This window comes from Tursiops truncatus, chromosome 1, assembly GCF_011762595.2.
Source record: "Tursiops truncatus isolate mTurTru1 chromosome 1, mTurTru1.mat.Y, whole genome shotgun sequence".
NCBI lineage: Eukaryota > Metazoa > Chordata > Mammalia > Artiodactyla > Delphinidae > Tursiops > Tursiops truncatus.
Genome location: NC_047034.1, coordinates 157913790 through 157974784, shown reverse-complemented (window position 1 = coordinate 157974784; position 60995 = coordinate 157913790). Strand labels below are relative to the sequence as shown.

General features: G+C 47.5%; 1 protein-coding gene across 4 annotated transcripts; it reads right to left on the bottom strand.

Annotated features, from left to right (window-relative positions):
• Window positions 1-35010: 35010 nt before the first annotated feature.
• On the bottom strand, window positions 35011-56272 carry AK2 (adenylate kinase 2). Of its 4 annotated transcripts, none has more exons than XM_033838523.2 (7): window positions 56108-56265; window positions 46698-46823; window positions 44795-44905; window positions 44572-44666; window positions 39376-39448; window positions 37995-38190; window positions 35011-35910 (listed from the first exon to the last, which is right to left on the bottom strand). In XM_033838523.2, the coding sequence occupies exons 1-7, from the start codon at window positions 56204-56206 to the stop codon at window positions 35906-35908; spliced, it is 705 nt and encodes a 234-aa protein (XP_033694414.1). In that variant the 5' UTR covers window positions 56207-56265; the 3' UTR covers window positions 35011-35905. The 4 variants fall into 4 exon arrangements, with proteins under 4 accessions (XP_033694414.1, XP_033694423.1, XP_033694405.1 ...); XM_033838532.2 differs by lacking the exon at window positions 35011-35910 and adding an exon at window positions 52751-52782 and having other exon boundaries at window positions 37824-38190; window positions 56108-56244; XM_033838514.2 differs by lacking the exon at window positions 35011-35910 and having other exon boundaries at window positions 37824-38190; window positions 56108-56266.
• Between the last annotated feature and the right edge of the window lie 4723 nt (window positions 56273-60995).

Below are 60995 nucleotides of genomic sequence, written 5' to 3'. Positions count from 1 at the left end.
AAGGTTCTGTATTATGACTCCATTGGATGCAAGGAAAAGCAGCGCAACGTAAACTAGCCTAGGCCAAAAAAGTGATTTGGGGCTCATGTAACCCTTTGAGACAAGTACTACAGCTACTGAGCCCTTGGCCATGGGGGATGGGATGCCATGATTGGAACGTATAGCTGGACCAGGGGAAAGGGCAATTCTTATGTTTTCACAAGAAGGGAGGGGTCAAACATGAGCAGGTAAAATATGAAGTGTTCACCAGAGGTAGGCTGGGGCCAGGTCACCAGGAGCCTTGAATGCCAGCCTGAGAACTCCAGCCTTTATTCTGTTCAGCAGTAGGGCGCTGTGGAGACATTCTGATCAAGGAGAGCCATGTGTACAATGGAGGTGGTCTGGAAAGCCTGCTCTTTCTTTCCTTGAGGCTCTACTTTTAGGCTTTCTCTTGCCTTTCCAGGTTGCTTTGAAAGCTAATTTTGATCAGATGTCACCTGAATACTGCTGGGCCCCAGCTCCTTCCTCTGGCCTCAGGAGTGATCTACCTGTTGTTACCCCTAATTATTCCCTCTGGATCAGAATGGTGAATGCCACTGGCCTAGTCAGTCTGATCTGGGTGGCCTCCTATCTCCTAGGTTTCCTGGCCCTTCCCCCTCCCTACCTGCCTCAGTGAATGGCCTCCCCATCCACCTGGAAGTCCTCCTGCCTCTGACCTGTCCTCCAAGCCCCATATCCAAGTCTTATTTACTCCAAAGTGCTTATGGAACCTCACTCTGGTTCAGGCCTCAACATCTCTCTTGCCCGGACTTTGGCCCCAGCTCCCCTCAATTGGTGTCTTTTGTGAAATCATCTGCTCATGTCAACCCCTCCACAAAAAACTTTCTACAGTTCCCACTGCCAGCCTCATCTCCTTCCATGCATCTTGCTTCTTTGCAAATGCTAGTCCCTCTGCTTGTAATCCCATGCATAATTCCAGGTTCATTTCCATGGTCACCACCTCCCTTTCTACTTTCAGACTCACCTCCCTCCCTCTCTTGTGTCCCCAGGGCATGATGTAGATAACACCAGTGTCACACCTATTACTAGGATGACCACATGATTTACTGTCCAAACCCAGGACACTTTTGAGAATGAAAGAGAATGCTATTATCAATTGCCCTGGTTCAACAGGTGTCGATCAGTCTGTTCCGGGCAAACGAGAAGGTACGGTTATCCACCTACACCCAACATTGTCATAAAACCTGGCACGTGGTGCTTTCATATCTCTCAGCCCAAGAATGTTATCCCCATTTTTAAGATAAGGAGGTGAAGCCTCAGAGAGAGAAGAGACTTGTGGTCACACAGCCAGAAGGCAGCAAAGCTGGCCCTGGAGGTCAATCATATTTCAAATCCTGAACTCTGCTGACTCTAGAGGTTGGTATGGGCCACCACCCCTGACTCCCCAGTACCTCAGAGTCTTACTGTCTAGGTTAGTCATGTGTGGTCCCCCCTCCCCAGATGTAGGGGGAAGGTAGAAATGCAGTCTTACTCATCTTGTGCACTGGTCCCCCCCAGCACCTGGTGTAGAGAAGGTCTCAGGGTGGGTTTGTTGGATAGATGACTTCTTGAGGCTAGAGCTGTGTGTTTCATCTTAAAATCTGAGCCCCTTTTCCACACCTAGTACAGTACTTGCTGTGCATCTGTTCCTTCAGTTAACACTTATTAAGCACCTACTATGTGCCTGGTACGGTGCTGGTGATACAGCAATGAGCAGAACAGATAAGGTCCCTGTTCTCATGGAGCTCACTTACAGTCCAGTGGAAAAAACTGTACAAAAACAATCACAAATAAACATAGTTACAAATCAGGAAAAACACTGGGTACTGAGTTTTAAGAACTATTTTGGAGGTAAATTTAATAGGTTTTTGTCATAGATTTGATGGAGGACAGTGAGACAGATGGCTTTTGGGCTTCTTGCCTGAAACAGAGATGAAGACAAAAAGAAGGCACAGTTTGGAGAGAGAAAAATGTCGGTTTGGATTTGTGGAGGCTGGAAGTGTCTGTGGGAATTGTTTTAATCTTTGCCGCCTGGTTAATTGATTTACCCCAAATTGCAACATTGCGGCCAGTAACAGAAACCTGTTTCAGCCAGTCTAAACAAAGCTGGCCTCCAGCTAGCATGGTAGTAAGAGGAGCAGATGTGGGAAGGCGGGAGAGAAGCAGAGAAGGGATGTGCTCACGGAGACAATAATCAGACCTCCCAAGATGCAGTGAGGACCGTGGCGACCAGCCAGGCAGCAGGCTGCGTTACACCCCGCGGAGGGAGCAGCATCCCCACCCTACCCTCCTCCGCAAGAGACCAGCACACCCCGGAGCCCTCGAACGAGGGGAGGGCGCTGCTTCGTGCCTGGAAACCCAAGCAGCCCGGGTGGCTCCGCTGCGGGACCTGCCAATCGGACTGTGCCTAGTGGCGGCACCACGTGACCAGCCTCCCCATCTCCTCCCCTCCTCGCCTTCTGGGGGAGACTGGCATCCCCACCATCCTGCCACCCCCGCTTTCCCGCCCCCGGCCCTCGCGTGCCGCAGCCGCGCGGGAGTGGGCTCCGGCGAGGGGCCGGGATTCCGCCGCAGTCCGCTGCGGCGCGGGGGAGGGGCGGGGAGGCGAGTGAGCTGCAGCCGCAGCGCACGCAGTGTTTTCCGTCAAGGTCAAGCATACCCACTCCAGGGCAAGGCTGCCTCCGGAATCCGTCCCAGCCATTACTACTGCCGCTGCCACGCAGTCAGGCCACAGCATCCCTGGCCCTCCTGGACCACTGCCCCAGCCTGTCGCTGGGCTTCCTGCAGGGACAGCGGGGGACAGGAGGGTTTCAATCTATCCTGCCCCACGAGCTTCCCAGCCACTTTTGTCTTACGGCACACCTCATGATGTGTCGCCCTGCTTTAAACCCCACACTGGCTCCCAATAGCCCTATAGGAGAGCATTAAGGCCCTTCATAACCAAGCCCCAGCTTAACCCTTTCCAGTCCCACTGCTCTCTTGCACCAGAGACCCAGTCCCTCTGGACCTCTTGCCCATCCAGGAACAGCCATCACTTTCATACTCGTGACTATACTTGCTGTACTTTTTGCCTAGAGTGCCCTTTGCGAACCTAGCACATTAATAGACCCAACTTTATTATAATAAAATTCGATGGGGGGTGGGAACTGCTGCTGAAATGCTTTTCAGCAAAGGTCACAAATTTGAAAGATTACAGGGGTCAAACAGGAGAAATAAATAGGGCCAGTGGGCAGGGGCATAAGAAGAACCTAGCTAGAGGGCAGGGACTCTGCTGTCCATTGAGGCCAGCATGCTTCTTGCGGGGACTGTGGGTCCTATGACGCCAGATATTGTGAGTGTACAGGAAAAGCCACAAATCCAGATTTTTATGTGTAATTGCTCACTTTTTAAATATTGATTTGATTTTTTAAACATCCTGTGGACCAGATGCAGCTCATAGACCCTCAGTGTGTGACCTCTTCTCTTTAGGAAAGAGGATGGCTTTCACTGGGAAAATACTTTGAAAAATTATTTAAGGTGAAGGTGTGGTCTTGAAGCTCCCAGAGGCAGCTGTTGTGGAGGCAAAAAAGAAGAGGAATTGGATTTGAATTTGTTCTTAAAACAACTCTAGATGTTTTAAGCTACTGAGGACTCAGAGAATCTACCAGAAACTGGAGGCCTGGGTTTGGGAAATGGGTAGGAACCGACGCGGGGGGAGGGCAGAGGCAGCAGAAAGCCAGCCAGGACACCTACCCACCAGCATCAACTGCTATGAATGATGGCAAACATTTCCTCATTCATGGGGTCTACATGAAGGCCAGGGAGGGGCCCTGTTGTGCTTGGACTTGCAGGGGGTGAGGGAGAGTGTGAGGGGGTGACTGGAGATGGGAGGGGAAGCCAGCCCCCCAACCCCTAAGGCTTCACACAGTGGGATAATGCCTGGAAGGGAAATTGGAGAGCTCCTTAGGAAGAGAGAGTAGAGACAGTAGCCATATGGCAGATATCCATGGCCAGGAGACAGGAGCTGGCCACAGCTGAGGGGGTGGGAACAGTGTAGAGGGAAGCAGAAGAGCTGCTGATGCTGTCTTGGGAACCAGAGTATTTTTAGTTCACCCTGAGGTCTTTTGTAATTGTGATGTGGTCTCTTCCTCTGTCTCCCATTCCTGGAAATCTTCAAAAAAGTCTTCTATACTCACTGAAGCTGCCCCGACTGGGGTGTTTGTGAAAATGGCTGAAGGGGCCAAGCTTTACATCTGTTTTGGCATAGTGCTGATCAAAGACAGTACAGGCTGAATCAGGAGCTGGACCACGAGATATCAAATCTCCCAAGAATTGGGGCTTCCCTGGTGGCGCAGTGGTTGGGAGTCCGCCTGCCGATGCAGGGGACACGGGTTCGTGCCCCGGTCCGGGGAGATCCCACATGTCGCAGAGCTGCTAGGCCCGTGAGCCATGGCCGCTGAGCCTGCGCGTCCGGAGCCTGTGCTCCGCAACAGGAGAGCCCACAACATTGAGAAGCCAGCGTACTGCAAAAAAAAAAAAAAAAAAAAAAAAAAAAAAAAACCTCCCAAGAATTCACAGTAATTTTGGTGAGGGTTTTGGAATGAGTGCTTGGGCTCATCCCATGATCTCAAGGGGTCAGGAGGCCCCTGGCTGACATCTAGGTTACAGTAATAAAGAACCAGCTATAATTTACTAAGTGCTTACTTGTGCCAGACATTGTGCAAATACATACATTACCTCTGTTATCCCCACAGTGATTGTATGAGAGAGATATTATTATCATAATCCCCATTTTACAGATGAAGCAATTAAAGCCCAGAGAGGTGCAGTAACTTGCCCAAAGCCACAGAGATAGAAAATAGTGGACTGGACTCACCCTCCAGCCGATTGCCCCCAGCAGAAGAAATAATCATCTTCTCTGGAGTTTTCCTGGACAGCACTTACTATGTAGAGTTATAATTATTAACTTGCATGTCTGTCCTTCCCACTCATCTATAAGGGGACAGGAGCCAAGCTGCTAATTTCAAGTGCCTGGCACACAGTGGGTATTGAGTACCTGTTAAATCAATTAGTTTAAGGAAGGCCAAAAGCAGCACCTCAAGTCTCAAGTCTTTGCGCCCTTGGACAAGTCATTCACCCTCTCTAGGCCTCAGTTTTCTTGTCTGTGGAATGGGAATTATAGATCTCACAGGATTATTGTGAGATTTAAATGAGACCAGGTCATGGAATTTCTGTAAATTTCCATTCAACCAGCAGCTGTTGTTGCTGCTATAAAGATGATGATGATGATGACGACAATGACATGATGATGCCTGAGAAAGGAGCAGGGGAAAGAAACCAGGATCCAGAAATTCCAGAACTGTATCAGTTCAAACAGGGAGGCCCAGCCAGTGTGCAGCATTTCCAAGACTACTGTGTGTTCATTCATTCATCATTGCTGGAACACCTACTACGTGCCATCGCTTGATCATTCAAAACTGTGCAGAACAGAAACTCAAATTATCCTCATTTTTCAAGTGAAAACAATGAGGTAAGATATATGACGTGACTTCCTCAAAGGGAACACAGCGACAGTGGCAGAGGCAGCATTTGAACCTAGATCTGTGTGGTTCTAAAATCCTTGATCTTTCTGCTTTCGATTCCACAGCTTCTTCAATCTTCACTCAATTCACCAGAACATTTATCAAGCATCAGCTAAGTGCTAGGCCTTCTGCATGGGTAGGGGATACAAGGCCCAGACTGAAAGCCATTTCTAGGTCAAGCTGGTGAGGCAGACAACTCAGCGGACATTTCCAATTCAGTGTGATAAGCTCTGTGCTGTGTGAAGTGTGGGTGATACGAGAGTGTGCCATTGCCTTAGACTTGCCTTTCTCTTTGGTCTGTGGACCCCAGGTACATCTCAAACTTGCCAAGTGGTTCCCTTCAAGTCCACCTCTCTGGGGTGGAGGGGATTTTTCAGTGGGGACCAAACAATAACCAACAGTCCTCTCCATAAGAAACCCTCCCAGGGCTTCCCTGATGGTGCAGTGGTTAAGAATCTGCCTGCCAATGCTGGGGACATGGGTTCGAGCCCTGGCCCAGGAAGATCCTACATGCCGCGGAGCAACTAAGCCCATGTGCCACAACTACTGAGCTTGTGCTCTAGAGCCCTCGAGCCACAACTACTGAGTCTGCATGCTGCAACTACTGAAGCCTGTGCGCCTAGAGCCCGTACTCTGCAACAAGAGAAGCCAGTGCAGTGAGAAGCCCGTGCACTGCAACGAAGAGTAGCCCCGACTCACCGCAACTAGAGAAAGCCCGTGCGCAGCAACAAAGACCCAACGCAGCTAAAAAAATAAATCAATAAAATAAATACATTAAAAATTTAAGAAAAAAGAAAAGAAATCCCTTCCAACCAGCCTCTCCTCTCTCTTCATCTCTGTCTCTGTTTCTCTCACAGACACACACACACTCCATGATGACCGGAGGTGGGTGATGGGGTAATGCTGGTAGAACTGGTTTCTCCATCCTTTGGCATGCTCTGCCTGGGTGGTCCATGGTTCATGGCATTTGTTATCTGCCAAAACAACAGGGACATCCTGTTACACATTCATTAAAAAGAAATCAGGGAGGAAAGTCACCCAATCAATAGTGATTATCTCTGGGTGGTGAAGTTATGTGTAATATCTATTTCCTTCTTTTTACTTATTTGCTTAAAATTTTTTTTCTAGCATGGATTTATTACTTTTGTAATCAGTAAAACTATTTTAACAGTTATTTGTGGCCTCATAGATGTGGGAGAAGGTCTATGAGAAGCAGTCTCAGAAGGGGCTTTGTCCTGAGCACAGCAGGACTGGACAAGGCAACACACAGGAGAGGTGAGGAAGTGAGAGGTCATCGAGGATTAAAAACAAAAGCCACCATTCCTGAAGGCTTGCTCTTAGCCTAGGTCCTTCCTGGCCTTGATGTGTGTTTCTCAGTTAACCCTCAAAACCAGTTTAGGAGATAAGCTATTATTTCACAGCTGAGGAAACCAAGGGCCCATTTTATAGAAAAAGAAACCAAGACTCAGAGAGGGTCCATTACATGTCTAGGAACGCACAGCTAGAAAGTGATGGAGGCAGGATTTGAATCCAGGTCTGTGTATTTTTAACTTATGGACTTAGTGGCCATTCCAAGGCCTCCCGGTTGCACAGGGCTTACGTATTCCCAGCTCCTCACACATACTCATTGATAGTAGTACAATGCAGAGGGGCAGGTGAGATAAAGATCGTTGTCCCATTTTCCAAAATGAGAAAATTAAGACCACAGAGGAGATTTGCTCAGCATGGAGCTGAGAAGTGGTAGCACTCCTAGAATCCTCCTTTCTCTCTTCTGCTACCTTCTTCTGCCTACTGCAGGGGCTTCCTTTGTGAAACAAATGACTCAATGTAAAGTGCTGGCTGGACTTCCCCTTTCTCAAAACACAGGAAGTCTGTGTTGTTTGCCTTTATGAGAGAATAATTTCAGGTCAGTTACAATACAGGCCACATAGAGGATTGGGTCCTGGGGTGGGGGTGGCAGGCAAGGTTCCCTGCGACCTGGGCTGCCTGGAGACACCTGTATTTTTTCCTTCCTGAGGTTCATGTCAGTGTGTCTGCCCAGGCTTGAAGTCACACCCCAGATAGCTGACAGAACTATTATGGAATTTAGAAAAATGAGCCCATGAGGAGAGAAGGGGGGGACCCTTCAATAACAATAATAGTAAGAGTGATGATGATGACGGCAGCCCACATTTATGGTACAATAACCTTTGTACCAGGCACTGTGCTCAGTGGCTTACACATGTGAACTCATCTGAGCCTCGTTAACAGCCCTAGGAAGAAGATTCTATAGCTTTGGAACCAAATAAAATTGAATTCTAATCACAGCCATGCTGCTTCCCAGCTGTGTGACCTCAGGAACATTATGGACATTCATTCAACGAATATTTTTGAGCCCCTACTATGTGCCATACTTTGTTCAGTGAACAGAACAAAGATCCGCGCTCTCACGGTGCTTAACGAGGGAAAGCAGACAACTTGTAAACATAATAAGTAAGTTATGTGGGAAGGTGATAAGGGCTAAGCAGGGTAAGGAGGTCAGGGAGTGCTGAAGGTGGAGGAGGAGAAGAAGGATGCAGCGGTTAAGCGGTGGTGTCAGGGAAGCGAGCCTGCAGAGCATCCCTGGTGCGTGCTGCCCTATCCGTGCCGTGTACTTGCACTCTGGGGGTGTTGTTTTTCGCTGTATAGCCTCTCAGCCTGATTCTCTGGCCCTTTTCTGCAAGGTGACCTTTGCAATTGAGAAAGCTAACTGATCCAGGGCTGAGTGCCCACTTCTAGGCCTGGTACTTTACATTCATTTTTTCATTTGCTCCTTATCCAGACCTGAGAGGTAGAAATGATGAATCCCACTTTACAGATGAGGCAACCAACTCAGAGAGGTGGAGTGACCTAAGGTCACATAGCCAATGAGTGGCAGAGCCAGGGTTTGGGCCCAGGTGTGTCTCCAGATTACTCTCTTAAGGTGCCTCTCAGTGGTGATGAAAAGGCCCCGGCAGGCTTTTCTCCTCCAGCACTTGCTGCTGTGTGTGCTGACAGCCCACAGCTCAGCTCTGCCTAGAGAGAAGGAGTCATGTAAATCTGTCCCTAAGCTAGAAAGATAGACAAGTTTGGGCTGCCTGGGAGGACCTCTAGGACCTGGAAGGGAACTGACTGTGCCTCGCCTGGGTCAGTGCTTCAGAAGGAGAAGCCTTTCTCCCTACCGCCCCATAAGCCAGAGACTTTTCTCTCTGAGGTCTGAGCCCAGTTGTCACTGGGTGGCCTGATTCCCATGGAAGTGTGGAGATAGAAAACATCTGGGGCTGCTGCAGTTGCCAGGCAACAACCAACTACTCACTCACTTGAACAAGTCTTGGATCTGCGTCATTTTTTCATTTGCTCCTTATCCAGACCTGAGAGGTAGATATGATGAACCCCATTTTACAGATGAGGGAACCAACTCAGAGAGGTGGAGTGACCTGACTAAGCTCACATAGCCTTAGAGATTCTTGGATGCTGTCAGAGATTCTTGGATCTGAGACCTGGAGACTTCAATTCTGGTTCTGATTTTCTGTGTGATCTTGGGCAAGTCCTTACCCCTTTCTGGGACTCAGTTTCCTATCCCTTGTATCAAGAGCAGTCAGACTGTCTAAGCTGCAATATGAATAGACACCAGGTGGTCAGAATCAAAGTGGGGCAGGGCCAGAGGCTCAGGGGCTGGTCATAGGTGAGGGAAGACTCAGTCCTCCTCCTTTCCATCCTGTCCCAGCCTGTCCTGGCCCTGGTTACCAGCTGAGGGCAAGGGACATTTCCCTTCCCACCCTGAACTATTTCAGGCTACCCAGACTCCATCCCAGGCCTACTCCTGCAGCTCAGTCTGGGAATCATCTTTGTACTCACAAGTTAGTGCAGCCACCGCCCACCCGTCATAACTCCCTGTGGGGAGTTTCCTCAGTTCCTGCCAAATGCAGCCACCCAGTTCTGGGTGTTTCCCTGAACACCCATCAGAGGACCTTCTGATGCTGTTTGCCGAGATTGCACTGGTGGTAAACCCTGAGGGTGGTGCATTCTGCAGAAATCAGCAGAGTTAACTCGTTCCACTTCACAACCATAACAAAAAATGACCACAGCTGCAACAGCAACAAATGCTTTATGTCCCTGATCTCATTTAATCCTCGTACAATCCACAGGGATGGGAACAAAGGCCTCATCTGTAAAACAGTTGAGGAAATGGAGCCTGAGAGAGGTGAAATGACTTGCCCCAGGTCCCAGTAAATGGTGGAGTCAGGACTCCCACTCAGAGCTGGTGCCAGTCTGGGATTTCAAACCACTGTAGGGCGCTATTTCTCCATAGTCCCAGAGGGACTGTGTCAGGGCTGGAAGGGCTCAACCCACTTTACAGATGGACAGATCAAGGCCCAGAGAGACCTGACTTGTCCAAGATCACACAGCAAGTTGATGTCAGAACAGATTCTAGGACCACTCCCTGCAAAGCTTCACCACACTGTTCCAGAAAACAAAAAGTGCCCCAGGCATGAACAAGAAACCCCAAATCTTAAGAAATCCCCAGCATTTTCTAGGAAGTAGAACTGTGCCTAGGGTTCACAGACAAGAACCTCTTAAAGGTCTCAGCGTTAGGGCAGAGAGTCCCAGGGTATCTTTGGGCAGCAAGGGGACTGTGGGTGTCACTCTCTTGGGTCTACAGAGGAGGTCTCAACTCTAGCCACTTACTGAGGTAGTTTGCATGCCTGGAATATTCTCCCGGTCAGTCCTCTTTGCTGGTTAATGTTCACCTGTCCCCCTGTCCTGCAGGTGTCAGTTCAATGTCACTTCCTCTGGGAAGACCTCCATGGGACCCCGTGTTCTTCCAACCGTAGTTTCTCATGGGTTCAGCTCTTTTCCATAATAATACTGCCCACAGTTTGCCCTGTGGATTCATATCCGAGGCATATTTAAATAATACGACCTTATCCTCCAACCACTGACCTCCAAAGATGCAGCTCCAGAATTTGTATTATCCTCATAAAAACAAACTAATCTTTGAACATGCACTAAGATGATACATGCGTAATATAAAAGCAGACTGGAATCACCCTGCAGGTGCCAGGAGCACTCCCAAATTCTCTGCCCAACCTCAATTCATCCCTAGAGATGGGGTCTTTTTCTTAAAGGCAGAGCAGCTTCAACGTACAGATATCTCAAGACAGCCTTTCCTTTAGTTATTCCCTTCAGCTGAGTTCTCAGACCCAAGCATGCAAAAGAATTATTGTGCATTATAGGTAATTTAAGGGCTTTCAAATGTAATTTTGAATGATATATCCTTTCCTCCTGGGTGCTGACTTTAGAACTGAACCCCCTTCTGAGACACCCACACTATAATTATGAATTATGGTCCCACCCCCAGACCAGAAGCCCCATGAAGATCCATTTGGCTTACCTTTCATACCCATGTCTGGCACCAAGCTGGGCCCAGAGCAGGTACTCAGTAAATGTTTATTGAGGAAATGAATCACCTTTGCTTACTTGTGGAAGTAAGCCCAGAAGTGGTCTGGGTGGGTCTAGGTGGCTCCAGGTACTCTCACTCTTTGAGGCCGGATGCCACTGAGGCCACCGTATGCACCTGCTCCCGGATGCCACTGAGGCCACCGTATGCACCTCTCACAAGGCAGAAGCAGTGTGAGTGTGAACGTGGATGTGTGTGTATTTATTGGCTCACACACTTATGGAACAACTAGAGGCAGTTTTCTATTTTTGGCACATATTCATACCAGTTTCCTATAGCTTCTGTAACAAATTACAATAAATTTAGTGGCTTAAAACAAGACAATTTTATTATCTTATAGTTGGAGGTCAGAAGTCCAAAATGGGTCTTGCGGGGCTAAAATGGGTCTTGCAGGGGTTAAAATCAAGGTGTTGGCAGGGCTTGCATTTCTTCTGGAGGCTTTAGGAAAGAATCTGTTTCCTTGCTTTTTCAGCTTCTAAAGCTGCATCCCTTGGCTTGTGGCCCTTCCTCCATCTTCAAAGGTAGCAGCGAAGCATCTTCCAATCTCTCTCTCTGTGCTTGCCTTCTCTCTTATAAGGACCCTTGTGACTATATTGGGCCCACCCTGATAACCCAGGATGATCTCCCCATTTTAAGTTTCTTGATGTAGACACATCTGTGAAATCCCTTTTGCCATATAAGGTAACATTCACAGGTCCTGGGGATTAGGACCTGGTATCATTGGGTGGCCATTATTCAGCCTACCCTGCTCTATCGAACAAGATGCTCAATACGTGTTTGGTCAATTGCATCCTAAGAAAGGGAAGAACGACTGCCCCAGCAGAGAGCCCCCAACACGAGATCCTGAAGCTGTAAGAACTGAGAAATGCTGGGCAAGGTATAATCCAAAGCCCCTCCCACATGGAGGGAAGAACTGAATCATCACTCCCGCCTCCCCCGCAAGGCTTTGCTTTTTCTCGTCTCTGGAATACTGGTGACTCCTGCCCAGCCTCTTCCAGGATCAAAATTTTTATTTCTTTAATAACTTGAAGGAAAAATTTACAGGTTTGCTACCAACTAAGAAAATCTTTTTTAAAAAATGTTATTGAAGTATAGTTGATTTACAATGTTATGTTAATTTCAAACAATAGAATCTTGATTTCTATTTATTAGTTACCTGAAAAAAAGAACTGATTGTTTTGGTTAAGTCTGAAATTTGGAGTCAGAAAAACCTGGATTCAAATCTAGGCTCTGCCACTTGCTAGCTGTAAGCAGTAACTTTACCTCCGTGAGGAACATCGGATGTGTCTTGTTTTGTTTGTTTTTTGATCTGTAAAATGGGGCTGATAACAGAACCTCTACTGTAAGGCGGTTGTGACAAATGTATATTGTGGTTCTCAAAGTGTGGTTCCCAGACCAGCTGCGTTTAATCACCTGTGAATTAGCCCCACCCCTGACATACTGAATCAGAAACTCTTGGGGTGGGACCCAGCAATCTGTGTGGCAAGAGGCCTTCCAGAGGATTCTAGTGTAGCTAAAATTTGAAAGTCACTGGTATATATATCACCAGGCTCTTTATGCCTAACTCTCTCTCTCTCTCTCTCTCTATATATATATAGTTATATTATAAACATTATATTTTATATTATATAATTATATAACACACCATATATAATAACTGACATAATTTATATTATATACTGTATATAATTACATGTATTACAATATATATTACATATAATGTGCTAGGCATAAAGAGCCTGGCACACAATAGGCACTCAACAAACAATTCTCATTATTGTTATCACTATTGTTTACTATTGATAGTTCCAGCGTATTCCCTCTGAGATGTTGAGTTGGGGATGTATCTCTCTCCCGTCATATCTGACTAACATTGTACATATTAGGGAGGTCTCCTAATGCGATCTATCACCCACACAGCTACCCTTTAATGAGGTGGTCTTCCAGCCTCTCCTTGTTCACTATTTCTCCAGACAAGTTAAGCCCCCTGGTTGCCCTGCTCATACCTGCACGCCAATTGTGTGTGTATTGTGAAGACCTCTCCCCAGGTGCCTCTTCTCCAAGATCCCTCAACTGTGCTTAGGTCTCTCCCCAGCTGCAGGGCAGCTCTCCAGCTTGCCTGAGGCTCAGATGAGGTCTGACCAGCCCTGAGGCGGCAGGGGAGGTTTCCTTCTCCAATCTGGGGCCCCCATTTCTACTTGTCTGCCCAGTGTTTGGCAGTTACTTCACTGAGATGACTCACTCTTGTCTGAGGTCAACCAATACCCCCAAGCCTTTTTCTCAGGAACTGCCTGAGCTCTGGTGGTTCAGGTCATTGAGTCCTTGACGAGTGCAATTCATTTCTTAAAAATAGCATTTACTTTCGAATTACAAAGGTAATTCATGCTTGATGCAGTAAGTTAGGAAAACACAGAGGGAAAATAATCACTGAAAATGGTTATTTTTAAAAGGACTGATTTTCAAAAAATGATACTATATTTTTGTAATCAAGGAAGAAAAAAACCCCCACAGTCAAGCAATTTCCGTTTCTGGGGGAAGAAAAAGAATAGGAAAAAACAAAACTAATCTGCCATAGGGAAATTTTGAATTCTAACATATACAGACATCTCGTATCATACATAATTCAAATGCATAACGATGTAAACTCACCTCCCAGAGACTACCTTTGCTAATATTTTGGGTATAGCCTCCAGGCCTTTATAGGTAACATTTGGTATTTTTAAACTTAAATCTAGGTCTAAACTTGGAGATAGACCTGGTTCAGATTCTGGCTTTTTAAAAATTTATTGGTTGTATCACTTTGGACAATTTATGTAAACTCTTGAAGCCTCAGTCTCCTCATGTGTAAAATGAAGGTGATAATATCTACTTCCCAAGACTGTAGTAAAGATGAAAAGTAATGGAAATAAAACCGACAGTAAGAACCTGCGAAGAGCTTATATTTGGGTTGTTACTATTATTAACTTCACCTGGCCATCTGTTGCTCCTTTCCTGATCCAGGTCAGATGCCACTCCCCTTTGTAGCCTTGCCTGGCTGCTCACACTTGAGGCTCCCTCCCCGTCTTGTTGCTGTCCTGCGCCCATCCTTCTGTTATAGCATCAGACACACGCTGCTGTGCCCCTTACACTCTTTTTTTTTCTTTTAAATTAATTTATTTATTTTTGGCTGTCTTGGGTGTTCATGCTCCGCAAGGGCTTTCTCTAGTTGTGGTCAGCGGCGCCTACTCTTCGTTGCGGTGCGCGGACTTCTCATTGCAGCTTCTCGTTGTGGAGCACGGGCTCTAGGCAGGCGGGCCTCAGTAGTTGTGGCGCAGGGGCCCAGTTGCTCTGCGGCATGTGGGGTCTTCCCGTACCAGGGATCGACCCCATGACCCCTGCATTGGCAGGTGGATTCTTAACCACTGCACCATCAGGGAAGTCCCTCCTTACACTCTTAAACTCCTCCAGCGCAGAGACCATGTCCACCTTGTTCATTTCTGTGTCCCCAGAGTCCAGCAAAAGGCGTGACCCAGTGTGGCTGTCCGGAGAAGTCTAGTGAGAGAATTAGAAGGTTCTGGGATAAGAATTTGCTGATGGAGTGCACGAATGAACATCAGGGAGGTTGAATGCATGAATGGATGAGTGTATGAATGAGTCAGTAGCAGCAGGCATTGCCCACCAGCCAGACCCTCTTTCTCCTATGAGGAGCGAACCTTTCACCTCCCAAGGTGGGCCTCCTCAGGTAGAGGGGCGGGGCTCCCGCCTGGCCCCGCTGGGACGAGAGGCTCTGCCCCTTACACCTGGCGCACCGCTGGGGGCGGAGCCTTTCAAGTCCTCTGGTGCTTGGGGTACAGGGGGCGGGGCGGGGTCAGGGCTGGAGGGGTCAGGGAAGCTAGAGGGGGCTGAAGGAACTGCCCGCGCCAAAGGGGGCGGGGCGAGAATCTCTGCAGATGAAAAGGTTTCCGCAGGCACAGCTCCCACAGTCTGCGGCGCCACCGGAAGCATGAGCTCTGGAAGGGCTCCCCGCCTAGAGAGCCGAGAAGCTGAGGCCTTAAGGGATGGGAGGTGGCAGCCCTGGTGTCAGGGTGCAAGCCTGGCAGGTGCTTCCCGCCGCCAAGTCTGACCCCAGCCAGTTAGTTAGTTCGCTTGCCGTGTGACCTTCCCTAAGTCAGGTCTCCTTTCCCGCTACGGTTTCCCCAACCCCGGAGGACCCTTCCGCTTTGGCGCTCTGCGAAGCTTAACTCTTTCCCAGGCAACCTCCAAAATAACCTCCGAAAGCTAAACAAACTCAGAACGTGATACTCGACACTACTGAGCAGACCCTTAGGAGGAGAAGGTTGCTCAGTCAGAGGGAAAAGTCGTTACTCAGAGCTCTTTCCTGCTTTCAGTTTCCTTACCTGTAAAAGGGCCGTTGATAATAACTGTTCCCACCCGCATGGGATGGCTGTGAGGATTAAGTGAGCTGTTGTGTGTGATGTCTGATGGCTTTGCAACAATGGGAGCGTGTTAGTCTGAGGCTAACCCAGCACACACCCTCAGTTGTGGCAGTAGCAGAGGCAAGGGGGCCTCCTGGGACATTCCTGAGCCTGGTGTGGCTACAGCTAGAGCAGCTAGTCTGGGTCCTCCATGTTGACAGCCTGGCTGGCCTCAGAGCCTGTGGCGAAGGGAGTTTTTAGAGAAGGAAATGGTTGTGGTGAGACAGGGTGATAGAGCAACTTCTCTCAGAGATCTGGGTGGAAAGCCCCTCGCTCCTGGTGTGCTTTCATGGTGGGATGTGGGGCAGGCACTGGGGCCCAGCCCATCCTCCATCACCGCCAGAAAGTACCTGGTGTTCGCCAAGTGGCGTGATAGGGTAGCAACATGTCTTAGCTCGTGGAGCCTCAGGCCAGCCCCTTGCCATCTCCGGGCCTCAGAACCTTCCTCTCCACAGAGAGGTTTCCCATGGTCGCCCAGAGGCTGGTCCCACCACCAGTCGAGCCTCTATTATGCCAGTCCAAGGGACAGCCCAGGGAAATAGTTGGAGTTAGATCCTGATTTTCTGGGTGACATGGGAGGTTGTTCCTCCTCCCTGGATCTCAGTACGGAGGGTAAGATTGCATCTGGCTCCGCAGTGGCATTATCTAGAACCGAAGATATAGTGGCCAAGACAAATATTTTGTAAACTCTGGGCTTGGGGACCTTAGAAAGGCCCAGTTCTGTGGAGAGATGAGAAAATACCTAGGACAGTTGGAGGGCTTGACCACTATTTACTGAACAGCTTGGAGAAGACCCAACCTTCCTGTGTTTCTACTTCTTCATGGGCAAAATGGGGATATTCCCCTCTGGGCCTCTCGTTCTTTCTCTGTAAAGTAGGAGGGGGATGGGCTCCAAGTGATTCTCTTCCCAGCTGTGACCCTGGGCACACACCTCACCTCTCAGCGTCTTAGTTTCTCATCTGCCCAATGTGCATTTACCCCTCCCCACTCTCAGGGTTGCGGAGCTCAAATGAGGTGAATGGGGAAGAAAGTGGATGCTGATGTGGGCACAGCCTGGCTTCATCTCCCCCTACTCCCTGAGGAATCTGAGGGTGCTATTCCCATGGTGCTTGCTGGAAGTGCCCTTTGGAATCATCTCTCCAAGGATCTGCTTACCGACCTTCAGTGGCCCTCCACTGCCCCGAGGGAATCAAGGACTAACCTCATCCTCCATTCAAAACCCTCTACCACTCATACCTAATTCTTGCCGCTCTCCAAGACACACCAACAGCCTTCCCCAAACAAGCCTCTTACTTTTCCTTCTCCAGAACTTTACTCATGAGTTCAAGGTCCCAACTGTTCTTGTCATCTTCCCTCTAGATCTGCACTTCTTCCAACTGTCCTTAAAATTAGAGAAGGATACCCCCATGTACCCAGAAGCTGAAGCCTGGAACCTGCGATGTATTATCCTCAACCCCTTGACTCTTACCACCCACATTTATACTAGCCTCATGTAGCTTCTGTTCTCTGTGTCTCTCACAGGTACCTCAGGACCTTGTGGAACATGTGGGGACACTACTGAATAGCCCCACACCTTCTCTACGCTAGGCCCTGTACTCACACTGGAGGCCCAGAGGTGGATCCATTTTTATTCCTTAGAGGCTCCAGGCTGGTGGGGAAAGTGTCACGTAAGCACACTCCTGGACTTGCCTATCCAGTCCCTTTACCATTTAAGCCCCTGCACAATAGAAAACAGTGAGACGTATAAACATGGGTTGACAAGAACTGGGTTCGCTGAGTAGGAAAGCCCTTTGGACCTCTGTTTTGCCATCTTCATAATGGTGTGGAATTGATTTGAAGAAGGGAAGTTTGGGGGCTTTTCCAGTTCCAGCAATCTTGAAAACAATGACTCTCCAGGCCAGGGAGCGGGGCGGGGGGTGGGGGTGCTGGGGACGGGAGACCGAGGAGGCATAGCTGCTCAGATGCCTGACTAGGGCGGAGCAGGTTCTGCTCCAGCTGGGCAGTTTCTCTGAAGCCCCAACCCCCTTGTCCTCACCTTGCCTCCCAAGAGGGTGTAAAACCCTTTGTAAAGCCTTGCCTGAAACAGAGAGGCTGTTGTTTAGTCCTTCCTTCCCCAAGTCCTGCTGGGTTATCTGACTGGCCCACGGCCTAACCTGGCTGGTGACTGGCTGCTTCCTTCCAGCTGGCGTGGGGCTGGAGACCAGGCTGGGGAAGCAGAGCCCTGGATCTCTGCCCAGAGGCTGCCGCAGCCACGGGTTCTCGAGTCAGATAGTCCTGGGATGGAACCCCAGCTCTACCACTATTTAGCTGTGAGGCTGTGATAATTTTGTGTGTCAAATTGACTGCTCACAGAGTGTCCAGATAGCTTCAGACTCGGACTGGAACTAAACCATCCACTCTCCTGGGCCTCCAGTTTGCCGACTCACCCTGCAGATCCTGGGGCTCGCTGGCCTCCATAACGCATAAGCCAATTCTTTATAAAAAAATCTCTTTTATATACATGTGTGTATATATTATATATGTATATTTATTATACATATATGTATAATAAATCTTTTATAGGTATAATATAAATATATATAAAATATAAGTGCATACATACATATAAGTATGGAGATATACATCGCTCCTATTAGTTCTGTTTTCCTGACGAATACAGGGGCTTTGGGCAATTTGCTTGCTCACGCTGAGCCTCTATTTTGAAATTTGTAAAAAAAAACCGAATAACCGTTTCTTGCATAAGTACCACTTGCCTGCTTTAGAAGTCCCATTATTTACTGGAAAGGACTCCAAATCTTCTTGGTAAGCACTGCAGCGCTCTTTTTTGCCCCACCCTGGCCGGCCTTGCCAAGGCTCCTTTGCCCCATCGCTGACTGCACTCTCCGGCTCTAGCTGGACACCGTCGTTCCCTCTCCAGGCCCCCCTGCCTTTGCACCAGCTGTTCCTGTCTTTGCAATGCATGTCTTCCCTTTTGTCTACTTGGTAAACTCTCACACATCCCTCAGGGCCCATCTCCAAGGTGTCCTCCGCTCAGGGCCTTCCCCTTCTTCCTTAGGAGTTGTCCGTGCCCTCACAGTGCCCGGCACATCCCTTGGCCGGCACACTAGTCATGCCATGTTGAGGTTGTGGGCCTGTGTGTCTGTGTAGCCAGACCGTGAGCCCCTCAGAGGCACGACTCCAAACCACCCATCTCTGTACGGAGCAGAGTGGTGATTTCCCCTTCTTTGTGTTGGTTCAACATTTTTCAGTTTACGAAGCACTTTCAGATCCATGATTTCACTTAAACTCACCGCAATGCAGGGAAGGAGGCAGAGCCAGGATTAAGGTCTCCGGTTCATCCTATCTCCCCAGACAAGGCTTTTTCAGAGAGGAGAACTCAGGTGGGGAGTGGGGATTGGTTCTTTGGCTTCTAAGGCCTGCAGCTCAGCAGAGGCTGGAAAGGCAAGGCCAGCTGGCTTGGGGGAGGGTGGGCGGAGGATGGGCAGAGGGTGCAAGGGCAGATGGAGGCCACAGGAGAGGGTCAGGTCTGATTCTCGATGTGTCCCTCTCTGTGGGGATTTCGTCAGCTCTTTTTATTTCTCCATCTTCAATCTCTTTTGCTCCATAAGATGAAGCTCTTAGGGCCAATGTGGAACACATAAGATAATCAACGAGTGAGTGCTCTGGGAATGAAAGGGACTGAAGCAACTCCATAGATACACAGCAAATATATACACACAAATATATTCAAACCCTCAACTGTTCCCATGTTTCTGACAAGTGATCTGTTATTGTTTGAACCCCCTCCCCGGGGTCCACAGTATCCAAAGACCCCTCATTAGAACCCCCAAAAGATATTCTCCGTAATGACCTACAGGTCTTCACACTGGGACCCAGAGTCCCCTGAATGGGAATGAGACCCCCTTGGGGTCCAAAGATACCCATCCCACTTCAGGGCTTGAGGGCCCAGTGCTCAAGGGCTTAGAGCTTCCTACAGTTCACAGGTCTTTCTGAGGGTGGTGTCCACATCCCCTAGAGGCCTGTCCAGCCCTTGCTTATGCTCCATTTCATTCAAAAGCAGTCTGTTTGCAACATCAAGGGCAGAAAGAACCATGGTCTGAGTGTTTGCTCTGAGCTCTGGGCTACCAGTAAGGGGTTCCTGGGCATCCTCTTGGGCAGCTCTCATGTCCCTCAGGGAAGTTGTTTCCCAGGAAAGTCCCTTGGGTGTCTGTCATCCCGGGGATGGTCTGGTCCAAGGCAATGCTGGGAAAGACAGCAGTGATTTTCCTCCATGATCTCACCGGGTATCTCAGAGCCCAGACATGTGGGTTCTTGTCCTAGCTCTGACTCGCTGTGTGGAAGTGGGTGAGTCATTTGGACTTCCTAGGTTTCAGTTTGCCTCTAAATGGGCAGGTGGGCCCTACCTCAGGGAGGATCCAGCAAGATCAAAGATATGGAAATTCTTTGCTGCTGACATTTGAATAATGTGAGAAAAATACTGATGGGAGGGGACTGTGAGACGCTGGGCCTGGAGTCAGATCCCCCTTGTGGCCAGACGACCTGGGACAAGTCATCTGGGACTTGGTAACATTCTTCCCCTGATGCTTCACTGAGTAAACCAGCAACTCTGCATCCTCAGGCTCGGATTGCGACATCACTTCCTCAGGAATGCCTTCTCTGTCTCCCAGAGAGGTCAGCTCCCTATAAAGTTCTCCAGCTACGTATATTTTTCTAAACAACCCAAACAACGGTAAATCATTAATTAGTGGCATTGTTAGTGGCCACTGTGGCACTGTTTAGCATTAGTGGCGCCTGTTTAGCATTTGTCCTCCCAGCCAGACTGTAGGCTCCTTGCAGGCATCCTGTCTGGCCTGTTCTCTAGAGGTCAACATGGTGACTGACCCACAGGTGCTCAGTAACTGTTTCTGCATCGCCTGGAGGCTGGCTTCTTTGAGTCTCAGCTACCTCACTGGACTACTGGAGAAACTCAGCAGCTAGAGGATGAAGCGCACAAGGATGAGGTGTTTGGGATGAATGGGCAGCTCTGTGAAGGGCTTTATCTCAGACTGGAGGGGATGGAGTGCCCCGAACAGGAAGGCAGGATGGCCTTTGGCCTCGGGAAGGGAGGAGGTGGTATGGGCCACCTGGGACTCCAGAGGCTCCTGGCCCTCCCAGCTGCCCACAAAGCCTGTGTGTGGGCCCTGCTCTTCCTGGCTGAGGAGACTTCAGCTGTGCCTTGGCAATTTGGTGCTCAGTGCGGCCCCTTGCTGCCTCCCACCTGCCCGTTCAGCCCCATTCCTCGAACACATACACACTGCCCTCTCCACTGCCTGCCACATGGCTCTCACCCTTTCCTCAACAGACCCAGGCTTTTCTGCCTCCAGGTCTTTGCATAGGTTGTTCCCTCAACAGGAACGCACCACCCCTGCTTCTCCACCTGGAAGATGCAAGACACAGTCCAGCTCCGTGGACTTCCTACCTGGAGGCCTTCCAGGTCATTGCAGGCAGAGTCAGTTGCTTCCTCCTTGGAGCCCCACAGACCCCTCCATGGGTACCCTTCTCTCTATGCAGTGCAGTACCTACCACACTGGGCTGTGATTGGTTTTCCTGTCTGTGCCCCAACCCCACAACTGACTGGGAACTACTTGGAGGCAGGGATCAGCTCAGCCCTGCTCTGTGGCTCAGGTACACAGCACAGGGCCCGGCACCAAGGAGAGATCCTAAATAACGTGGGGCCTGGCTTTCCTGGAAGGAGAGATGACTTTGCGGTACTCCCAGTGCCCTGCCCATCACAGGCCATATAAGGAAGGAAGGTCAAGGACAGGGGCAAGCTTATTCATTCACCCTCCAGGAAACTGAGGCCCATGGAGGGGTAGGGATTTGCCCAAGATCCCACAACACATCAGTGGCCAAGCTGGGCCCAAACCCAGGGGTCCTGATGCCTGGTCCCCATTTATGGGTTGTAGCAGCCTTGCACAGTGTCCTGGCTTTAAGCCAGGGCGCCTGGAGGCCCCTGGGGCCCAGGCCCTGCAGCTGCCCACTCCACACTGGCTCAGCCCTTCTGGCTGGGCTCTCAGCCAACTGCAGCACGAGGCTCCGGATGCCTCTGCCAAAGGTCGCTGTCAGCAATTTGGGGAGGTGGCCAGGTCCTCTGAGTGGCTAAGTCACAGCAAGGCCTGGACTATGGGCTCTGGGGATGGCCTTCCAGCTGGACAGTGTCCTCCTTGCCAACCTGATTAGAACTTGATTAAACCTGAGGTAAGAGTCCGAAGGGCACAGAGCAGAGCCTGGCACTGAATATGCACTCAACAAACACTCGTTAGCATAGCATTATTATTATTACTATGATGATAGTGAGAACCCATATAGCACAGAAACTAAAAGCACGGGCCCTGAAGTGTGCCAGCCAGGGTGCAAATCCAGGCTTCACCACTTACCAAGTAAAGCAAGGTACTTAACTTCTTTATGCCTCAGTTTTTCGATCTTTAAAATAGGGTCCTTGGAGAATTAAATCAGTTGACTTGTATGAGGTAATTAGAATGGGGCCCATACAGAGTGATCACTGAGTGTTAACCATTGTTATTAAGTGGCCCAAATCCCTGGACTAACAGAGCAGCCTCCTCTCTGGCCTCTCTATCGCTTCTCCCCTCTACATTAAAATTCAAACTGACCACATCATTCCGTTCCTGTTTGAAAATCTTCAATAACTGGATCTAGGACATGTATGTGTACAAACTCCCTGGCATGAAGGTAAGGTGTGCTGCTCCTCGGCCCCTGCCTGCTCCCCTTGCCCCATCTCCCAGCCCCCGGCCATTCCTCCCAGGCCCCAGCCATGACCAATACTTGCTGTCCCTGGAGCATGCTGTGTGTTTTCATGCCTCTGTGCCTTGTATAATTTTTTTTCTTCTTTCACCACCCAGCAAATTCCTTCTCCACTTCCAAGGCCCAGGTCCAAGTTGACTCCCACAAACCTTCCCCAGTGCACCCAAAGTTACAGGTATCCCCTGCTTTACACCACTTTGCTTTTTACAAAAGACCTACATTACATTAGTACCTGTTTTTGCTAACCAGGAGAAATCCGTAGGGGATTTTTGCTTTTACAAAACAAGGCAAAAAGCGAAAATAGCATTCAGCGTTTTTGTTTGTTTTTTTTTTAACATCTTTATTGGAGTATAATTGCTTTACAATGGTGTGTTAGTTTCTGCTTTACAACAAAATGAATCAGTTATATATATACATATGTTCCCATATCTCTTCCCTCTTGTGTCCCCCTCCCCCACACTCTCCCTATCCCACCCCTCCAGGCAGTCACAAAGCACCCAGCTATCTCCCTGTGCTATGCGGCTGCTTCCCACTAGCTATCTACCTTACGTTTGGCAGTGTATATATGTCCATGCCACTCTCTCGCTTTGTCACAGCTTACCCTTCCCCCTCCCCATATCCTCAAGTCCATTCTCTAGTAGGTCTGTGTCTTTATTCCTGTCTTACCCCTAGGTTCTTCATGACATTTTTTTTCTTAAATTCCATATATATGTGTTAGCATACGGTATTTGTCTCTCTCTTTCTGACTTACTTCACTCTGTATGATAGACTCTAGGTCTATCCACCTCATTACAAATAGCTCAATTTCGTTTCTTTTTATGGCTGAGTAATATTCCATTGTATATATGTGCCACATCTTCTTTATCCATTCATCCGATGATGGGCACTTAGGTTGTTTCCATCTCCGGGCTATTGTAAATAGAGCTGCAATGAACATTTTGGTACATGACTCTTTTTGAATTATGGTTTTCTCAGGGTATATGCCCAGTAGTGGGATTGCTGGGTCATATGGTAGTTCTAGTTGTAGTTTTTTTAAGGAACCTCCATACTGTTCTCCACAGTGGCTGTATCAATTTACATTCCCACCAGCAGTGCAAGAGGGTTCCCTTTTCTCCACACCCTCTCCAGCATTTATTGTTTCTAGATTTTTTGATGATGGCCATTCTGACTGGTGTGAGATGATATCTCATTGTAGTTTTGATTTGCATTTCTCTAATGATTAGTGATGTTGGAAAACTGGACATGTACATGTAAAAGTATGAGGTTAGATCACTCCCTAACACCATACACAAAAATAAACTCAAAATGGATTAAAGACCTAAATGTAAGGCCAGACACTATCAAACTCTTAGAGGAAAACATAGGCAGAACACTCTATGACATAAACCACAGCAAGATCCTTTTTGACCCACCTCCTAGAGAAATGGAAATAAAAACAAAAATAAACAAATGGGACCTAATGAAACTTCAAAGCTTTTGCACAGCAAAGGAAACCATAAACAAGATGAAAAGACAACCCTCAGAATGCGAGAAAATATTTGCAAATGAAGCAACTGACAAAGGATTAATCTCCAAAATTTATAAGCAGCTCATGCAGCTTAATAACAAAAAAACAAACAACCCAATCCAAAAATGGGCAGAAGACCTAAATAGACATTTCTCCAAAGGAGATATACAGACTGCCAGCGTTTGTTTTGCATCCAGCTGTAGAGGCAGCGTGCATCCTGAGCAGAGCAGTGGAAGTGGCGCTGCCAAGCTCCTTCCCTGGGAACTACACTCAGCATCTCAGCATCAATCCGCCATAGCTTTGAACTGTGTCTGTGAGCATCTGTGCTTTATGTTGATTTATCCTGTGCATCCTTGTGTCCTAAGGTAATTGCTTCTTTACCTTATGCCGTTGTAGCTTATGAAAGGTTGCAGTGGAATGCTCTGCTTTCGGATAGCTGGGGAAACCTACAGTTGCTCTCATCTGTGTTCCCACCATGTCACCTAACACTGTAATTACCTGTTGACACGTGTTTCTCCCTGGACTGTACCCTATACTTCTTGTATCCTCTATGCCTTGCTCAGCACCAGCAGGCCAGAGGCAGGAGCCCAGTGTTTGCTGAAAAAGTGACTTTGAACCATCCATCCAGAAATGCAGCTCTGGATCAATCCCCGTGCTAGGCATTGGGGGAGCAGAGGAGACTGAGACCTACTTTTTGTCCTTGAAGAGGGCCCAGTCATTTGGGGAGGTAGGATGAGTCCATGTATTTATAAATAAAAAGGTGCCTAGGTGGCTTCTGGGCCCAATCACGTTTCCAGGAGATGAACTGGAGGTTGCCAGGTGGGTGTGGAGAGAGAGGAGAAATAGGGTGGTGCTGATTTCAGGGACCTCTAAGTGGTTCTGTTGTGCCAGAGCGTGAAATACAAGGGGAAGATGAAGGTGCACGGGCCTCTGTGTGGCAGGCTGGTGAGTCTAGACTCTGCCCTGCAGGTGATATGCCTCCCCTGCCCCTTGTGCTAGGAACTCTTGACCTGGAGATGAGTTTCTAGGGCATTTCTTTGTTTCCCCTGTGAGCAAGGTGGGCTGAGGTAGGAGCTAGTAGGGAAAGGCAGCCCAAATAATAAAACACATTTGACACAAGACCTGTCCCCAGTGGCTGCATGGCAAATTTCTACTCACCTTTCAAGGTGTGACTCAGATGTCCCCTCCTCTGAGGGCTTCCCCAATCCACCTGAGCTAAGCTGGTTGCTCCCTGCTGTGTTCTTACTGCTCCCGCCATGTGTCTCTGATTTTACATTTGTCTCCCCTACTAGACTGTGAGGTCCTTGAAGGCAAGCAGTCTCATTCATCTTTGTTTCTTGGTCCCCAGAGCCCAGTACAGACAAGAGTAAATTTGTCGAATCAATGAATGTGTCTATTTTGCAGATGAGGAAACTGAGGCTCATAAAATGTGAATGATACATAAAGGCTGCCTAGTAAGGGGCAGAACCAGGACCAAGCCCAGGTGTTGGGAGTCCATCCGGTGGGGACGGAAGGCATGACTTCAGACAGCCATGGTCAGAACTTGGCAAACTTTCAAAGGAACCATGCCTTGGTTCTGATCCCTGCTGCCCTGGCAATGGCACAGCTGAGAGAGGAGAAGAGAAACGTATATTGAGCATCCACTGTGTGAAGACCTATCAAGGGACGCTCTCACATATGGGATTCTATTAATTCTGAAGAAGGCATCATTATCCCCGTGGTACAGGGGAGGAAGCGCACAGGAGTGAAATGACTTGTCTACCATCCCCCAGGCAGGGAGAAGCAGAACCTGGGGGGTCAGGGGCTCATATGCGCAGGAGCAGGGGTTGGGTGGGGACTCTCAAAGGGGATTACCTGGTATGTCTTTTGGATGGGAGCGGGGGTGGTCCAGTCCTGGGATTGTACTCTCTGGCCCTGGGAGCACCTCCACCCCAGAGACAAAGGACCTCGCATTCTGGGTGTCTGCCCAGTGCTGTCATTCCTATTGTCCTGCTGGTCTGGAGCACAGCATGTGAGGGACCACACTGCTGCTGCTGCAGGCTGCGACTCTGGTCCGGCTCCAGCCCAAGCCCGCCCAGCTCTGCAGCTTCCCCACACCTGTGCCAGCCTGAGGCCAAAGCAGCGGAGGCTCAGGGCCTGGCTTTGGTGGCCTCAGGCCAGTGAGGCAGCAAGGGGCAGGGGAGGGCTCTGACCTACAAGGGAGTCATAGTAGCCCAAGCCAGCATCCCAAGGCGGGGGACTCTGGCCCACCCCCACCCCAAAGTTAGAGCAACTTCCTTTTTGTCTCTCAGCTGCTCTGAAGGGAAGACGTGTGGACTAGGATGTGGAAGAGGAAAGAACTCCAAAGGCCCTGCTGGGTGGGGTTGGTGTCACCATGTCTCATAACTCCTATAACAAAAGCCCTCAGTTCCTGCAGAGCCATCGTGTGCTGGAAACTCTATTAGGGCTGTCTAATTTATTTCTCACAACAGCCCTGGGAGGTAGGCTCCATTACAACCCCACTACACAGCTGAGAGAAATGAAGCTCAGAGAGGTAAAGTGACCTGCCCAGGTCACACAGCCTGGGCACAGAGAAGCTGGGATTTGAGCTCAGTCTGGCTCCAGAGCTAACAATGTTCTTCAAGTCATATCATTTTGGAATCCCAGACTCCTGGGTCCTATACTCAACTGCTTCCTTGGGCAAGTCCCAACCTCTCTGGCCTGTTTCTCTCCCTATAAAGTGAGAGGATTAGATAAGGCAAATCTGAGAGCTCCATCATTCTGTGTCTATGATGTCTCTCCAGCCCTCAGAGGAGGTCACCATGGCAACTGTAAAGGGCAGTTCACTGTGTCCAGCCTCCCCAAAACGAAGATGAAGTGCAGTTTTTGTGAGGAGCTCACAGAAGGCTAGTGGGAAGACAGTCTCATGCAATTCACACAGCTAGGCATTATCATATATTATGGGGCTCAGGCCTTGAACTGGGCCACGAAGAAGTAGGATTTGAAAAGGTAGGTGGAGAAGGAATTCCAGGTAGAGGAGACAGCATGAACACAGGCTGGGAGACGAGACTCTGGAGCCTAGCTTTACACTCTTCACTACCTTTGAGGTCAGGCCACTCCACTAGTGCACAGGGTTCTCAGGTGACTTGGTCCTTTTCACTCACTTGTATCACGGCTCCAGAGCCAGACAAGCTGGGTCCAAGTCCCAACTTCAACACTTACTGTGTGTCCTCTGGGCTTCAGCTTCTCATCTGTAAAATGGAGATGATGAAGACACTAACCTTGCACGTCGCTGTGGGGATTAATTGAGATAATGCCTACAGAGGATTTAGCATGAAGTCTGGCACATGGAAAGGCTCATCACATCTTCATGGGAGGTCCTTCCCTCCTCTTCACCCACCCCATTACTCCCCATTGCCTAAATCGTTCATCTCAGGGTTTAGTTCCGTCTCTTCTCCTCCTCGGTGAAGGCTCCCTTCTCTGGTTGCTGCAACCCTCACTCACTGCCCTCTCTTAACTTCTGCAGCCCTTGTCTATGCCACACAATTCAGCGATTGAGTCAGATTCCTGTTTGTTACATCTCCAGGATCTAGACTGCTTTCCCTTTCTCCAAAGTCTCAATACCCACTGGGAATACATATGGTTTCAGGGAAGCTGATTCTACTCCCTCCTGCCCCCCATTCTAAGGGTAAGGCACACGATCTAAGCTAAGCCAATAAATAACCCCTGCCCGTAATGGCCGATTCACAAGTGGGCCGATTACCTTATTCAGTCCACAGTGAATCTTGCTGGAAATTCTGGGATACAGATGCTCTCTCTGGCTCCAGATGGTATAGAGCATAGATGTGAGGTCTGGAAGTACTGCAGCCATTTTGCTGTCATGAGAGAAGCCAGCCTGAGGATGATACTGAGAGTACAGAGCTAGGGGACTAGCAGAGAAATAGAGTCCTGATCAAATCATGCCCGTCACGCTCCACTAGAATTTTCAGTTGCACGAAACAAATTTCCTTTTTAAAGCCAGTTTTCTGTTATTTGCAACTACAATCATCCTGATTCAAACACCATCTAGTTGAACAATTTTGTTTACTGAGAGATGTATTTATTCACTTACATATTGATTAGGTCCCTGCTACATACCAAGTGCTATGCTAGCTGTTAGGGATTTAGCAATGAACAGTACTGATGTGGACCTACCCTCAAGTTTATAGTCTGGTGGAAGGAATCAGGGATTTGAATGACTGCTTTGGGAGCTGACTCTGATGTTGTATTTAACCTGCTTAGCATCCATCGCCACTCCTTTGGATCGTAGAACTCTGACTTTTCTTTGGACACCATCTAAAGGGCTGATCAACTGACCTAGGCCTGGCTGATTGGTATATTCCATGCCCCTGGCCACAGCGATTCATTCAGTAATGGGCACGAGAGTCAACTCTGGGACTGCAAACTTTAAAAAAAGGTCCAGTACTTCTGCCAGGGGTCACTTAACTGGAGAAACATAAGCCTGGGATTTCCTTGAGTTGAGAGTGCTAAGACTAGTTGTGAGAGCTGGTAGCAATAAACTTCTCTGACTTTACTCATTCATTCAACCAGAATTCAGTAATTCAGTGCCTCCACCCGTGCTTCAAGATGGGGAAAGGGGGATGAAGCAGACACGACCCCTCCTTTTGAGGTCAGTCTGAAGAGAAGGACGAATGAACAAATAATCACAACACAGCACAGCCATACTAGGAGTAATCGGAGAGGGCACCAGCTCAGCCTGAAGGCATTTTTAGTTTTTGTTAAGTATGCGATACATTAAACACAGAAATATGAGAAGACCCAAGAAAAAATTTAGAAAAACTCCTTAGTTCCAACACTCAGCTATGATCACAGTTAAAATATTTTCATCTATAACCTTCCAGATGCTTTTTCTATGTGTATAAACTTAAGAACAAAAAACACCTAAATGCAATGTGGTATATTGGGTTGGATCCTGAAACAGAAAAAAAAAGAACACTAGTGGAAGAACTGGTGAAAACCAAATAAAGTCAGAGTCTAATAATGTACCAATGTTAATCTCTTAGCTTTGACAAATGTGCCATAGTTATGTAAGATGGTAACATTAAAAAAAAAAAAGATGTTATTACGGGAAGCTAGGTGAAGCGTATGCACAAACGTTCTGTACTATTGTTGGAACCTTTCTGTAAACTTAAAATTATTCCTAAATAAAATGTTTACTTAAAAAAAATGGACCCATTCTCTATTGTTTAATAACCTTTGTTTATTCACTCAATAGTTTATCATGAAATTTTTCTGTCTTGGAATGATTTCACGATCGCATACTATTTCATCCCATGAATGAATCATAGCCTATCCCCCCTGTTGCTGGAAATTTAGGTTGTTTCCAATTCTTACCCTGTCATACAAACGCTGCACATATTTAGTCATTTCCTTAGGATGTTTAACAAAGTGGAACTGCTGAGCCAGAGCCAGCTAGGGAACAGATACTGAGCACACAGGCCCTCAATGTTCTAAAGCCCCTGATATACGTGAACCTGTTTGATCGTGCCAACCACGATGCTGAGGTACTGCTCTCATTCCTTTAGGGCAATTTTCAGCCCAGTCCGGCACCTCCCTGGTGCCCCTGCCTTGGAAGCACACAGATCTCTCCCATCATGCTCTTTTGCACTCCCTCTCATTTTGCCTTCAAGGGCAGTTCCTGCAGGCAGCCATCGAGTGGTCTGTAGAATAAGAACAGGTATGGCCAGCCCAAGAGGTGGTTTCAGCAAACACTGCAGTGAAAAGCAGCCTGTCCTGGTTTGGTGCAGTAGCCAAGGGGGATGGAGGCAGCAGTGGGGAATAGGAACGGGTGAAGTAGGCATTCTGAAACACCTGGTAGCTACGGTAAGGTCCTTTTATCCTCAGCAAGCGGCCATGGGAAAGCAGGAAAAAAAGGGTCATTTATTGGGCAGCCGCTATTTTTCAATTCACATTGACTCTGCCCACCCACAGATGGATGCTATGATCCTCATTTTATAGATGGGTTCGTTGAGGCTTCACAATTAAGCGTCTCCCCAAGGTACACAAGTGAGCTACAGTCAGTGCCAAGATCTAACTACAGGTCATCTTTGTCATCCCCAAACCCATGTCCACACCACTAGGCACATGACTGAACACTGAGCTGACAGTAAAACTGAGGGACTTCCTCCACTTCAGTCCCACAGCAAAAGGATCACCCAATTCATGGTCAAAGCACCAATGCGGAGAGTTTGGGAGAAGAGGGAAGAAGGATGGCATGTGGGCTAAGCTTACGGTGGGCTCTCAACCCTATGTGTACATGTCCTTGTTTCCTGCTCTTCTGTGTTCTCGACATTCTTCTTCTTCTTCATATTTATTTATTTGGCTGCGCTGGGTCTTAGTTGCGGCATGCGGGATCTTCATTGCCGCGTGCAGGATCTTTAGTTGCGGCATGCCAACTCTTAGTTGTGGCATGTGGGATCTAGTTCCCTGACCAGGGATCGAACCCAGGCCCCCTGCATTGGGAGCATGGAGTCTTAGCCACTGGACCACCAGGGAAGTCCCTCGACACTACTCTTGAGCTGAAAAACTTCCCTTCTGTGGTCCCTATGCTTGGTTTGAAAAACACTATTTCCAACCAGTTGTAGATTTCCCAAGAATTCTAGGGACTCACTAGGTAAAAGCTGCCAGTGAGCACCAGTGGTCTCTGTACCTTCCCTCGGGCCGTGCCCTCTGCCTGGAACGCCCATCCTCCCTCCACCAAGCCACCCTGATCCACCTCCTCCACAAAGCTACCCTCTTCTCTGCAGTCTGACCTCCTACGCCACATAATTAGCCCTTTCTCCACTCCCCACTTCTTTTCCAAAATAGACTCAAGGCAGTTTGCAACACACATCCGCGCACAAAAACACTAAAATTACAACAGCGGAGTTCGGATGAGGTGGAGTAAGAATTTTGTTAAGAAACCATGGCAGAGGAAAGCATAGCAAGTGAACATAAGGCGAGCTTCCTCACAGCCAGGGCAGAAAGGAAACAGTAGAAAATGAAGCATTTCTTACCTAGTAGAAGAATGCAGACCTGCTAAATAGGAAGCAAAATTATCTCCTAGCTCTAAACTCAAGAGCGACTTGTCTCAAAAGTCTTTAAGGGACACCGTACAATGTAATAACTTGCTCTACAGAGATTTTACCCCCAAAGTGCAGATCTATTCAGCCTGAGTTACCGGCACAGTATCGGAGCTTAAGTCTTGTCTTGCCCTTGCCCTCTGACACCTTGTCTTTCTCCTCCCTTCTGCTCTCTGCTGGGGGCAGCTCATCCAGACTGGGCACCTGAAAGAGGCCATTCTGTGAGAGCAGCTCACCATCACATTGCCCTGGATGACTCTAAACACAGAGCTGCCACATTCCCAAGACGTCAGGAGCGCAGCACTCCCTCTGGGGTTATGAATAACGCAAAGCCATTAGACGTATGAAGCTGCAGCCTGAGAGGGACGACCGTGAGGCAGAGCCTCCTGTTGCCACCCTTTCCAGAACCGGGGTGGGGGGGAACTGACTCCTCTCTCCCACAGTAACTCGTCCTTCTGGACCAGGGGTGGTTCTACGAGCTTTGCAAATCCAGTCCGTTGGTGCTTTCACACCCATAGCAAGGAAGCAAGAAAGAAAAACGACACAGAAAACGGTCTTACCCTGAGGCAGCACTCCTGACCCAGGCCCTTCACTGTGACAGAGCAAACCTACTCGAATTCTGCTCTGTTCATTCAGGCTGCTCCATATCGCACGAGTGCCTTGAGAATCTTTCCCTTCTCCCAGCAAAGTGTCAAAACAATTGGTGCGGTGGCAGGAGGCTGAGGTGTGGAGCCACGGACCAGGCTCAGCCATTCACAGGTGTATGAGCCTCAAAGTGCATAGACATAAGATGGAGATAATAATAGTACTTACTTCCACATGGTTATTGAGAAGAATAAATAAGATAATGTATGTGGAACCTAATTATGAAAATACAAAAACAAGAATTCTGCATACAATTTCAGAGGTCCACAGACTTCTAGGAGATCTTCAGGTTAAGAATCCTTACGGGGCTTCCCTGGTGGCGCAGTGGTTGAGAGTCCACCTGCCGATGCAGGGGACACGGATTCGTGCCCCGGTCCGGGAAGATCCCACATGCCGAGGAGCGGCTAGACCCGTGAGCCATTTGCCGCTGAGCCTGTGCGTCCGGAGCCTGTGCTCTGCAATGGGAGAGGCCACAACAGTGAGAGGCCCGTGTACCGCAAAAAAAAAAAAAAAAAAAAAAAGAATCCTTACAACCTAAATGTCAAACGACAGATGAATGGATAAAGATGTGGTATACATATGTACAATGGAATACTACTCAGCCATAAAAAAAGAATGAAATAATGCCATTTGCAGCAACATGGATGCAACCAGAGATTATCATACTAAGTGAAGTAAGTCAGAAAGAGAAAGACAAGTACCATATCATATCGCTTATACATGGAACCTAAAATATGGCACAGGGGACTTCCCTGGTGGTGCAGTGGTTAAGAATCTGCCTGCCAATGCAGGGGACATGGGTTCCGGCCCTGGTCCAGGAAGATCCCACATGCCGCGGAGCAACTAAGCCCATGGGCCACAACTACTGAGCCTGTGCTCTAGAGCCTGTGAGCCACAACTACTGACCCCACATGCCGCAACTACTGAAGCCCAGGTGCCTAGAGCCCGGGCCCTGCAACATGAGAAGCCACCGCAATGAGAAGCCTGCGCACCGCAAGGAAGAGTAGCCCCCGCTTGCTGCAACTAAAGAAAGCCTGCATGCGGCAACAAAGACCCAACACAGCCAAAAATAAATAAGTAAATAAATTAATTAAAAAAAATAAAGAGGGCTTCCCTGGTGGTGCAGTGGTTGGGAGTCCGCCTGCCGATGCAGGGGACATGGGGTCGTGCCCCAGTCCGGGAGGATCCCACATGCCATAGAGTGGCTGGGCCCGTGAGCCATGGCCGCTGAGCCTGCGTGTCCAGAGCCTGTGCTCGCAATGGGAGAGGCCACAACAGTGAGAGGCCCGTGTACTGCAAAAATAAAAAATAAAAATAAAATAAAATACGGCACAAATAAACCTATCTACAAAACAGAAACAGACTTGCAGACATAGAGAACAGACTTGTGGTTGCCAAGGGGGAGGGGGAGGGGGGAGAGGGAGAGGGATGGACTGGAAGTTTGGGGTTGGTAGATGCAAGCTATTACATTTAGAATGGATAAACAACAAGGTCCTACTGTAGAGCACAGGGAACTATATCCAGTCTCCTGGGATAAACCATAATGGAAAAGGATATAAAACAAGAAAGTCTCTCTGTGTATAACTGAGTCACTTTTCTGTATAGCAGAGACTGGCACAACATGTAAATCAAGTATACCTAAATTAAAAAAAAAAAAAAAAAAAGAATCCTTAACCTAGCCTGGTTCCTGAGTCAGGAAGACAACAGCTCTTGCCAACACACACATCTTCTCTCTGAACCCCATCAGCATACACTGAGCACCTGCTGTGTGCCGGGCATCCTGGCCCGCGTGAATGTCTTGGTCACCAGTGTTGTCAGCACATCTGAGGGGTGGGGATCATTCCCATTCAACTGATGAGGTGCCGTAACTTGCCAGAGGGCTGGTGGTGGAGGAGTTGCTGCTGAAATCTGTCTTCTGACTCATTCAGCTGTCTTTCTGAGAAAAGGCTGGCGAGGCTTCCTGAGGACCAAGGCTGCTCTTCACCCTGCTCTGTCCTGTCTGTGACATTTCATGCACACAAAATCCCAAGCACACACCTTGGGTCCTCAGACTGGCGATGATTTCCCCCAAATCAGCTCTGGGGGTGTGGGCGTCCGTGAAAAAAAACCCATCTGGAGGAGCCCTTTCCGCTGCAGCAGTGCCAAGTCACTCGATCACTTCAGCAACAAGGTCAAGGGGAGACTCCGGTGTCAGAGACTGAGTTCTGACTCGGCTTCTTATGGTGCCCTCAGGAATGTGACCACCACTCCGAGGCTAGGCTTCCTCGAGTGTGATAGGAGAAGACACCTCCAACTGCCTAGGGTGCTTTGTGGGGTTGTAGGTGTGAGGCCACTGCGCAGTAGCTGGCGTGTCAGCCCTCCCTGCATGGTGGCGACTCTTACCTCAGCCTATCTCGGTTTCCAGATGAGGAAACCAAGCCCAAAGAAGTGAGTGAATAACAGCTCACCCGGTCTTCTTTCAATTTATCCTTTTCAACCATACTATGCATGCTCCCAGGTTGCTCTGACAAAGATTTCCCCATTTGTTGCATGATGATCACGGAAGGGAAGAAAATTTTCATGGAGCATTTAAATACCTCAGGGGATGAAAAGGTCAGGACAAATAAGTCATGCTGACACCTGAAAATGACTCTGTAGAGGTGGGGGAAGCGGTGGAACAGAAGAGGGAGGAGTTGGAAGAGGGGGCAGGATTTCATATGCCAGGGACAGCCCTGCCTCTCTCCAGGGCAAGAGCACCTGCCTGGAGAAGGACAGCGCTTCCAGCCCAGCTTCCTCTGTTTTCAGGACAGCTGTCATTTTTCAGAAACCTCACTAGCAAAGGCAGCCCTTCCAAACAGCATGAGAGCTTCAGTTTGGACAAATGATTTAAGCTCATTTTTGCAGGGGAAGAAATGGATTTACAAAGCAACCAAGAATATTAAAGAGGCAGCTGAAAAGGCAGCCAAGAATCTGGCTTAGGGATTAGAAGCACTGGCTTTCTAGGCTGCGGACAACTGTCTGCTCAATAATCATCCAGCCTGGCAAGAAGCAGATATTTTTTCTGTGTATCCTCGGTTCCAACTAGCATTTATCCAGTGTCTGTTGTGTGCCAGGCACCAAGCAAAAAGCTTCTTCTTGTAAATTTCATTTATTGCCAATGAGTCCGAGAAGGTGGCATCACCAGTCTCTTTTTCACATGGGAAACAGGAGCAGAGTAAATGATTGGCTGGGATTTGTCGTACATCCCCTGAACTCCAAGCACAGTTCTGGTCTCCACTAGACCAAGCTGCCTTGTCCTTGGGCTCAAGAAAATCCTGCAAATCAGCTGAAGGTCAAGAGGGTGCAGGCTCTTCTGACGAACATACGCTTGGACCTTCCTGCCTTCTCACGACTTCCAGTGACCACAAGATCCAGAATTCAATGTCAGATCCAGAATTCAGTCATTTTACTGGCCCACATTCCCTTAAAAAAATGCCACAACAGGGGATACAAACATTTAACACACTTTATTCATATAGGGGCTGAACAAGGCAGCATTTGGACAGTTAAGAAAGGCACCTCATTGAAAATAATACATCACAGTGTTGTTGAGTGATCCCAGTCACAGGATTTGAGGATGGAAAGGACAATCTTTGGATAAGGTCGCTTAGGACACTTGCTCATTTATTAAAAAGGGTCCTTTCACACGACATGGATGGAGGAAGGCAAGAGTGTGGGACTGTGGCATATGCTGGGTGGCTGTCGAGGGCTTAACCACGAGAGCCGGCGGGCTGGTACATCAGTGGTAAGTTGGGAAGGGAGTGAGACCAGCCTGCTCCACCTGCCTCATGACTCCAGTAAACCTGATTTGCTGAGCCACTACCCCCATGAACATACTCTATATCTCTTTCAAATGGGGAGATGACTTTTTGATCTCATGGTATGGGGAACCAGGGTTAGTAGTCAACTCCTGCCCTGTTCCAAGCTACAGGACAGACAGGACAACAGTGTGATTTCCAGCATTCCTGGGCTGGCATGAGGTTCTGATAAAAGCTGAGGTCTTAGGGCACTGGCTTTAAAAAATATCGTCACCAGTCTGGAGTAAATGACAACGTGATTCCTTAGAAATAATACTGCATCTCCCTGTTTCTATTTATACCCTCCAATCAGTGTTCTAAAAAATCAATTTTTCCCTTTGCTTATACTTTTTAAGGCTCCTACTCCATGGAAAAGAAGTTGCTTCACTACAGCACTGCTGCTCTTCCCATTCTCCTCTTGAGCTCTCACCACTCCGCCCTCTCCATCCTTACCCTGACCACCCCTCCCCTCTGCCCAGCACCTAAGAGCAGGGATCACGCCGCAGGGTGATGAGCAGTGGTGCAGTCTCGCCTGGCCTTCTGTTACTAGGCTGAAATAGAGAGGAAACAAGAGAGAACAAAATGGGTTTTTAAAAACCAAGTAAATATCAGAGAAGCTTGGCATGCACGCCCCGGCAACCAAATGCATTAAACACCGGACATTTCTCTGCCAGGTGAAAGCTCTCATGCCTGCTGAGGTTAAGGTTCTGGAATTAAACGAAGCAAAAATTGAATCGTACCTACCCCCAAAAGGGCATATGCAACCCCGACGATCTTCCAGTTTTCACTGATAGCCCAAAAATCACACGCACGTGTGTGCACACGTGAATGCATATAGACGGATGACAAATATCTGAGTAAGGATCACGCACACTCTATCAGCAAACATTCAAGGACCTCACCTTTGAGGCCAAATGCCTGCAACTGTCCCTACTCGAAGAGGAATCGACTCCAAGATTCACGAGGCCACCCTCACCCAGAGAAGGAGCCCAGATCCCCACAGACAGAGCTGACAGTTTTGGTTTCACTGCCCTTCCTTGTCCATTCCCAGAAGTCATGTGCTTCCCAGAAACACCCCATGCCAGATTGGGTTTCCGCTGAGAATGGATGGAGTTAGTTTACAGCCAGGGAAACAAGGCAGAGCAGAGTCAGCAGACACTCACTTGAAGCAGACAAAGAGGGACACGAGATGGCCACTCTGTCCACCTGCAAGCTGTACCCATAGCCAGCTTCCAGGTGGACAGAGGACAAAACCTCTGGCGGGCCCACAGACAGCAGGAGAACTCACGTCAGATGGGGACTGGACACTTTATAGTCCACTAAACTGAGTCAGCAGATTACACTGGGCAGGTGGCATTATTTATTGGACCTGCCACTGATTTTTTTCATGGTTTTTTTCCAGAGGCTGCTGTTTTTGTGGTCCCTCACAGCAGTCTATTAATTCATCTGTTTGCCCCAAATCAAACCAGAGACCAAAAGGCACAGCACGGACCTCAGGAAATGTTTAATAGCTGGGAGCTGAGGTTAAGAATAAAAGCTGGTTACTGCCATAGGTGATCTTATTTTTGGGGTGATCCTTTCTTGGGGAGACTGGCCACCACCATCATGACGTAAGGGGTGAAGGATTGGATCTGGAAGGGAGATGGTTTGAGTGTAAAAGGGATACATCTGATTTGGGTTTCACATCCTGCAGAGAGACTGGGTTTGAATAAATTCTAATCAAAACGATCCCAAAATGATCCTCAAATCACTGTTTTGTTCATACTTGGAAACAGAGGCGAACATTAAAAATAAAAACAAACCTACCCTGGTCTCTCTTTGGGGAAGTGGACTGGCTGCCCTCAGATGCCCAGCCTGGATGTTCAGAAGACTGTCTAAATTCAAAAGGACCTTTCACCTGGTTTAATTCTTTGGCAACAATTCAGTATTCAACACAGGTCCCGGATGATTCCTACTTTACAGAACCATGGTGCAGTTCACAGAAATATTCCAGCTTGGCCTGGCTCTTTCTATGCTGATACCCTCTCCCAGTTAATTTCTGGAATCTATAATGTAAGCGCCTTTTCCTTCCTGTTTAGGGGGAAAAAATTAATGATCCCTTTCCACACACTGACTCATTTGGCTTTTCATTACGGGTGAGAAAACAAATGGAATTTCTGGCCAACAGTCTGCCACTAGGAACTGTGGCCCTGCCTGACTTCATGTGACCCAGGACTTCTAATTAGCTGTTGGAGATGGGAAAAATACTAGGGAACTGGAATGCCTGGTAGATACCTGAGTTAGTTTATTTTGGTCAAAAAATAAAACCTAGAGTATGGCTAAAGAAATAAACAGCTAGTAAAGCAATCTTGCCTATAACTTAGAAAGTAGGAGAGTGTACACATACTTATACCAACACACTCATGCGCACACGCACACACGCCCACACACACAGATGAGATGAGAGTTGCACACACGCCAAAGATACATGAAGCAAGTGCTTTTTTAATCAGTACATCAAACGATACTCTTGCTGGCCTGAAGCAGCTTCCCTCTGCCTGCTCTGCCATTCCCGCCCACTCCTTCAACAGGGGTAGGAAGAAGAAAGAAGCTCCTTTCTGGACCCAACATTATATAAACATAACCAAGTCTTTACATGTGGCTTTGGAGAAGGCTGCTAGGATGCTTGCAAACACAACGTCAGGGGTCTGGGAGGCATCGATGGCAGAGTGGATCCCCCGTTTACTGTAGTACTCCACCAGCGGGGCAGTCTGAGTGTGATAGGCCTCCAGGCGGATTTTCAAGGCCTTCTCATTATCATCTGATCGGCGGACCAAGGGTTCCCCGGTGATCTGAGAACAGGAAGAGGGTAATGAAAGGCCAGGACTCAGCAAGTTCTCCTAATCCAATGCTGGATGCAGATCTGAGAGGCCGTCTGATCCCAAAGTCCGTCAGAGGGAAAGACAAGACAGTCTAGACCCCCTCCAATAAAGAACTATAAAGAACTTCACTATTCCCAGCAAGTTGGTCCCAGGAGCAGACGACTTGGTCCAGAGAAATCAGGGAGCCTGAAACAGCAACTGTGAGGAAAGGGCTGAGACAGGGGGACAGACAAGGTCTTTCTCTCATGGCTTGTGCTCAGGCTGTTCAGCTTCCAAGACAAACACTTCTAGGGTGAGAAACAAGAAAGACAGAGGCCCCTGAGACCAGGAGAATACATCAAAATCACAGATGCGGTAGCAATTAGGATCTTAGCTGCATAAGTATTCAGTGTTTTCACTGGGGTGCCGGCCTTCAACATTCTGAAAGTGGCAAGTGACAGGGAACACTGAGTGACAGAACTGCCAACTCTGTGAAACGTGACTAAGTTGCCAGATAGCTTTGGAACCTGTATGACCTGATGAACTTGTCTCATATGACAAAGGTAAATCCAGGAAATTCTTACTGTTGCCTGCGTGTTCTAAAACAGACAAGGTGAACTATTTATGGCAAATATTACAGTGTGAGACCCCCCTTTTACATCTGCAAACAATTAAAGACTGTCATAGGAACCTGGCAGTGTTAACCTGGCCAAGCTCTTCTGAATCTGTAGGGCACAGTACAGTCACTAGAGAGAGAAGATATTCTTCTGAAGCAGGACTGGTCAACAAACATCTCTTCAGTACTGTCCTTCCAACCGTGGCTCTAATCCGGGGCTTCCAAGCAGCCTTCTCCCGATTAGTTCACCATTTAGGTTGCCATGATGCCAGGAAGGGGCTGCTCTGGACAAAAGACAGGTACAAACTGGGCACTGGGAAGTGGCTGGCACTGGTGGCTACCTCAAGGTCAAGCAATAAACCACTTGGAGGGACACTCTAAAGATGAGCCACAGCCCATGTGATTTACGTGACAGCAATATTTCTCATGGTTAAGTTCGTAATATTGGTAGGAATAAGGGGAAAATGGGAAGAACAAAGGGAAGAAAGAAAAAAGAAAAAAAAGCGAAGTAAGAGAGAGGAAGGAAAGAAAAGGAAACTCCCCGTCCTGAATTTACATACATCATCTTTCATGGGCTCCTTTGGGGGGTTGAACTCCTCGTGGTAGGAACGGCCACTCTCGGGGTGAATCAGTCTGAAAGACAGCAAATGAACAGGAATCAGGCTGCCGGAACCCCAGGGGTCTCCAAGATGACAAGCACAGACAGAGAAGCTGGATGCAAGGACTTTAATCCAGCAGAGAACCTCGTTATAGGAATCTCTTGCTTAGGAAAATAACTGGGCATATGCCAGAGGGAGTATGTTTTCTCTCTTTTCTCTCTCTCTTTTTTTTTTTTGTGGTACGCGGGCCTCTCACTGTTATGGCCTCTCCCGTTGCAGAGCACAGGCTCCGGACGCGCAGGCTCAGCAGCCATGGCTCACGGGCCCAGCCGCTCCGCGGCATGTGGGATCTTCCCGGACCCGGGCACAAACCCGCATCTCCTGCATCGGCAGGCGGACTCTCAACCACTGTGCCACCAGGGAAGCCCTGTTTTCTCTTTTGACCCAACATTAAAATACGTGTCTGGCTGAAGAGGCTGGTATAATGACAGCCTAATTCGACTGTGTGAGACCATTCCGATTCAGGCCTTAAGCTGAATTCAGGGGCTACAGAGCAACGAGTCACGATCCCTGCTCACAAACAGTGATTAATTTAGAGGGGGAGACAAATGTGGAAATAAATAACTACAATAAATTTGGTAATCCTTTAAGAGATTTGGACAAAGTGCCATGGGGGACAGAGGACAGAGAAACTAACCTTATTTTCTAAACTAGTTTGGTTATAAAACCAGAAAGGTGCTATAGGAAAAACATGTGCTATGGATGCAGACATCAGCAGACAATGCTGAACAGCTCTGCGACCACACAGACACAGAAAGCCCAGCCATCAGAGGGAAATATTCAAGGCATCAGGGAAAACAACATATTAAGTCATAGAATAAAGAGCTCAAGAAGAAGCATTTACTTGGCACAGAATATGTAGCTGGCAGCTGCATCTCTGCCGTGTCCCCTTAAGCAACAAGCCCACGCTCCTGACTGGGAGTGGTCACACCACAGGAGCCCCGAAACCTAAGAAGGAAAGGAGGCAGGCCAAACACTGCTCGGCAGCTGGTGCCCACAGCTTCGCGTGGCTTCCCAATTCTATGCCAACCAAGGTCTGCTTATTTACCTGATGGCTACTCTCCTCATGAAGGTCTGTTAGGCCAGAGCTTCCCAACATTTTCCACCTCTTGGCATACACAGAAAGTACTCAGCGTGCTTGCTCTGGTGGCTGAGGGGGTCAATATCTCAGCACATCAGTTGGGAAAGTCTGGGTTAGACTATCGAAGCCACATGTTTGTAAAATGTGATACTGTGTTTTAATGACAGCATATTTTGGGGGGCCAAGTGGTCCATTTATAGAATGAGGTGGTCCATTTACAGCATGGGGGACAAGTTGATAGCAGAGTGAGTAAGTTACACTGAGTGGGCCTGTGACTGCAATCATGTAACACGAGGTTGGGCCCTCCTTTATTTGAGTTGCTGGAGGGGTTCCTCTGGTGCATCCACTGGGAAATGACACCCACTAGGAGACCCAAGGAGAGGAAGAGCAGAAGCTGCGGGGCTCAGCTACAGCTTTCCTTTGGGAAAGGCTGGGGGCATGAAGTTTCTATTTTTTTGGCCACGCTGTGCAGCATGCAGGATCTTAGCTCCCCAACCAGCACTGAACCCATGCCCCCTGCGGTGGAAGTGTGGAGTCTTAACCACTGGACCACCAGGGAAGTCCCTGGACCTTGTTTCTTCACCTTCTGGAAAGCACAGGGCACACAGCAGCCAGGCTGCAACAAACACAATTCTCTCCTCTCCATGTCTCTACATCAGCTCTTGCGCATTCCCAGATTCCCTCAGCCCTCCAGTTACATATAACACTGCTCCTTCCCCACTTCCAAGTATCATTTTAAGAAGAAGGCAAGATTCATTCCCTAGAAGGGAAAAGAAACCAATCTCCAAGTTCTTAAAATGGGACTGGTCTTAAGTACCAACCAAAACAGCTTTACAAGCCACTGAGCCTGGCCTGGATGCGGAGGTGAAGATGTGGAGGGATCGGGCTGGGATGCTACAGCCACTGCTACCTTGGGTGTGATACTTCAGACACCTGTTTTCTCATCCACAAAATGGGGATGGTACAAGACATTAGGCTAATGATACCAGAAAGCCAACAATGAATAGGTTAAAATCAAAACCCACCAGCCATACTTACGGCAAGAAATAAAATAATAACCCATAGAAGTGAGGTCAGAGCCAATTCTGAAGACATTTACAGTGGGGTCCTTATCATGTCAGATTTAAATAAGATCCATATTAAACTGGCTAGTTCCTGACTCTTTTTCTTGCAATGATCAGCATAGTGGATGAGGAGGCAGAAAGCAGGTTTTTGGTGCTAGTTCTGCCACTGACACGCAGTGGGCTTTGGAAAAACACCTTTACACAGTCTGACCTGTTCTGTTTCCTCCCCTGTAAGGGAGAGGGCCACACTACACCACTCACTTCCAAACCGAGAGACCGAGTCTTGCCTCTTTCGCCCTCTACAATTCTGGAGTTTGTTCTTCAGAAACTCTCAGTGCCCCACCAGCCAACCCCAGTCTCCATCACTTCACCGGTGGATCACATCAGGCTCCTCCAAGTAGGGTCCTTGTCTGTTTCTTATTTCCCTCAATTTAGCCTGTATACCAGGACCAAGCTAATGTTCTCAAAATGCTGTATCTGCCACAACGCCTAGTGGCTTAAGAACATCCCATGATTCCTGACTCAGTCATGTCTACCGTCTCTTCCTTGGCAGACCGTCCCCAGCCAGGCTCCCATTCCACCTTCCCAACCGCACTCATTCTACCACCCAGCCTCCCAGGCCATTTCTCCAGCGCTGGACAGACATTTTGCCAGAAGCCTTAGCTAGAGCCTCTCCCTCAATGCATACTCATTCTTGCCTCTACTCCCTTATGGGAAAGCCTCAGCAAAATCCTCTCTATCCAGGAAGGTCAAGTCAGACTTTACACCTGTCCTAGCCAGACTTCCCTCCCTGCCCCCAGGCTGTCTTCCTGGACCCCTACTGCACTAAACAGCCCAGGTTTCATGTAGGGATTGTAGACGCTCTGAGGTCAGACATGGGCACCAGCATATTGTTCTATATTCTCTACTGGTCCCCTGCTCCCAGAGCTGTGCCTGCACAAAGCAGGCACTTAGGAAGCTGAGCTGATCAGATCAAAGGCCCCTCGTGTCACCTAGTACTATTAACATCTGCTTTGCAATGTCCGGGACCCCAGCCCTGGTCATGTCCCTTCTTGTCAACCCTACTGCTTCTTGGACTACATCAACTTTGCTTGCCTACTCTGTGCCAGAGCAAAGAAACAAAATTCCTGCACTGAAGAAGCCTATGCAATAGCTGGAAACATGAAACCTGGACATTTGAAAAGAAAATTAATATAAGGTGGATCCCACTGTATCTAACACAGCCTTCCAGGAGAACACCTCTAACACTTACTCTGCTGCCTCTCTCCTTAAAGATATGGACTGCAGACACATGGAGAAAAATGTTCAACCTCATTAGGAAATCAAAGTAATAACATTTATAATCAGAAAACACTGCCCCCTTAATTTAAAAACTTACATGTCCTATGATGGCCAAAGCATGAATTTAACAATGGAAAACTGGAAGAACACAAATGTACAACAATCGGGGAACAATTAAGTAAATGATGGTTCATGTACTGTGAAATATCATGCAGCAATTAAAAATAATGGTCATGGAAGTCTGGTTCAGGATGGTAGGCTGACCACCTTCCTGAGGCTCCATTAAAGTGACTAAGGGGGCTTCCCTGGTGGTGCAGTGGTTAAGAATCCGCCTGCCCATGCAGGGGACACGGGTTCGAGCCCTGGCCTGGGAAGATCCCACATGCTGCGGAGCAACTAAGCTCGTGGGCCACAACTACTGAGCCTGCGCTCTAGAGCCCACGAGCCACAACTACTGAGTCCCAGTGCTACAACTACTGAAGCCCGCGTGCCTAGAGCCCGTGCTCTGCAACAAGAGAAGCCACCGCAATGAGAAGCCCGCACACCGCAACGAAGAGTAGCACCCGCTCACCACAACTAGAGAGAGCCCACGCACAGCAACGAAGACCCAACACAGCCAAAAATAAAAACAAATAAATAAATAAATTTTTAAAAAGTGACTGAGGGATTAAAAAAAAGCTATATAGCCCATAATAAGGACAAGAATGGGAGGGTCTGTTAGTGGTTGAGAGCTTCCCACATATTTTTGGAAGGCATAAAGCAGATGGTAGCGCGGTAGTGAAAGAGGGCTGAGGAAACTGTAGCCTAAAGCAGTGGCACTTTTTAGGAGCAAACTCATCAGAAGCAGAAGCATTTCTGTGTTCAACGTTAACTACTATAGTGAAATAAGCACTTTAAAACAAAACACGCAAAAAAATTATAGAGTTATTCGCTAAGCTGGCTGTACCATGAGCAAGTTTTTCCTCAATTTTCTAAACTGTATAGATGGTCCTATTATTTTTATAATAAAAAGCCTACAGCAAGGTATGGCAACTTCAACTGAAATCGGACTTAAAAAGCACTAAAATGGAGATACAGATGTAAGAAATTTCGTATTTCTTTTTTTTTTTTTTGCGGTATGCGGGCCTCTCACTGCTGTGGCCTCTCCCACTGCGGAGCACAGGCTCCAGACGTGCAGGCTCAGCGGCCATGGCTCATGGGCTCAGCCACTCCGTGGCATGTGGGATCTTCCCAGACCGGGGCACGAACCCGTGTCCCCTGCATTGGCAGGCGGACTCTCAACCACTGCGCCACCAGGGAAGCCCAGGAATTTAGTACTTCTTAAGCACCCAGGTAAGCAAGGCTCTGAAATATGCACAACATGCTATCTACCATGCACGATGGGTCCTCGAAGCAGGTACTATTACTTCCTCTCTACATATGAGGAAACAGCCTTAGGGAGGTTAAGAAACTTGCCTAGGGTTCAGAGTTAAAAGATGACAGGACTGAGTTGCTGCTGGACTTCAGATCCCTTGCTCTTCCTTCCATATCCCCATCCCATGTCACCACATAAGGTCAATCCATGTGGAAACGGCACTAAGCTTCATGGCTGGGATTAGGCCGGAGCAGTTCCTGTCGTCTGACAAAGCTCTGAGGAAGCATGAAAAGAAGGGACCTTCAGGGGACAAATACCTTCCTGTGATTCTCCGGATCAGCAGAGAGTCTGGGATGCTGAATTCAATCACAGAATCAAGCTTCTCTTTCCTCTTCTCCATGAGGTCATCAAGCTGTAAAAAAGCGTGTGGCCCACCTAAGCTACCAGAGCTTGATAAGACCCATTTCCCTCAAAGGAATAAAGAGATAGAGGGCCAGGATTTGCTTTCATGCAATGGTCATACAAAACCAAGCCACTCACCATTTCTGCCTGCCTCACAGTCCGAGGGAAGCCATCTAAAAGAAAACCATTTTTGCATGGAGGCGTCTCCAAATTCTTCTCAATGAGCTCCACGACCATTTCATCGCTCACCTGGAAGTCAAGAACAAAACAATCTTGGGGTTAAATCCATTAACTAGGTGGCATTAGCCCAACTCCAGGGTCATAAGTTTATGTCTGTATAACCTGATTACTAAACAGGTTCTTGACCCCAAAGAAGCAAAAATCAGAGCAAATATGGAGTGGCTGCATTTGGAAGATTCAGTTTCATGATTATTTCTGTGGTTGCCATATACACATTCTCTTCCCTTGAGATTCTCCTGTGTCCCAGTAATCTGGGTGAGGGAACAGGAATGCCTATCACCCCACCAGGAGACCCCCATTTCTTAGGTCCTGAAGGCCCCTCTGGCCATTAGTCAGAGTCCTAGCAATCAGATAACAGCTCCTCAGCAATCAGCTGTCTTCAAGACGTAAGTGAGGACATATGGCTGAGAGACCACCTGAGGAGGGCTCTAGGAGAGAATGGGGGTTGACCAGAATTGTAGAAAGGCACCAACTTTTCCTGTTTCACAATTTTGATTGGGCTAGCAGTAAAGCAACCCAGGCGGTCTCAGACAGGAAGCAACAGAGAAGTTCACTGACCTTGGCAAGACTGGTTCAGAACCAAGGAACCAAGAAGCCAGCCCAACACTCCTCTGAGCCCCTCTAAAAACCCCAACAAGGATCCTTCCTAGCTTCCAAAAACCAATTTTCCTCCTGGGCTTTCACTGCAAGAAAAGTTCCCTGCCAGTATTAGAGTGAAGGCTGCCCATTTTGGTAGCTAATGCTCTTATCTCCTGGGACCAGCTGTGAACTTGGGGACAAAGTATAAGCTCTGCGACTAAGTGAAGGCTGGAGATAAGTAATCTCATTGCCACAACCCAAATTTTCTCAGTATGGGATCTTCCACCAAGACCCAAAGTCCAAAATATCTAGCTTTATGGCTTGACTTACGGCCTCATTAACATGAAGGGAAAGCTAGAAGTAAAGGGGCAGCTGGGCGCACAGGCAGGGCTACCCCAGGTCCAGAATCTCAAAGCCTGACGGGAGGCCCAGCACCCGCCCCAACCAACATTCTAAGATACGTAAAGACCAGAGAGCCAAGCACAAAATGACTTCTTCCCAAGGCCAAGTCCCAGAATAACTCAGTTACTATTAAGCTCTGGCACTAATCAAAAAACATTTAGTAGGTAATAAATTGTACTTCTCCAATCAGATCAACTGGACTAAAAACAAGAGGAAATGCTATTATATTCACCAAATAAGAAGGATTACTTTTGTCAACTGCCAAGCAACCCCTCTGTTAAAAGACACAGAACAGAATCACAAAAGTAGATTAAAAACACTTCTGAGACTTCCTGAGTCCTCTCTTGAATCACCCTTGAGTTAGGGCCTAGGGATGGCAGTTTCATTCTTGGTCTTAAAACTGGGTATTTTTAAAAAAAAAAAAGTAAAAAACAAACAAACAAACAAAAAAAGCTGGGTATATTACAAAATGTGCCGGCACAAAGGAACTTCAAGAGTACCGTGAATAAAATAAGTGTCATAAATTCAGAATGAACCAAGTAACTTGCTACTGTAAAAGTTCATATAATGTGCCAGTTTGTTAAAACACCCCGCAGCACAGGGCTGTCCAACAGAACTTTCTACAATGATTAAAATGTTTTATATCTGTGCGGGCTAGCAACAACTTGGAATGTGGCAAGTGAAACTGAGGAAGTTAATTTTAAATTAAATTAAATTAAAATTAATTTCAGTAGTTACATGTAGCTGGTGCTCACCCTATTAAGCAGGGCAGATCTAGACTCTGAGGAATATCAACATTCACTGGTACCACCAAACCTACCAGTTTCCCGGCATCCATAGTGGCCTTCAGCTTTTTTCCCAGCTCTGAGCCAGAAGCCACCATGGCTCTCAGCATGTCCCCAGTAGCCAAATGGCAGACACAGAAGTTTTCAGCCAACTTGGGTGCCTATGAAGGGGAAGACAAAAAACAAGATATGGTTAACAGTGCAGGCCTTGGAGTTAGACTGCCTGGGTGTGAACCTGGCCCTGCCACTTACTGGCTATGTGAACTCTGACAAATGCCTATTTCCTTACCTGTAACTGGGATAAAAGTACCTTACATTATATTCTAACATATGACTATAGGGTTGTAGTTAAGAATTACATGAGATAATACATAGGCACTTAAAACAGTGCACCTAGCACAGGAAGCCATCATAAATATCAGCTATTATCACTACTTCCACTAGACACACTAGTGACACATAAGCCTCAGTTTCCCCATTATAAATGGGAAAAACAGAAACAGCAGTACCAACACTTCACACGGTTGCTCGGAAGTTTAAAAGAGTTCATGTATATAAAGCACCCGGCACAATGCCTGGCATGTAACGTGCTGAATGAATATTCGCCAGAGGGATGGACGTGTGGCTGTCAAGTACTGTGGTCACCAGTGTGGGAGGCAGCTGGAGCCAGGCGCGGAAGTCTCCCTCAGGCAGACTCGGTTCTTCCCTTCCCTGTCTCTAGGGTACCTGCATTATCTGGGCCAAATCACTTAACCTCTCAAGAGGCTCAGTTTTCTCATTTGTCTAAAATGAAGGCAAAAAGTCTCTGTCTCAGAAGGTAGCTGTGAGGATCAGATGAGATATATACATGAAGAGCACCTGGCAAACAGTAAGTGCTTAGCAGCTTTAGGGAGCAGTATAGCCTTTTGGCTAAGAGCATGGGCTTGAGAGTCAAACGCCTGGGTTTCAGACACCAGGTTCACCAATGGCTGGTTATGTGACGTGAGAAGAATTATATCACTTTTCTAAATTTTAAATTTCCTCTAGGTATAATGGAGATGGTAATAGTACCTATATCACTGGGTTCATGAGATTATATAGAATTCCACATATGCAGGGCCAGGCACTTTGTAAGTGCTCAGTGAACATCAGCTGTTACTGTAATCCCTGTCTTAATTCCATATTCATTCATACAGAAAGAAAATAGTAATACTTCGAAGATGCCTCTTCTAAGAACCTTGCTGGGTACCAGGGAAACAGATGAATAGGAGACGCAGACTCTGTCCTCCATGAGTTCATAGTTTGGTGACTATACCACAGAATGAAGACTAGAAGAGAAGAGACGCTGGAGAGTCCGACATTGGTTTTGTAGTGGCAAAAAAGAATGCAGAATTCATGAGGAATAGAATCAGTTCAAGGAGCTTAACACTTTGCTTTCTGGTTCAATTGTTTTGGGAAAGAAGTAGGGTGGGAACCTTGCTCAAACCAGTTCATTGGGAGCTTTCTTAGGTGCACATGGTAAAGGCTAAATAGATAGGGCTCAGGGCAACAGTGCTGGTTTGTGACTCATGGACTGATTCAGCTCAGAGAACTGACTTCATAGCAAAATGGAACCCAGATGAGGTATTTAAAACCGCACTTGGGAAACCAGTGAAGGTCAGGACGCTCTGGTGATGGAAAATCTTCTGGTCCTTCAGGCTGGCACAGTGGCCACAAACCCAGAGAGCTGTGCTTTTCTGCCGATCTTTCTCCTTGGTTGCTGAAATTAACTTGGGTGAAAAATTGGGAGGTCAGGCTTGTTCCAGGGGAAAGAGTAACCAAAACACCAGAGAAGAGCTGTTAGCACCTAACCTCCCAATTTTTACCACTCTAAACCATAGGACTCTTCTGTGCTATTTCAGGTGACTAGATTCTACAGCTGTGTGGAAGCACACTCCCAGAGGGAAGACGCGGCATGGCGGAAGACTAACTCCTTCTTTTCTTGCTGGCTGCACGGAAGTCAATGGGGTGGGCTGCAAAGAGCATGAAATTTGGAGTCAGACAGATTTGCACATGACCCCTGGCTGCCCTCAATAGCTTTATGACCTTTGGCTAGTTACTTAATTTCTCAGAATCTCAGTTCCCTTACCAGTCAAATAGGGATAATGTCTACTCCATAGGGCTGTTGTGAGGATAAAATGAAATAAATATATGAGACACACCGTAGGCATTCAGTAAATAAAAGACCTCCTTTCAAGGTCTTTCTTTTTTGCATTACTCTTTACTTGCAAACTACAGAAGAAGCCTGATGAAATAGCTGTATTTCATTCCCCTTACACTTCACGCTTATACTTTTTTTAGAGGAATGCTTCTCCTACTCCAAACCACCTGAGGGTACTGCTAAAATGCAGATTCTGATTCTACAGGGTGGGCCCTGAGCATCTGCATTTTAAACAAGCTTCCAGGCCTGGCTGTGCTGCAGACCCCTGGACCACACTCAGCTGCTGCTGAGGCCCTGAGACACATGTGTCTCACTAGCCATGGGCTACTGTTGAGCCCAAGAAATAGGCCCCCCATCTGTAGGAGAAACCTGTGGTTTGGGAAGGGCGTGTGGTTCAGAATGGCTAAAACCACTAGGGAGGCAGCATGGTGAGGTTAGTGTTCTCAAACATCAGTGTATTATCACAATCACCTGGGGCACTTGCTAAAAATACAAAGCCAGGCCCGCCCTTGAAATGTATGATTGAGTGGTTTTCCGGTAGCATGGTGGGATTCTGACGCACACAGATTGTGAAGCCCTGGGGCAGGGGTGTAAGACTGGGTTTTACAGTGGTACAGATCCGGGATTTACAGTTTACTCACTGTGTCACCTTGAACAAGATATATAGGCTTAAGGCCTTGGTTTCTTCATCTCTAGAGTACAGTAAGTCCCCTACATATGAACCTTCAAGCTGCAAACTTTCAAAGATGCAAACGTGCGTTCACATGTCCAATCATGTAAGTTTACGTGTCTGGCATACATTGTCACGTGCGTGCATCCTCTACAAGTGGCTGCGCTTTTGTGTACTTTACCGTACAGTACTGTATAGAGTACAGAAGTAAAGTGTCTTTATTTCAAGCCCAGAGTGTCCTGAAACAAGTGTAAAAGCAGCGGTGATGTAGCTGGTACTGCTAAGAAGCGCCAGGAACTGGAGGCCCAGAGAAAGGACGGAGACAGACAAGAGGAAGAAGTAACTGCAGAACCGAAGAGATTCACGACGCAGGAAATGGCAACGGGATTTTCTTTATTTGAGGAGGCACTGTTAGTTTTTGAGGCACAGCACCTGAAAGTAGAATGGTACACGAAGATTGCAGCAGCCGTTCAGAATGCAATCCAGAGGTACTGTACCATCTATGACGAGAAAAAAAGAGGTACTACCCAGACATCACTGGATCATTTTTTCAAGAGGGTAGATAGAGTTGAATCCAGCAAGGAACCAGAACCTGTGCCATCGACGTCAGGCGTGAGTGAAACTGCAGCTCGCCCTCCATCTCCTATAGCTGACGATCCTTCAGCTCTACCATTTCCCACCTCCTCTCCCTCCTCCAGTCAGTAACTCTTCTTGCCTGTTCACCCTATGACACTGTATGCCAGCTGTTTGTACTGTACCACTGTACTTTTCAAGGTACTGTACTGTATGATTAAAAATGTCTTCTTTGTTTTATTTTTATGTATTACTGGTGTGAAAAGTATTATAAACCTATTACAGCACAGTACTATATAGCTGATTGTGTTAGTTGGGTACCTAGGCTAACTTTGTTGGACTTACGAACAAATTTGACTTACCAACGCGCTCTCGGAATGGAGCTCATTCGTATGTAGGGGACTTACTGTACAGACAACAATGTCTACTTTCAGAGCTGTTATGGGGATTTGGCAAAATCATATACGCAAAAGAATCCAGCATAGTGCCTGGCATTTAGGGAAATAAAGGGAAAATGTCAGTCTTTAAGATTTGATTTAATCAAGCTCACTTGTTTTCTTACCTCGAAATCATCTTTCTACTGCTGTCTTTCCCACTTCCACCTCCAATGCTTCTGTACATGCAGCTGCAATCATCTCCTAAAATACTGCTGGACATACTACCCACCCCCCAACAAACATACATTCAGAAGCCTCAACGTTCCCCCAGGGCAACAGGGGAGAAGTCCCCATACCTTAGTCCAGCACTCAGTGTCGTCCACAACCAACTTCCTATACCTCCCAATCTACTCAAATTTGCCTCCACAAGTCCCCTACCAGGATGCCCCGCACAACGGCAAACAGCTGCTCCATATATGCTTTCCAATTACATAACATAAGCCTCTCCATGGACCTCGGCTCAAGATCCTCTCTATGCAAGAATGCCCTCTCCCTTCCTCCTACTGGTCCAAGCTCTACCCTCCTCTGTAGTCAAATTCTGAGCATATCTCTCCCACCAAAAACCCTCCCCAACTACCCTTTCTTTCTCCAAGAAGGAATCATATCAACATCAGTTAACTGGGTGTTTGCAAGATGCCAAGCAATTTTTCCATGCATTGTTTTACAGTATTTAATATGTATAATACATAACAAATATGTTAGGTAGTAACTATTTTTATGTGCATTTTACAAATGAAATTCAGAGGCTAAGTTGCCCAAGATCACAAAGCTAGTAACAGCAGATCTGGCAACTGGCCTCGAGACTGTCGAGCCCTAGCTCTTATCCATGACACCACATGGCTTTACTAACACCCCCACCCCCCCGCCAGAGCCTTAGTGGCTGTCCTTGGGGAAGTGTGTGTATATGTGTGGAAGGGAGCACAAGGCCTTCACAGTGCTGGCAATGTTCTGTTTCTTCATATGGGTATAAGCTACACAAGTGTGTTCACATGTGAAAATTCATCAAGCTGCCCACCTAGGATATCTGTACCTTTCTCTATGTATATTATACTTCAATTAAAAAGTTTTTTAGGGCTTCCCTGGTGGCGCAGTGGTTGAGAGTCCGCCTGCTGAGGCAGGGGACGTGGGTTCGTGCCCCGGTCTGGGAAGATCCCACATACCACGGAGCGGCTGGGCCCGTGAGCCATGGCCGCTGGGCTTGCGCGTCCAGAGCCTGTGCCCCGCAATGGGAAAGGCCGCAGCAGTGAGACGCCCACGTACCACAAAAAAAAAAAAAAAAAAAAAAAAAAGTTTCTTAAAAGCACAGAAACTTGTGTTTGAATTTCAGCTCTGCCTGTTAACTGACCATGTAACCTCAGGCCAGAGATCCTTTAATCACTATAAATTGGATATATTAGTACCAACATCACTGGGTGTGTAGGAGGAAGAATGGAAGATTCTCAACAAATTATAGTTCTTTTCTAACCCTGAACTGTCCTAGCATTTGTCAGTCATTCATCTCACACTTCCCATATGGTACTCTGCACTAGTAAGGACTGCTTGCATGCATGTTCATTTCCGCCCCTACACCTAGACTGATAGCAAAGATAAGATGGTAATGCTGTTCAAGCATCAGTCACGAATTCAAATCCTATCTTTGCTACTTTACGTATGTCCTGGGGCAAGATACACACTGGGCCTCAGTTTACCAGGCAAAGGCAAAGATAACAACAGGACCTTCCTCCTAGGGCTGCAGGATTAAATCAGATGATACCTGTAACATCTTTGGCTGTGGGGGGTAGGGTCTGTCACATAACCCAGCAAAGGGTGACTATTTTGCAATATTAAACCCTCTTGAGGGCAAGGGCTGCCCTGCATCTCTAGCATGGAACTTATCCAACAAAACATGCATAGGGCAAGAGACAAATCTAACCCAGGGCAGCAGATAGCAGCAGAAAGAGCAGGAGCTTTGAAGTCATTCAGATGCAAGATCAGCCAATTACTTGCCCTGTAACCTAGAGCACAAGCTCTTTGAGCTTTAGTTTCTCTACCTGTAAAAGGGGGTGTAAGAGCATGGGTCTCACAGAGTTGTTTTTGCACTGTGAGCGTCAGTGCACTGACATAACTGACAGAGCCTGACCTGCAAGATGGCAGCTGACGGCCTAAGTGTGCTGGCCTTGAAGAACTGGTGTCAGCTGGACACATGGAAGAAACTATGAAAGGGGCTGGCAGAAGAAACAGAAAACATACCCGTTTTGGCCACACCATAGGAACATCTAACCCTAAAAGGGAGACAGGGAAGTAAGGTTATTTAAACAAAACAACAAATCCAGTGTTCCAGGTGTTTTAGACATTATTATGTTGATGCAAAAGCAGGTAGTTTAAAAATGTTTAACTATTTTAGTTAAAAATAAAAAGTTGTAAAAGGAAACAGATTATTTCAGTCATGCCAACATTAAATACCTAAAATACTGAGTTATGCAGGTATAAAAGGAAGCACTAGTGGGAAGAAAACAAACATTACTGAGCAGGCACTAGGCACTAACCCAGGTTAGGATTTTACATCAAAGATCACAAACATTTACCAGGCAGGCAACACAAATGAAGTGGGTCAAATAAAGCAACAGGCAGCGAAGAGGGCTATGCAGGGGACAGGAGAGCACATGGACCACCCAAAGTGGCATCCCCACTCAACTGCGTGCCACGCTGGAATGGAGGCCCAGAACCACCAGATCTGACTTCTCAAGAGAAACGAGAGCTCTGGATTTTTAAGTGAAATTTCACAACTGAAACCACTGTGTGGTCAACTTATTATTTTGAAAGCTGACAAATTATAGGAATAAATCAAGCACTTAACCTACCCTTACTGTACAAACCATACCAAATAGTAGGTGAGAAGTTTCTCTTTATTGAAATATTTCAGCTAATAAATGAAAAGGGAATGATATAAGTAGAACATCACCATTTTGCCACGCACAGTGAATTCCTGGACCCGGGCACTGAACACTAGAGATAAGCAGACACAGTATGCCTCCTAATGGACAGCACACCACCACCTGTGATGTAGTTGGGTCAAAAATTGAACCCAGATCTGGTTGTTTTTTTTACAGGAAAGAAAGAGGAAGATGTTAAGTATGGCATGGGGATACAATAAAAAAATTCTCAGAAAGAGGGATACTCCCAGAATAAACAACTTCCACAAAAAAGCTGCAAGGAAAAAAAAGGGGGGGAAACCTGTAAATTAAAAGGGACTTGAAATGATCATATTTGTGAGACAAATGAATGGAAATGTAAACATTTGCTGTTATTATTGTTTTTAGGGGATAGTGTGCTTGTTTACAAAAAAGAATTCGTCTTTTAGAAATACACATTGAAATATTTACAAATGAAGTGTTACAATGTCTGGGAGCTGCTCTAAAATAATCTGTGAAGGGAGAGTGGATGGGGAAGGAATGGCCACCAGCTGATGGTAGCTGGGCTGGATAATGGGTACATGGGGGCTCATTACACAATCCTGTCTTCTTCTGTGTATTCAAACTCTTCATAATAAAAAGCTGGGGTGTGTCTGCAGGCTAAATTCTGCTGCAGGCTGCCACTTTGCAACCTCTGATTTAGGAACACTGTTCTTTAAAACTCCATTAAAACTACAACCACCAGTATTCCTATTGTTTCAGTTATGGAGAGAAAGGTGTACAGAGGTTAAGTGACTTGTGTAAATCTTACCCTTAAGTCCCAGCCCTAATCACATCTCCTCGACTTCTACAAGGCCTTCTCTGACCAACTCCCATCATACATACACCCTTATAAATCAGCTCATAGGATAATTTTCTTCAAAACTTCCTGAAAACATTACCCTTTACACCGAGATACAGCTGAGTTGGGGGGTGGGGGGATGTGTTACTAAGATAGGGAGTCAATAATTAGTGAACATCTAGTATGTGCCAGGTTGTCAGCTAGGTGTGCTTTACACACATATATAACATAATTTTCCAGTATCCTTGTTAACTTTTGGTCTAGAGGGGCAAGGACCTTATCAGTTTTCTTTACTGCTCTGTCTCCAATGTTCGGTGCTCATGACATGTTGAATGAGTAAGGTTAAGTATTAGCCCCATTTTTCAGGTGAGAGCAGTGAGGCTCAGAAGTTACAAAGCTTGCTAAACTATAAAGCCCTTGTCTCAGCACAGGGATGGGTTGTCCATTTCACAACTACTGAAATTATTAACTTCAATATGAACTAAGAGAAAACAACTGATGCATTTGAGCTACCTCGTTTATCTCGGTCACTCCGCAAAAGTCCGTAGAGTTTGGGATTAAACATTCCTAAACTGCAGGTTACCTAATAACTGAGGGTGGTAGCAACAGGAAAGAGGAGCATTCAATGTTACTGAGGACAAGGGGGTTGGGTAACAATGACCCTCAAGGGCAAATCGGCTCTGGCTATAGAGAGAAAAGGGGAAGTGGTCTTTCTTCACCTAGTAGACACAGCCAAAAAGCGAAGTCACAGGAATGAACTGAATCTCTAAGACTCCCCTTCTCCTCATCACCCACATGAATCTGTGTTCATCCATTTCCAGTAACCTCATCAAATAATGTGCTGGGTGTCACAGGAGCCCCAAGAATGAGTAAGACAAATGATCTGTCTGTCAGGACTTTGCAATCTTTGCAAGGGCTCAGAAGAGGGGGCATAGAGCAGCACCCAGAACCCCATTCCCTTAGCAGATCAGACTTTCAGGAATTCCCTCTTTAGACCCTAACAGCAAGGAAAAACTTGAGGGCGGGGGGGGGGGCAATGCCAGACCCCAGGCAGGAGGAGGATATTGATAATCCAACCTATGGGCTTCGAAATCCTAAGTGAGATCATAAATCCCAACCTTGATCTATGGGCCCATTATGTCCCAGGTGCCAAGTGAGGCCCCACGGTCAGCAGAAGGTAACTTCAGACTCCAATCACTCAGAGCCCTGAGGTTCCAGGCTCCATGAAGTCAATTTTGCTAACCTGAGAAAGCCGCCTGACCTCTCTGAGCCTGTTTTCTCACCTGTATATTGAGGTACTCTCTCCCATCCCCCCAACTTAACTGTCTCAGGCAGGTCATACCTCATTTCTCTTAGCAGTACTCCTAACCAGCACAGGCCAGCTCCCGCTTTCCCCCATGAGTGGGAGACGCTACTCCACCTTCAGGCATTAGTCATTACCAGAAACGTCCCCCTACCCCGAGTGCCTGGAACGTAACCCTCGACAACCCACTACCAAATCGCAGGCAATCTGGGGTCCCTGCGTCCACTCGGGTTGTGTAACCTACATGCCTCAGCCCAGGGCGCACCTTACCCTTCAAATCTTCCCAGCTTCTAAACCCTTAAGGGATCTAATCAGTCCTTAGGATCACCTAACACGGCACCTCAAACCTGGGTCCCTCAAGAACTCTAACTCAGACTCCCTCGACCTCCAATGTGGACCCTCCCCCAAATACCTGCTAGAACCCCAGACTCCAGCCAGGGTACCCCTCCAGGCTTCAGCCAGCGGCCCGGCTCAGGGGCGACCCAGACCTCTGGCAGCCCTGACCTTGGAGTCCCACGGGCTCTGCCGACAAGCCCGGCTCAGCAACTCACCTGGGTACCCTTGCCGGCTCCGGGCGGCCCCAGAAGCACGGCCCGGATGCCTTCAGGAGACTCTCTAGCCGGTTCGGCCATGGGAACGTTGGGAGCCATGGCCGCCGAAACCTCTGGCTGCTCAACCAGCCGGCAGTCCTCCCAAGTCCACCGCTTCCAGGCCAGCGCGCCACGCACGCCACGCACGCCCCGCTCGCCGTTCACACTGGCCCGTCGACACGTCCATCAGCCCACTCCGCCCACCCCTGAGAGCGACGGAAACTTCCTCTTACCAACCACTCAGCGATACTGGGGAAGGCTGCTTTTGATTGGACAGAATCGGTAACGGAGTAAGGAAGGGGAGGGCCATCACGGACGCGGGTGTGGGGCGCGCGGCGGGTATGCGGAGTGGGCGGGAAAACATGAAGCAAACCTAGAGGCCCGGCTGGGAGTTCTAGGTTGGCTTTTGACAGTTAGTGACACCGGCAACCCCAGTGAAGTCCTATAAAATTGCCCGTGGGAGTACAAATGGGTGAAATCAGTCTTAGAAGACAAATTGGCAAATATGTATCAAATATCCTTTGGTCCAGCAATTCCACTTCCAGGAACTCAAAGGACATAATCTACGATATACGTGAAGATCTGTCTCACAAAGATACTAATTGAAGCACTTATAACAGCCCCAAAGTCCAAAACAAGTAAACAAAAAAACAAAAACAAAGGCAATATGCTAAATGTTCAACAATAAGAGCTTAGTTAAATAAGTTGCAACAAATTTGTATACTGGAATCCCCCCCACCCAATGCATAAAATATTTAATTGCATGGGAAAATGTTCACCAAATGGGATACAAAACTACAGTTGCAACAAAATCCCAATTTGTTTGATAGTTACAAGTGATGATCTATGTATAGTGTGATTACAGGAGCTTCTCCCCTTCTTTATGCATATTTATATTTTCAAAAAATTCTATAATGAATTCTGTAATAAACAGGAGAAGGTAGTTTTTCTCAAAAGAGATGACCTTCTCTTGGACAGATTTGGTGTGTGAAAGTTTCATCCACACCCCCCATGAAGCAACCCCTGAGGTCCTGGCAAGACCTTTAGTCCAGAGAGTGATTGTAAAACAATTATGTTTCCCCACAGGCTTATTGCAACTAATTTCCTCTCTTTTTTTTTTTTCCTGCCGTGCCACGTGGCATGCAGGATCTTAATTCCCCGATCAGGGATCAAAACCCATGACCCCTGCAGTGGAAGTGTGGAGTCTTAACTACTGGACCGCCAGGGAAGTCCCGGAACTCATTTTCTGTATCCTGGAAATAAATTTTCTATCTTTTCAGCTTGGTCTCTTCTATTTTACCTCACAAAAGAAGTTAACATTCATTCCTCATGCCCGCACTGGACTTCCACAAGGTTCCTGATCTTAAAGGATGCAGGGATTTTTATGCCCATTTTTCAGGAAGATATGCAGTGACCAGCCCAAAGTCACACAGTTAGCAGAGTCACAATTAACACTGAGAATGGCAAGCTGGTACCCTAGAGAGCACAAGATTCATGGGCGTGAGGGTGGGGAGCAAGCATATTTTCTCTGGTGGAAGCCTCTATGCGCCCCAAATTCACCTCAGTCCAAGAAGACCAGAGTTTATCAAGGTTTCATGTGCCCGAGGCACCAGACAAGAGGGAATAAGAACAGCCTTTCCGTTCTACCATCACTCCCGGCAGTGATCCTGACCAGGCATGGAGCCCCCGGGAGACAAAGCAGCTAAGATTACACAGAAATACAAAAAACGTCAGGTTTATTCATTCAATTTTTTTTTTTGGGTTCACGGGCCTCTCACTGTTGTGGCCTCTCCCATTGCGGAGCACAGGCTCCGCATGCGCAGGCTCAGCGGCCATGGCTCACGGGCCCAGCCGCTCCGCGGCATGTGGGATCTTCCCAGACCGGGGCACGAACCCGTGTCCCCTGCATCGGCAGGCGGACTCTCAACCACTGCGCCACCAGGAAAGCCCTTCATTCAAGTTTTTTAAATGTCCTAGTTTGGGGCCATACTAAGGATCATAAAGGGAATATTGATAGCCCAGGGAAAGGAGAGAGTACTCCATTCATTTATTCACTCAACTATTAAATTTAAAAAATATATATTTTATTTACTTATTTATGTAGTTACTTGGCTGCGCCAGGTCTTAGTTGCAGCACGCGGGATCTTCGTTGTGGTGTGCGGGATCTTTAGTTGCGGCATGCATGTGGGATCTAGTTCCCTGACCAGGGATCCAACCTGGGCCCCCTGCATTGGGAGCACAGAGTCTTATCCACTGGACCAGCAGGGAAGTCCCCCAACTATTAAATTTTAATAATAACTGCTATCATCTACTTGTTATTGGGTACTGTGTGCCAGCACTGTGCTCAGCACTTTATATGCATTGTTTCATTTAATTCTCACAACAAAATATAAATGAGGTAACTACTTTATTATCTGCATTTTTTAATTAAAAAAATTTAAAAGAGTTCTTTATTATTATTTATTTATTTTACTTATTTTTGGCTGTGTTGGGTCTTAGCTGTGGCATGCAGGACATTTTCGTTGCGGCGTGCGGGCTTGTCTCTAATTGTGGCGTGTGGGTTTTCTCTTCTCTAGTTGAGATGCGTGAGCTCAGTAGTTGTGGCATGCGGCCTTAGTTGCCCCGCAGCATGTGAGATCTTAGTACCCTGACCAGGGATCAAACCTGCATTCCCTGCATTGTAAGGCGGATTCTTTACCACTGGACCATGAGGGAAGTCCCTACATTTTTTAAATAGAGGAAACAAAGGCACAGAAAGTTAGGTCTGTCTGACTGGCTGGTACCCAGTACTGCCAGGTGACAAGACAGTTTCTGCAGATGTGGGACTCATGGTGCAGTTGCTTTCCAGCCAGAGGGATCATGGAGGTTTCTGTGAGAGGGACCTTGAAGGTTACAGAGGATTTGGCTTTGGGGTGGGGGAGCATTTCAGGCTGAGAGGAAGTTTGGAGCAAGAGTCGGGTGTGTTATGGGGTTTATTCAATGGGCTTTGGGGAATCAGGAAGTTTCTTAGGTAGGATCGTCATGACTAGATTCACATTTTATAAAGATCACTTGCAGGACAGACTGCAGAGGAAAGAAATGAACGCAAGACAAGCTAAGAAATCTTTCTGTTAGTGTTTTGTGGTAGACAAAATAATGCCCCCCAAGGCTTCCCTGGTGGCGCAGTGGTTGAGAGTCCTCCTGCCGATGCAGGGGACACGGGTTCGTGCTCCGGTCCGGGAAGATCCCACATGCTGCGGAGCGGCTGGGCCCGTGAGCCATGTCCGCTGAGTCTGGGCGTCCGCAGCCTATGCTCCACAACGGGAGAGGCTGCGGCAGTGAGAGGCCCGTGAACCACACACACAAAAAAATAATAATAATGCTCCCCAAAGACGTTCACATCCTAATCCTGGAATTTATGATCATTTTACCATACTCAGCAAAACGGACTTTGCAGATGTGATTAAGTTAAGGATTTTGAGATGGAAAGATTATCCTGGATTATCTGGATGGGCCCAATATAATCACAAAGGTCCTCATAAGGATAAAAGGGAGGCAAGAGAGCCAGAGAAGATGTGATGACACAAGCAGAGGTCAGAGTGGTGTGATTGCTGGCTGGGGACCACAAGTCAAGGAATGATGGCAGCCTCTGAAGCTGGAAAGGCAGGAAACAGTCTCCCCTAGAGCCTCCAGAAGGAGCACAGTTTCTGCTGACACCTTGATTTTAGCCCCATAAGACCCATTTTGGACTTCTGACCTCCATAATCGGAAAATAATACATTTGTGTTGTTCTAAGCCACCAAATTTGTTAACAGCAGCAATAGGAATGAATGCATGTTCCTGGGGTGCAAGCAACAGAAACAGACTCTGGCTACATTAAGCAAGAAAGAAGTTAATTGGGAGGATACAGCTGTACAACTCCCAGCCCCAGGAATGAGAGGAGCCAGAGCTGCTTTGGGTAATCTACAATAGATTTCAGGAACAAGGGCACAATACTGAGGGGAATGTTTATTTCTTCCTCCAGCTTTTTTCCATGTGGAGGGACCCCTTTTAGAGTAATACTCTTGCTTCCTGCTGCACCCCCTCATCCATCTATCCTCCCCAGAGGAGGAGGAGGAAGAGTGACTTATCTGATTGGTAAGTTTAGGGAGAAGGAATGGAGCTCAACTCAGCTCTTCCTCCTTCTTTCTCTTTCAGATCCACCTCCCACAAGAACCATGTTTTTTGCTCTCTTCCTCAATGTTCTAAGCTTCCCAGGGTCTGGCCTTCACAGGAAAGACCACAATTTTCCAGCACTGCCTAAGACTGGGTGGAGAAGATTAATTTGGGGGTTCAGTATTAGTAAACCCGCTTGTCAATCGGACTGAAAGGGACATCCCCAACAACTTTGTCAGTAATAAAGCTGATATTCTGATCTCCCTCTGCCCTACTTCTGTAGCTATCTCTCTTTTGGTTCTAAACTTGGGTGAGGCTACCCCCAAACAAACAATTTCTCATGGATGCTATGACTGGAATGACTCAGCTCAACTGTTTTCTGCATCTGTGCCATTCCATTCAACAGTGAAAGTCCTGGCTTGGCTTGGGTCTCATGTTCGCCCCTTGGCAAAGGTGGAGAGTACCTTGACTGACGGTCCCCTCAAGACTTCAAGAAGGGAGAAGTAATTCCCCCAAAGCAGATGATGACAGTTTCCAAAATAAAGAAGGAAGAACTGTTGGACATGACAGCTGTCAAGACACAGGTAGCTATTGCAAAGGTCCAGGAGAGAGGTAATGAGGAACTGGACTATTCTATGGGGGTAGAATTAATGCGACTTGACACCAGACCAGATGGGGATGAGAATGTCCCAGTCTTGGGCCAGGTGAATAGGGG

Excerpts from the sequence above, each read along its gene's own strand:
- AK2 (XM_033838514.2), bottom strand. The coding sequence starts at position 56,206 with ATGGCTCCCAACGTTCCCATGGCCGAACCGGCTAGAGAGTCTCCTGAA. Across the intron at positions 44,906-46,697 it reads CTATGGATGCCGGGAAACTG|GTGAGCGATGAAATGGTCGT; the intron begins GTAGGTTTGGTG and ends CTTGACTTCCAG. Across the intron at positions 44,667-44,794 it reads CTGTGAGGCAGGCAGAAATG|CTTGATGACCTCATGGAGAA; the intron begins GTGAGTGGCTTG and ends GCTTTTTTACAG.